The sequence below is a fragment of the Hyaloscypha bicolor genome, assembly GCF_002865645.1.
Source record: "Hyaloscypha bicolor E unplaced genomic scaffold K444scaffold_108, whole genome shotgun sequence".
NCBI classification, from domain to species: domain Eukaryota; kingdom Fungi; phylum Ascomycota; class Leotiomycetes; order Helotiales; family Hyaloscyphaceae; genus Hyaloscypha; species Hyaloscypha bicolor.
Window position 1 is genome coordinate 275,642 of NW_020194610.1, and position 72,089 is coordinate 347,730.

Below are 72,089 nucleotides of genomic sequence, written 5' to 3' on the forward strand. Positions count from 1 at the left end.
TTACTTTATATTTTCCCTAATATCTTTAGTATATTTATATATCTTATCTTTTATATATTTCCTATATTATTTCTTTTCTTTTATACTATTTTTTAAATTAATAAAGATATTTTCAAATAAATAGAGAATCGGAATATACCTATATTATAAAATTTTCGTTATTTTCTTTTATATTTTAATACTTTAGATATTATTATTATATTTATATTTCTATTATATTACTTTCTTATTTCCTTATTATTATTATTTAGTTTAACCTACCTTAATTATTTCCTTAATTATATTTTCTTAGATATATATATTTGTATTCTTTTCTATAATAAAAGCCTAATTCTATATTTTACTTTCTATAATTATTCCTAATTTATAATTATATTACCTTAAATATATCTAATTATTATATTTACTTTCCCTATTATATATATTACTATTTTAGCTTTATTTTCTTATTAGAAAGAAAGAAAAACTCGAATATATATAATATATTTATATAATCTAAAACTATTTCAATTTACTTTTTATTTTAGAATATACTTAAAAGAAATTCTTATAATCTCGAGAACCTTTAATTTTATAATTTATAACTATTATACTAATAATATCTTTATAATTTATTAAGAATAATAAAATAGCTAAAGAATAGATTCCTTAAGTTAGTAAAGTATAGTAGCTAGTTCTTATAAGCCGCAATATTATTAAAAGCCTATAGATTAATAATATTAAAGTTTAGAGTATTAAAGGAGCTTGGGTAATTATAGAAGGCTTACTAATACTAGAAAAGATAGCTATAATTACCGAATTTAATACGAATATCCTAGATAAGCTAAGTAATATATATAATAAGCTTTTAAAGTAGAAAACCTTTATTAGAAATAGAACTAAACTAGGATTAACTAAGGAGAAGCTAAAGAACTATTAAGCCAATAATAGGAAATTCGAGAATATTATTAAAGGCATTTCCAAAGGTAGATAAGAGAAGCTTAATAAGATTAAGACTATAATAAATAGTCTTAATATTAAGGGGTAGAATGGAATCGTACTATATAATAAAGCTTTTGGCTAATATATTAATAATATCTATAATAATCTTAGTAAGAATATTTATAAGAAGTTATACTTTTTTTTTAAGACAAAAGCTTTAATATATAAAGCTATTTAGTTAATTAATAAAGCTACTTTAGAGTATATTAAAAATAAGAAGTATTAGAATACTAGTATATTTACTAAATTAGATATTACTAAGGTACTCAAGTATACTAAAGCTATTTCGGAATATAGAGAATTAGAGTTTAAGCTACTATTAGCTAATAATCTCAAAGCTAGATAGTATATCTTTAATACTTCCGGAATCCTAATTAAGGAAGTTTATAATAATAAGCCTTTTCCTGCTTTTCGAGATAAGCCTAAAAAATAGGCCTCTATTATAATTTTAGCCTTGACTTAACCGGATCCAGTTAAGAAAAATAGAGCTAATTTAGTAGAGCCTAATAAGAAAACTACTAGTAAAGCTAGCGGAACTAGTATAACTAGATAAGAAGAACCTAATAAGAATAGAAAGCAAACTAAGCCTAAGACTCCTAATAAATAGCGGAAATCTAAGTACTAGACTAAGTATAAAATTAGTAAAATAGTGGAAAGTAAGGAGAAGCCCTTTATATTAAAGGGAAAAATATTATTTAAAAAAACTCGCTTAACTATATCTAGAACCAAGAAATAAAAGACCAGAAATATTAAATCCGGAGAACTTAATAAAGGTATTTAGTATATCTATAAGATATTAGCTAAATAGAAATTAATACTTGCTTAATAGAATAAATATATTTTTAAGGAGGTATATAGTAGTATTATAGGACTTATCTTTAAGCGAGAATACTATAAAATTAATAATAGATTCCTTAAAGCTCCCTATATAATATATACTTAGTAACTTACTAATACTTTCTTTATTAATATACGAGAAATCGAGAATGCTCTAAAGGTAATTACTAAGATCTATAAAGTTACTAAAGGCAAGAAATATATTTCTATTACTTAAGTAAATAAAGAAATATAAGATTTTTTTTTAAAAACCAGGAAATTAAGAAATATAAATATAAGTACCGTATTTCTAATTAATTCCGCCCTAATCTATAGTTCTAATTCGATATTATAGTCCCTATTCCTGAGTCTAGTACTACTAATCTAGGTATTAATAGCTATATTTATAAGAAGAATTACCTAAAGTAGATTAAAAAGCTTAGTATTCGAGAGCTCTTAATAGAAAAGATAGAAATACTATAGTTCTACTTCTAAAAAAATAATATATTAATATATAGAGATCTTAATAATAGCTACTTTACCTTAGCCTCTTAACTTTTAATAGCAGATCTATTAATATGATTCGGATTTTATAAGATATTAAGCAAGTATCCTATTTATCTAGTTACTTACTCTTAGCTAGTCTAATATTTTACTTCTGGAAATATTAATTATAATTAATATAAAGGTAATACTAAAGATCTGGCTATTACTAAAGCTTTAAGTAGCGAATTTTACTTTAATAAAAAGTATTAGAATATTAGCTACATTTTCCTTATAGATTATAAGAAGGCTATTACCTTTAGTAAGAAATTCTTTAAAAATATTAATTATTTTTCTATTTCTAATAAATTTAAGCCAGAAGTAGCTAAGGAAATAGGCAAGTATTTACTAAAAGTAATAGGAAGAAAGACTTCGAGTATAATCTATTTAATTAGATAAATAAATGCCTTTAGCTAGATAATCTATAAGTCTGGAATTATGGGAAAGTATTAATTCTCGAATAATATATAAGTTAAAAGATAGCTTAATAATAATTTGCTACTTAATAGGCCTTTTACTATAGTTCCTATAAGTCTAGTTACTATTAAGGATATAATATACGAAAATAGAGTTTCCTATAAAGTTATTAAAGCCTCTTACCTAGAGCTTTCTCTTTCTATTAAAGGTTAATTTAAGAATACTATAGATAATACGAAATTCGAAGAAGCCATTTATTTGAAGTATATTAGTATGATTTATAATATGATTTACTATAATAAGCCTCCTTAATACCCTATAATAAAGGCAGAAATTAAGTAATAATTAAAAGCAGATACTAATTAATATAAAGAACTATATTGGATTTAGTATAAGAATATGGCTAAGCGGGTTCGAATTACCTTTAAGCAAGTTCGGGAGTATGAAATAAGACTATTTAAGAGTAATAAGTCTTATTTTAGGTATATAGAGAAGAAGTTAGATTAATTAATAAAGGAAGATCCTAAATATTTTATTATTTTGGACTCTAAATAGAATTTTTCTATTATTTTTGGTATTTAGAGAATAAGTATAAATAAATAGGAAGTCGAATATAATATGGCAGGCTATACTTATTGAAAATTATATTATTTTAGCGGTTTTGAGGTTTAGGTTATATAATAAAGGCTATAGCCTTTTATATATAACTTGCAGAAATTATATAAGAAAGCTAGTTTTTCTATAGACTTAGAAAATAATCCTTTATAAGTATTTAATTAATTGAGCTTTTATATACTATATACTATTTATACTTTACTATTTATACTTTTAATTTATTATTTTACTATTAAGTTATATTTTATACTCTAGTATACTTTATATGAGTTTTTGTCTTATTATAGTTTCCTTCTTATATTACTTTCTTTAATCCTATAAAGGATTTTAAATAAACTAATTCAGAACTATTAGAAATATAAGTACTACTAAGATAACGGAACCTCAGAAACTCGAGTAATAGACTTTAGAATAATAAAAGCAAAAAGCTTTAGAACCCTTAGAGGAATTAGATATTTATATCTTTATAAATATATATTAGTAATATATTAGAAATTCCTCTAAAAACCCGAAAAATTAAAGAACCTTAAATAAAGGCTATTCTTTAATTAAGTCCTAGAGTAATAGGTACCTATAAGCTAGTAACCTGACTATTATCCCCAAGCCCTATCCTATAACCTTATAGGCCCTATATATATACCGGTAATAAGACTACTAGGGAGAATATAATAGAGGAAAAGTATAATAGATTAATTTCCCAGAATACTATATAACTAGGAACTATATTAATTTTTACTAAGGCTTCTAGTAAAGCTCCTACTAGTTCAGGTTATCTCGTTAGTAGCCCTTCCCGAACCAAATATCTTATTAGTATTTCTAGAGAATTTATAAATGAGTTTATAGAAATAAAATTCTTTGCTTTTATTATAAAGCTTCTAAAAACTAATAACTATATTACTATTAGAGAGTTATATAAATAGGCCAAGAAACCTAATACCTTACTTTTAGATATTAATATTATTATAAAAAGCTACCGGGAAAATATCTAAAGAACTATTTTATATAAGAATACCTATAGTTATAATAAAGCTATTCTCGAGAATACTAAGCTCTATAATATTAAGCTCGAGAATAAAGTCAAATACTATATAGCTATAATAAATTAGCTTATAGTAGCTCTAACTACTTCTATTCTACCCGCTCTAATTACTTTGAACTTCTCTTAAAAGAATTCCGAACTATCTCTTACTTATTCCTATCTAAAATCCCCTATATCTTATATTTTCTTTAGAAATACTAGAATTACTAAGCTCTCAGATCTAATTCTTTTTACTAAAGATTATACTATCTTTAATAACTAGCTAGTTCAGATTAAGAATAAGCTATAAGAAAATACTAACTTATATTTCTTAAAGAATCTCAAGATTATCTATATTTCTAGTAAACTTACTAGTAATACTCTTGCCCTAACTAACTCTTATATAAATAAAGATAATCCGAATTAGTACTATTAGCTTTTAGAGTTCTATTCCTATCTAAAAAAGCTATATTCTAATCCTAATAAGATATAAAATACTTGCTGCAACTTTAGTAAGCTTTAAATATATTCTAGTTAAATATTTTAGGAGTTTTATATTCTCTTCTTATAACTATTTACGGAAAGTAATATTAGTCTTTAAGATATTAAATATAAATTAAATAAGAAGCTCTTACTAAAGCTCTAGGAATTAGTATATATATATTATAATAATTTATCTATTAATACTACTCGCTTTACTTAATACTATATTACTAATAATTAGTAAATTAAGGCTATATATAAAAAGACTAAGAAATATAAGAAGGCAGGAGCTATTTTAGCCAAGTTTACTTCTAATATTATACTCTTATATACTTCTAAGAAATATATTCCTAAGAAGAAGCCCAAGGAGCCTATATTAACTACTCTTATTAAATATATATTATGGGAGGGAAACTACAATAAGACAAAAACCCATATAAAGTATACCAGAGCATAAAACGTGACTTAATAGCAAAATAATAAATTAAAAGCGTAAATAGTAAAGTATAAATAGTATATAGTATATAAAAGCTTAATTAATTAAATACTTATAAAGGATTATTTTCTAAGTCTATAGAAAAACCAGCTTTCTTATGTGATTTCCGCAAGTCACGTGCAAAAGGCTGCGGCCTTTACTATATAACCTAAACCTCAAAACCGCTAAAATAATATAATTTTTGATAAGTATGGCCTGCCATACTATATCCGACCTTCTATTTATTCGTACTTGTCCCCTAAGTACCAAAAATAATAGAAAAATCCTATTCAGAGTCCGAAATAATAAAATAATCAGGATCCTCCTCTATTAGCTAATCCAATTTCTCCTCTATATACCTAAAATAAGACTTATTACCCTTAAATAATCTTATTTCATACTCCCAAACTTATTCAAAAATAATCCAAACCCGCTTAGCCATATTCTTATACCAAATTCAATATAGTTCTCTACGTTAATTAGCGTCCGCCTTTAATTATTACTTAATTTCCGCCTTTACTATAGGATATTAAGGAGGCTTATTATAGCGAATCATATCGTAAATCGCACTAATATGCTTCAAACAAATAGCTCCTTCGAATTTCGTATTATCTATAATATCCTTAAATTAACCTTTAGCAGGAGGAAAAAGCTCTAGATAAGAAGCTTTAATAACCTTATAGGAGACTTCATTTTTGCATATTCTATCCTCAATAGTAACTAGACTTATTAGAATTATAGCAAAAGACCTATTAAGTAGCAAATCATTATTGAGTTATTCTTTAACTTATATATTATCCGAGAATTAATACTTTCTTATAATTCCAGACTTATAGATTATCTAGCTAAAGGTATTTATTTATCTAGTTATATAGACTATACTCGGAGTCTTTCCTCCTACTACTTTTAGTAGATACTCGCCCAATTCCTTAGCTACTTCCGGCTTAAATTTATTAGAAATAGAGGCATAATTAATGTTTTTAAAGAACTTCTTACTAAAGGTAACGGCCTTCTTATAATTCGTAAGGAAAATATAGCTAATATTCCAATACTCTTTACCAAGGTAGAATTCGCTACTCAAAGCTTTAGTAATAGCCAGATCTTTAGTATTACCTTCGTACTAATTATAATTAATGTTTCTAGAAGTAAAGTATTAGGCTAGCTAAGGGTAAGTAACCAGGTAAATAGGATACTTATTTAATGCCTTGTAAAATCCGAGCTATATTAATGGATCTACTATTAAAAGTTAAGAGGCTAAGGTAAAATAGCTATTACCAAGATTTCTATACTTTAATATATTATTTTTCCGGAGGTAGAACTATAGTATCTCTATCTCTACTATTAAAAGTTCTCGAATACCAAGCTTCTCAATTTACTTTAGGTAATCCTTCTTATAAATATAGCCATTTATACCCAGATTAGTAATACCAGACTCAGGAATAGGAACTATAGTATTAAATTAGAGCTGCAAATTTGGGCGGAATCGATCGGAAATACGGTACTTGCGTCTATACTACTTAATTTCCTATATCTCAAAGAAGAAATCCCGTATCTCCTTATCTACCTAAGTAACGGAAACATGCTTCTTGCCTTTAGTAACTTCATAGATCTTAGTAACTAGCTTCAGAGTATCCTTAATTTCTCGTATATTAATAGAGAAAGTATTAGCAAGCTACCAAGTATATACTATATAGGGAGCTTTAAGGAATCCATTAGTAACCCTATAGTATTCTCGCTTATAAATAGGTCCCAAAACGCCGCTATATACTTCCTTAAAGATATACTTATTCTATTAAGCAAGTATTAATTTCCATTTAGCTAGTATTTTATAGGTATACTTAATGCCACCATCAAGTTCTCCGGACTTAATATCCTTGGTCTTCCGCTTCTTGGTTCTAGGTATGGTTAAGGGAGTCTTTCTAGACAGTATCTTTCCCTTTGGAATAGAGGGTTCCTCTTTGCTTTCCTCTATTTCACTAACCTTGCGCTTAGTCTAGTACTCAGATCTCCGCTATCTATCAGGAGTCTTAGGCTTAGCTTACTCTTCATTCTTGCCAGGTTCTTCTTATCTAGTTATACTAGTTTTACTAGTCTTACTAATTCCACTAGCTTTCTTACTAGGCTTTATTAAATCAGCTCCATTTTTCTCAGTTAGATCCGGTTAAGCCAAAGCTAAAATCATAATAGGGGCCTATTCTTCAGGCTTATCTCGGAAAGTAGGAAAAGGCTCGTTACTATAAGCTCCCTTAATCAGGATTCCGGAAGTATTAAAGGTATATTATCTAGCTTTGAGGTTATTAGCTAATAGTAGCTTAAACTTCAATTCTCCAGGTTCCGAAACAGCTTTAGTACGCTTGAGTGCCTTAGTAACGTCTGATTTAGTAAATGTGCTAGTATTCTAATATTTCTTGTCCTTAATATGCTCTAAAGTAGCTTCGTTAATTAACTAAATAGCTTCGTATACTAAAGCTTTTGTCTTAAAGAGAAAGTATAACTTCTTATAGACGTTTTTACCAAGGTTATTACAAATATTATTAATATATTAGCCAAAGGCTTTACTATATAGTATAATTCTATTCTGACCCTTAGTTTCCAGACCATTTACTATAGTCTTAATCTTATTAAGCTTCTCTTATCTGCCTTTGGAAATGCCTTTAATAATATTCTCGAATTCCCTATTATTAGCTTAGTAGTCCTTTAGCTTCTCCTTAGTTAATCCTAGTCTAGTTCCGTCTCTAACAAAGGTTTTCTACTTCAAGAGCTCATTATACATGCCGCTTAGCTTATCTAGGACATTTGTATTAAATTCGGTAATCGCAGCTATCTTTTCTGGTATTAGCAGGCCTTCTATAACTACCCAAGCTCCTTTAATGCTCTAAACTTTAACGCCATTAATCTATAGGCTTTTAATAATATTACGGCTTATAAGGACTAGCTATTATGCTTCGCTAGCTTAAGGAATCTGTACTTCGGCCATTTTATTATTCTTGAAGGAGTTATAAAGATATTATTAGTATAATAGTTATAGATTATAGAATTAAAGGTTCTCGAGGTTACGAGGATTTCTTTTAAGCACTTTCTAAAACAAAGAGTAAATTAGAACAGACTTGGATCACGTGAAGGCGTCACGTGTGTTCGAGTTTTTCTTTCTTCCTAGTAAGAAAACAAAGCTAAAATAGTAGTATATATAATAGGGAAAGTAGATATAATAATTAGGTATGTTTGAGGTAATATAGTTGCGAATTAGGAATAATTATAGAAGGTAAAATATAGAGTTAGGCTTTTACTACGGAAAAGAATACGAATATATATGCCCAAGGGAATATAATCTAGGAAATAATTAAGACAGGTTAAACTAAACGGTAATAATAAGGAAATAAGAAGGTAATATAATAGAAATATAGATATGGTAGTAATATCTAAAGTATTAGAATACAGAAGGAAATAACGAAAATTTTATAATATAGGCGTGCCCCGACTCCCCATTTATTTGGAAATATCCCTATCAACTTAAAGAATAGTATAAAAGAAGGGAAATAATATAGGAAATATATAAAAGATAAGGTATATAAGTATACTAAAGATATTAGGAAAATATAAAGTGAGTATTAATAGAAAAGAAGTCAGAATAATAGGATTAAGGGATAACTTAGAATAAGGTATTACTTCTTCCAAAACTAATCCGTATCTCTTCCGAAAGCTAATTACATTTATTTAGTACTTATTAAAGTCGACTTTATATAGTATAAAACTATTTAGTCGGTTAGGACTTTAAAGTAATATCCATATTTACGAAGGTAATACCGAAGGCATCGGGATACGTGGAAAGAAGGACCATGAGATAGTACAAATGGGGTTTATAGTACTATTATTGAGTTTGGAATAGTCAATATTAAAGTTAATATAGAATATGGAAAGATTAGGTATCCTGAATTAGTATTAAGGATATAGTATTAAAAATATCTTCTCAATTACTCAGATAATATTTAATAGTAGGGAATAGATTAATAGCAAGAAATAGCGAATTATACTAGCTTTTTAAAGAAATAATCGGTTCCTAGTAACGAAATAGTATTATAGTCGGAGAATGGGTTCTATATAGGAGAAGTTTTCTTATATAGAGATAGGAATACATAATATACTAACCAAGCCTCGGTATTAGTTTTAAGCGCAGCCACGGTTATATTAAAGAGGAAGTGGGTTTTCTAGTACGAGGTAGGCTTTAAATAGGCAGATCCAGTTTATCTAATATCTAATAGATTCCCAGAATCACATATCGTTAAGCACCTTCGGAAATAACTATTAGGTTTAACGAGGTTTCCCTTTTCCCTTACAGGGCTTCTAGTTTAGCTATTCTGTCTATATATGACTTCTAATTAGGAAGTTTATTTAGATATCGTAAGGAAACTTGCAATAGTAGTTCAAGTTAAAGTCGAGATCTATAGATATTATAGTCAAGCTTTAGACCGGTATAAGCCGCGAGAATAGCTAGGTAAAAGGGCGAGTAGAGCTTTTAAAAGGTTTCTAGTTTGGCAAGACATATATAAAAGGCCTCCTTTCTTCTTTTCTTTTTTTCCTATCTCTAAATATAGGCACTATCCGTTACTGTGGTTCGGAATCAAGAGTCCGTAAGGTGACCTCTTAATCCCCCTATTCAATTTTGTACTAAAAGGGACGCTTTGTATTTGATTCCCAAGATCTAGTAGTAAAATCTCATATATTAAGAATACTATCTAGTAATAATAATTAGATAATAGTAAGAAATAAATAATAATAAAGCTCGTCCGATTTCCAGAATAATAGTCCGATAATAATACTCTTTAAAAGTCATAAATAATAGTCAGAAGGAAAATTCAAAAGATATATAAGGAATTAAAGGCAATAAGCTTTATTCCAGGTTAAGAAGAGCCCCTATTATCGGATACTTCCTTCCAGTTTTCTATAAAGGAGATATACTTTGCTCTCTCTAATTCCGGTAACTCTAGAATATATATAATAATACTAGTAGCTTTCTCGATCTCCTGAGTACTATTTTACTTATAGTACTCTATAACTGCTTCCCTTTCCAGTTCTATATCCGTTTTGAAATATTTATTTGCAGATATATACTCATTATTAACTTCGTCTTTAGGGGAATACTAGAATTCATTCCTTTTAATAAACTACTTAAGTTAATTTCCGATATATATCCTTTGGAGTATAGTACTATTAAGTTCTTCTAGTATGTAGTACCCTTTCAGTTAATCTATATACCTTACTTTATACGGGCCAAGCCAGTAATATAGCAGCTTTGTATTTCTTGACTTATCTTAATCTATTAATTTAATATTATATACGAGAACCAGATCCTTTTCAGAAATAGGCTTTAAACAAATCTGGTAGGTAATATTGAATTACTCCTTTCCCTCTCGGTATCTTCTATTCTTTTTTATTCTGGCTTCTTTAATATCTTTATCTCTTATTTATATTTGCTTTATATATATCTCCAGAAGTATTTCTCTATTATAGACTTCGTCCCATCCAAGTATTCTCTAGGTTAGAAAGCGTATTTCCATAAGTAGTATGGCTTCTCTACTATAGATTATATAAAAAGGAGTAAATCTAGTTAGTCCATATATAGTAACTTAATTAGCAAATAAAACATATAGTAGTAAATCTATCCAAGGCTTCTTTCTACCTATTATAAGTATAATAAGTACCTGAATAATTAGTTAATACCCTCTTTTAATTATACTATTTCCTTTGGAATTATAGGCCAAAATAATAATTCTATTAATTCCTAGCTTATTAAGTTCTTGAATTACTACTTCTTTGAATTCCGATCCGCTATCTACCTTAAGCTAGCTAAATAAACCATGCCTATAAATGATTTCTTCCTAAATAAACTTGGTAATCTTCTTGCTAGTTAGGTTCTTCAAAGGTCTAGCTTTAACCTATCCTGAGAAATCGTCTCTGGCAATAACTAACGAGTCATATCCTTTATAATCTGGTAGTTTAACTATATTAATCTCAAGGTAATAGAAAAGGGATATAGCTTTCGTTAGATATAGAGCTTTTTCTTGTCTTCTTTTACTCTTATACTAATAGACCTTGCAAGCGTTAATATACTTCCGTATATAGTTATAGTAACCTTCCCAGTAATAGCGGCTAGCTACTAAGTAAAAAGTACTTTCTCTTCCGGTATATCTAATCTTATTATATAGCTCTTTAATAATAATTTCCCTTTGCTCTTAATCGTTAATAACAAGTTGAGGCGGGTATACTTTGGATATAATTCTCCATAGTAATTAATCTCTTATACTATAATTCAAAGCTTCCCTGCTTAACTTTCGAAACTCGGCCCTAGATATTCCTTCTGGTTTAGAGAGTATTATAAGATATTATATAATGTTTTAGTATTATTCGGAATAGCTATTATCCAAGGGGTCTAGTAAAACAGTCAGGTTATTAAGTAAAGCATAGGAGTTAGTATTATCGTCTACTATTTTGCCGGCGGTTACGTGCAAAAGGCCGCAGCCTTTGCCATATAACTTCCGGATTTTATTATTTTTTAATATCGCCAATTTACTTCCAGATATAGTAAGGCTTTAATTATTAATCTCTAGTAACTAAATACTACTATCCAAATATCTAGTAAAGGTCTTGGGAGTCTAATTCCTCAAAATAATATTACGTAACTAAACCGGAACCGCTTCCTTTATCCGAATTTTCCGCCTAACAGGCACTATTCTAATAGTATTAAGCTCTATTACTAACCATTTATTAATATCCTCGTTATCTTCGGTATTGCCTTCTTGCTATGGATATCTCGATAACCTATTAGTAGTAATATGCTTGGTTCCCTTAATATGCTTGATTTTAAAGTTAAATAACTAAATCCACGCCAGCCAGCAAGTAACCAGAGCTCTAGGAAGATCCGTAGCTACTTTACTTAGTTGTGCAACGAGCGTATTAGCGTCTAGTTCAAGAATAAAGTAAACTCTATATAGCCAGAATCGTACTTTCTATAGATATTTTACTAGTCCTTGGCATTCTCTCTTAGTAATATTATACCTCCATTTGGTGTTATTTCAGATTCCAGACTCGTACCGTATGACTCTCTTTTTCCCTTTATTATTATATTAACCAAGAGTTCCGCCCCATCTATCTAGGCTAGTGTCCACTATTAATACAATCATTCCCTAATCTTCCAATAGATTATAGTATAACTTGTATAGTATTAGAGCAGTAGTAAGCTTTTCTTAAAGGATTCGCATAGCTTGCTTTTATTCGTTATCCCAGTTCCATGTCATACCTTTCCTCATTAAGTAGTAAATAGGTTTAGTAATAATTACGAAGCCTTCAATCCAAATGCGGTAGTAAACAATAATTCCAATAAACACCTTGCCTTTAGTTATGCTATTATAACGCTTCTATCTCAAGATCTTGGTAATTCCTGAGCTCAAAGGGCTTCTTCCAAGTACTCTATAAACAAACCCAATAATAACTATTCCATTATAATAGAACTGTGATTTTTCTCTAATACTAGCTCTAGCTCGTTTAACTCTATCTAAGGTTATGTCCAAGTTTTAAAGGTATTCAAATATAAAACGCCGAATTCCAGGTAAAATAAGCTATCCATTATAGTCTATATAAGGTCCCTTGACTCTAATATTATTAATAAATGGCATAGCAATTTTGGGAAATAGATTTTCTAGAATAGTTATAATAACCCGTACGAACTATATAACGGAATTAGTGGCTCCCTGAGGTAGTATAATTATTCTCAATAGTCCCAGAGGCATTATAAATACAGTCAAATCTCTACTGCGAGTATCTAGTATAAGTTAATTATATCCAGAAAAAAAATCGATTAGAGAGGTATAAGCATACCTAGCAAATTTCTCCGAGATCTCATTAGTAAACGGGGATAAGTTAGCGTCTCATAGGGTTACTAAATTCATCTTTATGGCGGCATTAATTAGTCTGTAAGTCCTAGTAACCTTCTTTACAACCAAGAACCATGGATTTCGATAAGGTCTATTATATTTCTCAAGGACTTTATAATCTAGGCATTCTAATAGCATTTTTACTACTACTAGTACTAGAGCTTTGGGACATGGGAAATTCTTCTCTTACCAGGCTTTATACTTAATAGTCTTAATTAGAATAGGTGGGCTAATATTCTTATAAACTTTTCCCACTTCCTTCTAATTAAATATAATTATACCTTCTCGATTAACCATTAATTCTCGGAATATAGCTAGTTCCTCTTCCCAGAGCCAGTCGCCAATGTCTAATTATTCCAGGCATTCCGAAATAAGTTATAAACCTCTTGGAATAGCTAATATCCTTAGCAAAAAATAGTTCTTGTATTTCCTAGTATGCTTTTATAGGTATTCTCTAGCTTTGGATCTCTCAAACTAGTCCGGATATCTACCAGGGCCTTCTCTAGTTCTATTATTAGCATTTACTAGTTAAACCTTCTTGTCCTTTATTTTATATGCTCCTGTAACTAGAAATAAACTATAGTTATTGTTTTTTTCTTTAAGAGCTATGGCCATTTTCTCTAGTACTCTTTTCGTCTAATCTCCGGAATTCATAACCTTCCTACTTAGCTCCTTCCTAGTTAGATATAGAGAGCGCCTTTTCGTCCGGTATTTTGACGTGCCTTCCTTAAGCTCCTATATATTCCAGAATCCTTCCCAGTCTTAGGTTCCATATTCCTTAGCTTCAGGAATATATTTCTTTACTATTAGGAGATACTACTCTACCTCTTCTTTAGAAATATCTTTGCTTAATACCTTTTTTGCTTCTTTTTCTGTTAATTCCGGAACCACTCTCAATAATACTCTAATTAGAGCCTTTTCTGCTTTAGTTTCTCCAAAAATATTATTAATTTCCTGAACTCCTGAACCCAAAACAAAAGAATCTATAGGAAATCCCGGTGTCTTTCCATTCCCCCTAATATTACTACTAGTTATAATACCAGGCTCTATTTTTCCTCTTTACTATTAGTTTCCTGTTCCGTATTACTCAATTCCTTAACTCTAGGAGCTTAGTACTCTTAAACTATCGCTTTCTTCTACTTCCCGGCATTCTTTAAAAGTGGAATAATCATAATAGTACAGGTATTCTGGTCGTCTTTAGGGTCAGTAAACCTTCTATCCTACGAACCATTACTCTAATATATAATATTCATCTTTATCTTTACTAAGAACGGTTGACTAAGCAAGATCTTTAGAGCTCCTTTAACCAGGAAGAACACGTCTTTATATCCTACTCCGTCTGTAATCTTAGCTCTGAGCTTTGCCATTCCTGCAAATCCAAATTTAGCTCTAGTAGTAGTAGACATTCGATAATCTACAGTATTATATGCCACTTCACTAATATTTCTGGAGATCTTTTCAGGGAAAATATTGACTTTAGCTCTAGTATTAATTATTCCTTTACATTCAATACTCCCTTGAGGTCCTTAAAGTACGAATCGGAGGCGTGGAGCTCGCACGACATATTTGTAAGCTAGTAATATCCGAATATTAATACTATTACCTTTAAATCGAATAATTCTATTAGTATTAGGCATCTGAGCTAGTATTTCTAATCCCTTAAACATTCTATCTATTATATGAGCCATAGCCGCTAGTTCCACAGATCTCCTAGTATGTCCAACCATACTTGATACAATAGCATTTCCCATTTGCAAGATAGTGAGGTAAGGAGCATTATCCTTGATCCATTAGTTCTAAAGCATAGTAGCTAGATCTGGCGTTTTCAAGGCATTAATGAGCATTCTCGTTCCCTTCTGAGTTTTCGGAAGTGAGATAGTTGCTTTCTTCGGCAGTCTTATTAGAATATCGTCAACTTCAGGAATTCCACGCTTATTATAGTCAAGAGTATATTAGGTCCCTAATTCATCCTATTCATCCCCGGAAGCATTAATATCCATATCCTCGGCTGGGCCGTCCCCTTATCTATTGCTTCTTGGAGCAGTATTCTTTTGGCCTCTCATATGAGATAGCTTTTCTTTAGCTCTGGCTCGTCTTCGGAAAACATCTTTGGCTATTTCCACCTCTTTTCCCTTTCTCTTTAATAAGGAACCCATTATAGCATTAATAGATATACTATTTATAGCCAAATCTTGGTACCATCTATTAATTCCAGAACCTAAAGTATCGGCAATTCTAATATAATTTCCCCCAAGGCAAAGCAGCTGTCCAGATTCCCTAGATATAACTTGCTTGCTTCCATATGCAGATCCCGGTTAGCCAGTTCCCTTTTCTCTTTCTTGCCTAGTAAACTGGGTATTTCCTATTAATCTCTAGACATTTTTGGGTCAAGTATTCAAGTTATAGTCGAATTCTCCTCCTCGGACTTGGGAAACGATTTGGTTAAACCACCGGCGCTTACTAGTAAGGAAAAAGGGAATACTTTCTTGTCCAGGCTTGAATAGCCCTTTATACTATCTTCTATTAAATTAGTAAGTATATCCACGATTTATAAGTTCTTCCATTAGTGAGTAATAGAACCAAGAGATATGGATACATTCTGGGTTAATGTTATTATCCTTATCCCTGCCATAGCACCCATAGCAAATTCATTCTCTCGGTTCTGGGTCTATACCATAGGCCGCATTAACTTGAGCAGTGTTTTCTGATTACTCTTAAGACTAACTTCCTCCAGAATACGGTTGTCTAGACCCTCTGCCTATTCCAGCTCGACTACTATAGCTACTATAGTATTCTCTATGACCTTTACCACGATTTCTAGCATATCCTCCTCGAAGACCCGAATTATATCCACTAGGCTATTAATACTATTATGCTTATTGTGGTTAGCTAGGCTATGCGAGCAGGCCACGGATATCTTCCCGAATTATAACAGTAGCTGCATTGAGTTATCTCTATAGGTCCTCTTGAGTTACGGCAGTAATAGATAGTTTTTCCAGACTTCTCGCTAGCTAGTTAATATCATTTCCCTTGGGTTTACTGCTTTTAGTGGGTTTTGCATAATTAGCCACAGGCTAGATTCTCTTCTCACCCATACCTATAGCAGCTTTAAGAAGCATAATAGGAGGAACCGGTAAAGAATAATTATCTTCTGGTTTGGGAATCATATCGTGAACTACCATATCCAAGTGTTCTTGTCTAAGTCTGGATATGTCTGGGTTATTAGCGATATTAAAACGGTATTTCTTTTCTTCGTACTAATAGGATATTACTGCCTTCTTATATATCTTGCTATATTTATAGGTAGAAATGTCCGTAGGCTCGAAATTCGTATCCTTAAGAATGCAATCCCTTGCTAGGACAGATAATCCTCTTATAAACTCTCGGTACTAAGTAATTTCATCTATCTCTTTCCTCTTTAGTAATTCCTTCGATACTCTATTAAATATGTCAATATAAGACTTGGAAGAGATTCCTCTATTCTGGGCTCGTATAATAATCCGATTAAGAAAGTTGCGGCTAATTTTGAGTATTTCCTAGTCATACTCTCGGAATTCCTTTAGTAAGGCCTCAAAGAACTTGGTTTCCTGGTAATCTCCTAGATTATTAGTATAGTACTCCGGTATAGCCTTGATCTGATTCTTATAAATGGGAGAGATATAACGGATAATTCTCTCTCTTTTGGTATTATTAGGAATATAATAGTTCTTGTATATATCCGTATATTATTCTAAGAATGCAGAGATATTACTTCTCTAAAACCATAATATTCCAGGAGCTCCCGTAAGCGGCAGGTTCAAACCCGGTACTAGTACGTACTTGTTCTCAGCCATATTAATCTCAATAATTTCTTCTATAGCTAATTATGGAGTTTCCGTACCTGAGACTTCTGTTAATAATATTCCTAAAGAGCTAATTTCCCGTTTAAGCATATCTTTTGATTTAGGAACCGGGATTAGGGAGAAACCGGTTAATAATAACGGACGTAGTCGAGGTTCGAGTTTTGGTATTAGTAGTAACGAAGTAGTAGCTTTTCCAGTCTTATTCCTATTACTCATACTCTCTTTCCTGCTTTATTAGCTTAATGCCTGTAATGTTTTTCCTTGATTTCGCCAAACTAGGTATACTCTATAGTGCTATTAATAAACGTAATAAAAATAATAATAACAAAAACGATTTCTCTAATTCCGCTATTTTCTCTGATTTCTCTGAATTCTCCTTATTATCTCCACTTGGTGACCTCCCCTTTCTCTAGAGACTTCTCTAATTTGTCTATACGATTTCTCATTTTTGATTTCCTTTTAATTCTTTCCGATTTCTGTTTGCTATCTTACTTGAAATTAAGGGCATTCCCTATTTTGGGTATCCTCTTCGGACTTAGGAGCAAGCTTTACTACTAAGATTAAAGCTGCTTTAATTCCGACTTTTACTATAACTAAAAACAATATACAAATCAATAGTGCAATTTCATTTCCGTACGCTAAAGTCTATTTCTAACTAAGGTCTAACTCGTACTATCTTAGTATAATATTTCCTATTCCATTTCCTCCGCTCCTTTTTCTTCTATAGTTAGCCTCCATTTCCACTACCCCTATATACTATACTAGTGACCACATCTTGCGGCCAACTCGTGTCCAAGTCGCTGGGTGCGTCGGAAATTAACGTGAGACACTAAGATTAACGCTCGTATATCCTCAATATTTCGGCCTTAGGCTCAAGGCATTACAACAGCCCTTTTTCTCCCCTAACTTACTAAGCTAATAATCCGCCTTGCAGACACCCCTCAGAACTTCATAAGAGCATTACCTTAACTATAAAGTTTCTATCCTCCCTGCATCGCTCACCATAAAATATGTGGGAGGGAAACTATAACAAGACAAAAACCCACATAAAGTATACCAGAGTACAAAACATGACTTAATAGCAAAATAACAAATCAAAAGCGTAAATAGTAAAGCATAAATAATATATAGTATATAAAAGCTTAATTAATTAAATACTCATAAAGGATTATTCTCTAAGTCTATAGAAAAACCAGCTTTCTTATGTGATTTCCGCAAGTCACGTGCAAAAGGCCGCGGCCTTTGCTATGTGACCTAAACCTCAAAACCGCCAAAACAACATGATTTTTAATAAGTACGGCCTGCCGTACCACAATATTCTCTTATAAGTATAAGTAATATCCTATAAAAACCGAGAATCTTTTAACTATTAAGTATTATAACTATAATAAGTTTGGCTATTATACTAGATACTATCCGCTTTTATATAGTAAGGAAACCAAGGTAGCTCTTTCTAGAATTAAGCCAGGCTTAGTTCCTATTTTACTAAAATATACTATTTAAATAAAATATTCGGAGAATTCAAGCTCTAATTCTAGTATAAAACCGGGAAACAAGTATTTCTAAAGAAAGTCTCTACTTTAGGGACTTATAATATGAATTTAGTAAAGATTAACTTGACTTATCTAATAAAAGAAAATACTCTTATAATATCCTATATTATTAGTATAAATAAATTAGAAATCAAGTCTTTTTCTCTTATTAATACTAGAGCTAATAGTTATACTTTTATTAATATAAAGCTTATTTAGTTTATAAAGTAATTCTTAGGAATAGAACTATAACCTTTTCCCTTATCTTATATTATATACGGTTTTAATAGAAAGCTAGCTAAGTTTACTAAGAAATATATAGAAGTCTTACTTCTAATTAATAAATAAAGTATTAATATACCTATAATTATCCTAAATCTTAGAGATTATAATATTATTCTTAGTAGGAAATAAGTAGTATATATTAATATTCTAGTTAATTATAGAAGATATAGGCTTATATAGCTAAAGAATAAGCCTAAATTTATATAATTCGGTTATATTATTAGTATTTTATAATAATAGCTAAAGAAATAACCTAATAAGAAATATTAAAAAAATACTAATTAATAAGATTTTATTATAAGCTATTTCTGGAAACCTTTTATTCTAGAATAGTTTTTCTTCTTCTAAACTAATTAGAGGGAATTATATAAGACTATAGAAAAGAAGTTTTTATAGCCTAATTAAGATATAATACCTAAGTAAAAGCTAAAGAAGCAGGAAGAGGTCCTTAATAAAAAGCAAATATTAGATCTAGCTATTTTTATTTCTATAATATTTAATTATATAGCCAAGAAAGAAGATAATATTATTAGTTAAATCTTTATCTATAAGATTAATAAGAAGCTTAAAGCTCGGAAAAAAGAAGCTATCCCTGGCCTAGAGAATTAATAACTAGAAGAAATAGAGCTTTAGTAATTATAAAGAATATTATTTCCGGAACTTAAGAAATATACTTTTATTTTCTTTAAGAAGAAATCTAATACTCTTTTTTTCTATAGACTATATAATTATAAGATTTAGATTAAAGGCCTAAAGAGAACCGAGAATATTAGATATTAATTTCTCTAATAATAGTCTATTTAAAAGCTTCTAGAAATCAAGTATTTCTTATAAAATAATCTGGCTAAGAGTTTTATTAAAGCTAGTTAGGCTTCCTTTACTTTACTAGTTCTTTTTATAAAGAAAATAAATAGAAGTTTATATTTCTATATTAATTTCTACTATTTAAATAATATTACTCGAAAGAATTAATATTTCTTTTCCCTTATTAATAAGATTTTAAATTAATTATCTAAGACCAAGATTTATATTAAATTAGATATTTACTAAGCTTTCTATTATATAGCTATAGATCCGGACTCTTAGGAACTAATAATATTTCATATTTACTATAAAGTATATAAATATAATATTCTCTAGAAAGGCCTTATAAATAGCCTGGCTATATATTAATATTATATAAATAATATATTTTTTAAGTATTTAGATAACTTTTATATAATATACCTTAATAATATTCTTATTTATTTAGAGAACCTAGTAAAGTATAAATAGTATATATGAAAAGTACTAGACTACTTATATCTTATTAGCCTCTAAATAGATATTAAGAAATCGGAATTCAAAGTTATATATATAAAGTACTTGGGCTTTATTATTTCTATATCTAGTATTAAAGTAGATCCTAATAAAGTTAAAGTAATATATAACTAGTAATTTCCAAAAATAATTAAGGGTATATAGTTCTTCCTCGACTTCTATAACTTTTATAAATACTTTATTAGAAAGTATAAATGAATTACTAGACCTCTTATCTTATTTATAAAATAAAATATTTCCTTTAAGTAATTCGAGTAATACTAAGAGGCTTTTACTTACCTAAAAGAAGCTATAATTTCTATTCTAGTTTTATAATACTATAATCTAGATTTATCTATAATAATAGAAACAGATATATCTAAAGAAGTAATTACTAGCCTACTTTTTTAATAAGACCCAGAAACAGGCCTTTAGTATTTTATAGCTTATTTTTCCAAAATTATATTCCTAGTAAAGCTTAATTATAATATATATAATAAAGAAATACTTATTATAGTTTAAGTACTAAAAAAATAGAAAGCTAAACTAGAGGGCTTTTAGAATACTTCTTTTAAGGTCTATTCTAATTACTATATCTTAAAGTATTTTATAATTACTAAGAAGCTTTTTTCTTAATAAGCTAGATAGGCTAAACTCTTATTCCGGTATTATTTTAAGCTTATATATTATTCTAGAAAATCGAATAAATAAACAGATGCTTTATTATAAAAATAAAATAAAGTAAATACTTAGGGCCAGATTAAGAAGAAGCTATAAACTCAAGTACTTTTCCCTAAAAATAAAATTAATCCGGAGATTATCTATAACTTATAGCTTATAGTAATACTTTATAAGATTGGCTTATTTAATCCGGAATTCGGCTCTAAAAACCAAGTATATACTAAAGATTTTCCAGAAGAAAATATCTTTATTAGAAATATAATTCCCCTAGAAGAAAATATTCTCTTAAAAGCTTTACTAGTAAACTCTATTATAGTAGTTCCTATAGAAGTACTATTAGAGACTCCTGCTAAATATAGTAGTTTGTAACTTATAAATAAGATCCTATAGAATAATTATATATTACCGGATCTAGAGAAACTATATATAATAGCCTAAGCCAAAAGTAATATCTGGATATTATAAAACGGCCTTCTTTTATATTATAAAAAACTCTATATTATAGAGAATAAAATAATCTCCGAATTATTTTTACGAATTGCCCTAATTTATAAAATATATAATAAACTTCTTTCTAGATATCCTAGATATATAAAGCTCTAATAGCTATTAAAGGAATAATATTACTAGCTATTTATAGATAAGGATATTAATTAATACTATAGTAATTACTATACTTATAGGAAATTATATATACCTAAAAATAAGAAGCCTGGTTTACTTTATTTCTTTCTAGTTCCTAATTACTCCTAGTAATATATTACTATAAACTTTAAGAGTTATCCAGAAAGCAAATCAGGCTATAATATAATTATTATATTTATAAATTACTTATTTAAGTATCTAATTATAATTCCCGTATAAGATATAATTATAGCCAAATAGCTAGTACTTCTATTTTTACTTTATATAATATACTAAATAGGTATTTCAGAAATAATTATATTAGATTAGGGACTCTAATTTATATCCGATTTTTGAAGCGAATTCTATATAAGAATTAGTATAAAGCTTAAGTTTTTTATAGCTAATTACTCCTAAATAGATAAATAAATAGAGATTATTAATTAGTACTTTAATTAGAAATTATACCTGTATATTAATTATTACTAGAATAACTAGAACAAATAGGTTACTATAATTAATTATTAATAAGCCTCTCTTTAGTATGAAACTATTAGCTAGTTCCTATTTATAACTAAAAAGAGCTATAAGCCTTATATCTCTCTAGACTAGAACTCTCCTATTAAAGCTAACTTACCTAAAGAGAAACTAAATAAGAATAAAGCTAAAGTATTAGTAAATTAATTATATGAATTATAGTAACTTGCCTAAGGCTATATAGAATAAATATAGGAATAATATATAATATAAGCTAATAAATACTACTATCTAATTAATTTCAAAGTAGGAAATAAAATATAGGTTATTATAAAATACTAGAAATCCGATTATTTAAGCCAGAAGCTAGAAAACTAAATAAAGGGCCTATTTGAGATTCTAGAATATTATAGCTACTTGTTTCTCCTAAAACTACCGGAAGCCATAAAAATATATCTAGTTTTCTATATAGAGAAGCTATAAAAAGACCCCCAGAATCCTCTACTAGATTAAGTAAATCCGGAATTGCCCTTATTAATACTAGAGAATAGTAAATAAGAGTATGGTATTAAACGGGTTATTATAGTTAAGCTAGTAAGAAATAAGCTAAAGTATAGAATTTAGTAAGTTAATTAGGATAAAGATCTAGTATAGTATCTAGCTTTAGTACTAAATAATAGCCCCCTGGTTTTATAAAGTTTCTATAATAATAATATTAATATACTAGGACCTTTATAAAACCTATAATACTAGCTAGACTATATAAAAAATAATACTAGTCTAGAACTATACGGAAATAATAATAAACTCTTCTAGATTATATAATAAAGGTACTAGCCTTTTATATATAATATCTATATCCGAGATACTAGTTTTATTTTAGAAAGAAATATAGTACGAAATTAGATAGATTAATAGCTTATATAAAGCTCGGGAACAAGCTTATTATAAAGAAGGGAAGTAATATTATAATTTCCAGATACCCGGTATTTGAGATGCCTTGCTAGATACTAGATGCCTTCTAGGTACATGTAATACGGCCGCTTTACTAGGGAAATATACTTGAAATATACTGGAAATATTTAGAAGACTAGCCTCTTTAGGACTAGTATACTATAGGATATATATATTTCCTTATAGCTTCCTATATTCTAGTTTTCTCTTTCTTAGCTTTAAATTATTTTCGTAAGAGACCTTCTATCTTGCTTTCTAAGCCCTAAATACTATACTTATAATATTATATATCTAGAATATCTAGAAAGAAATTTATTATATATTTTATAAATTAGAGTAATTTATAAAAATAGTTTAGGAATTATTTTATTCTCTATAATATAAAGTTTTTTATAATATAAAAAGAGGCCGTCTTATAATATTTAGATATTACTTTTAGTTTAGGCTATTATATATAGTTTCTCTAAATCTAGTAATATATAATTATTCTATAAGATCTTATTTATAAGTTATAAATTATTATACTTAATAAGAGCTTCTAATAATACTTCTATAAGGGCTACTATAGCAGAATTTACTAGTAAAGCTTCTAAGAAAATACTATAAGATATTTATTAGTAGATAATAAGATAATAGAATAAATTAGTAAGTTATAAAACTATAGTATTAAATTTAGTATAGAACTAATCTCTATTTCTCCTATAAGGTCCAGGGAAGCCTCTTCTAAATAGGAGGCCCTAATAATATATTTATAATTAGTAATTTATAAGCCTAATACTTATAATATAAATAGTAATTAGTTATAAAGTCAAAGGGCCTCTAATTTCCCTAATTAATACCTGTAACATCCGAGGTTTATTATATGCCCTTAAGTTACATATAATCCTATATATATTATAAATACCTTTTTCTAAGAAAATTATATTTCTAATAAAAGTATTCTTTTCCGGAAAGTTCTTAGTATATATTTGGTTTTTAGGGCCAAATTTCGAATTAAGTAAACTAATTTTATAAAGTATTACTATAAGCTATAAGTTATAAATAATCTCCGGATTAATCTTATTTTTAGAAAGAAATATTTAGGCTTATAGCTTTTTCTTAATCTAGTTCTAAGTATTTATTTTATTTTATTTTTATAATAAAGTATTTACTTACTTATTTAATTTTCTAGAATAATATATAAGCTCAAAATAATAATAAAATAAAAGTTTAGTCTATCTAGCTTATTAAAAAAAGAGCTTCTTAGTAGTTATAAAATACTCTAAAATATAGTAATTAGAATAAATCTTAAAAAAGGTATTTTAAAGGCCCTTTAGTTTAGTTTTTTATTTCTCTAGTACTTGTATTATAATAAGTATTTCCTTATTATATATATTATAATTAAGCTTTACTAGAAATATAGTTTTAGAAAAATAAGCTATAGGATACTAAAAATCTATTTCTAGATCTTATTAAAAAAATAAACTAGTAATTACTTTTTTAAATATATCTATTTCTATTATTATAAATAAATCTAGATTATAGTATTATAGAACTAGAATAGAAATTATAGCTTTCTTTAGATAAGTAAAAACCTTTTAATATTACTCGAATTACTTAAAAGAAATTTTCTTTTTTATAAATAAGATAAAAGATCTAGTAATTTATTTATACTTTCTAATAAAATATTTATAAAAGTTATAAAAGCCGAGAAAGAACTATATACTCTTAACTATTTTTGGGAATTACTAGTTATATATTATTTTAACTTTATTAGAATCTACTTTAATACTAGATATAGAAATAATAAAGCCTAAGTATTTTATATATATAATTTTAAATTCCGATTTCTTAATATTTATTTAAAGACTAATAAAGTATAAATAGTCTAATACTTTTCATATATACTATTTATACTTTACTAGATTCTCTAAGTAAATAAGAATATTATTAAGATATATTATATAAAAGTTATCTAGATATTCGAAAAATATATTATTTATATAATATTAATATATAACCGGGCTATTTATAAGGCCTTTCTAGAGAATATTATATTTATATATTCTATAATAAATACGGAATATTATTAGCTCCTAAAAGTCTGAATCTATAGCTATATAATAGAAAGCTTAGTAAATATCTAATTTAGTATAAATTTTAGCCTTAGATAATTAATTTAAAGTCTTATTAATAAATAAAAGAAAATATTAATTTTTCTGGATAATATTATTTAGATAACGGAAATTAATATAGAAGTATAAACTTCTATTTACTTTTTTTATAAAAAGAACTAGTAAAGTAAAGAAAGTCTAACTAGTTTTAATAAAGCCCTTAGCTAGATTATCTTTTAAGAAATACTTAATTTCTAGAAACTCTTAAATAGACTATTACTAGAGGAATTAATATCTAATATTCTCGGTTCTTTTTAGGTCTTTAATCTAAATCTTATAATTATATAGTCTATAAGAAGAAAGAATATTAGATTCTTTTTTAAAGAAAATAAAAATATATTTCTTAAGTTCTAGAAATAATATTCTCTATAGCTACTAAAGCTCTATTTCTCCCGATTATTAATTTATTAAACTAGAAATAGCTTCTTTTTTCCAAGCTTTAAGCTTTTTATTAATCTTATAAATAGAGATTTAACTAATAATATTATTTTCTTTCTTAGCTATATAATTAAATATTATAGAAATAAGAATAGCTAGATCTAATATTTACTTTTTATTAAGGATCTCTTTTTCCTTTTTTGGCTTTTACTTAAGTATTATATCTTAATTAGGCTATAGAAGCTCCTTTTCTATAGTTCTATATAATTTCTTCTAATTAGTCCAAAAAAAGAAAAACTACTTTAGAATAAAAGATTTCTAGAAATAGTTTATAATAGAATCTTATTAATTAATATCTTTTTAATATTTCTTATTAGGTTATTTCTCTAGCTATTATTATAAAATATTAATAATATAACTAAATTATACTAATTTAGGCTTATTCTTTAATTATATAAGCCTATAGTTTCTATAATTAACTAGAATATTAATATATATTATTTATTTTTTACTAAGAATAATATTATAATCTCTAAGATTTAGAATAATTATAAATATATTAATACTTTATTTATTAATTAGAAATAAAACTTCTATATATTTTTTAATAAATTTAGCTAGTTTTCTATTAAAATTATATATAATATAAGGTAAAAAAAAAGATTATAATTTTATTTCTAAGAATTACTTTATAAATTAAATAAGCTTTATATTAATAAAAGTATAATTATTAGCTCTAGTATTAATAAAGAAAGAAAACTTAATTCCTAATTCATTTATACTAATAATATAAGATATTATAAAAGTATTTCTTCTTATTAGACAAATTAAGTTAATCTTTATTAAATTCATATTATAAGTTCCTAAAATAGAAACTTTTTTTAGAAATACTTATTTCCCGGTTTTATACTAGAATTAGAACTTAAATTCTCTAAATACTTTACTAGAATAATATATTCTAGTAAAATAGGAACTAAACCCGGCTTAATTCTAGAAAAAGCTACTTTAATTTCTTTACTATATAAAACCGGATAATATCTAATATAGTAGCCGAACTTATTATAATTATAGTATTTAATAATTAAGAGATCCTTAGTTTTTATAAGATATTACTTATATTTATAAAGAAATATATATTTAATAAAAGTAATTAATATAGGCTTTTTAGGTTCTTTCTTAGGAATATATTTCTTAGAAATATATGAGAATATAGTACTAGAAGTAAACTTAGCTAGAATAATTCCTGTCTTTTTATATTTCTTAGTCTTTTTATATATAGCCTTAATTTACTAATTATTAGTAATATAATACTAAATAAAACAAGTAATATTAATAGAAGAATTATTATAGTATATATATACTAATTTCTAGAGCTTTAGTAAGAGCTTTTTATTTAGTTTATATTTAATATCTTAAAAACTAATATTACTTTCTATAAATAATTATAAAAAATAAAAAAATACTTTTAAAATACTTAACTAAAATATATTTAAAGCTTACTAAAGTTATAGTAAGTATTTTATATCTTATTAGAATTAGAATATAGCTTCTTTAGATAAAAGTAAAGCTCTAAGAACTAATAGTACTAATTTAAACTATCTTTATTTATATAAGAATTAGTTAGAATAAAAGTATTACTAGTAAGTTTACTAGAAATATAAATAATTTTAAGATTCTCTAAAAAATATAAATTAGTATTTCCTTATAGCTTATTCTTAATCTAAACTAGCTAGTTATTAAAAATAATATAATTTCTAGTAAAGAGAATTAGATCTAAAAGCTTAGTAATTCTAGTATCTTTAAAAAAAGTATAAGATATAGGAAATTCTAAACGGAAATAAGTAAGAAATAGTTCGGAATTCTTTTAAAAAAGATTTAAAGTAACTAGAATAAGTAAAATAGAAGTAGTTAGAGCTATTATAAGCCGATTTACTATAGCTATATAGTATTTAATATTATTCTCGAGCTTAGTATTATAAAGCTTAGTATTTTTAAGAATAGCTTTATTATAATTATAAGTATTCTTATATAAAATAGCTCTTTAAATATTTTCCTAATAGCTTTTTATAATAATATTAATATCTAAGAATAAGATATCGGGTTCCTTGGCCTATTTATATAATTCTCTAGTAATAATATAGTTATTAGTTTTTAGAAGTTTTATAATAAAAGTAGAGATTTCTATTTTAATAAACTTATTTATAAATTCTCTAGAATACTAATAGGATATTCGGTTCGGGAAAAGCTACTAATAAGATAACCTGAACTAGTAAAAGCTTTACTAGAAGACTTAGTAGAAATTAATATAATTTCTAGTTATATAATATTTTAGGAAATTAGCCTATTATATTTTTCCTTTATTATATTCTTTCTAGTAATCTTATTACTAGTATATATATAGGGCCTATAAGGTTATAGGATAGGACTTAAGAGTAGTAATTAGATTACTAGCCTATAAGTATCTATTATTCTAGAATTTAGTTAAAAAGTAGCCTTTATTTAAGATTCTTTAATTTTCGGGTTTTCAAGAAAGATTTCTAATATATTACTAATATATATTTATAAAGATATAAATACCTAATTCCTCTAAAGATTCTAAAGCTTTTTGCTTTTATTATTCTAGAATCTATTACTTATATTTCTAAGGTTCTATTATTTTAGTAGTACTTATATTACTAATAGTTCTAAATTAGTTTATTTGAAATCCTCTATAGGATTAAAGGAAATAAGCTTTAAATACTATTATAAATACGGTATTTAGGGCTTAGAAAGTAAAATAAAAGATCTTTTATAAAGATAATTTAAAGCTAAGAAAAAGAAAACTAGAATATAAGAGGCTATAAGAAAATATATATCTCTTATAATATACTAGTTCTAAAAAGGCTTAGCCTTCTAAATATCTCTAGTATATTTCAAGTATATTTCCCTAGTAAGGCGGCCGTATTATATATATCTAAAAGATATCTAATATCTAGTAAAGTATTTCAGATATTAGATATCTAAGAATTATAATACTTATTTATATTTTTAGAGACTTATAAAAATAATTATTAAAAGTATATAAAAGAAGTATTTAATTAGATTTATAATTATTAAAACATTAATATAATTATAAAAAAATATTTATAAAATAACTAAAATATAAAAATATTTATTTATTTAATTATATATATTATAATTTTAAGAATATAGAATTAATTTCTATAATATATAATATAGTTATAATTAATATAATTTATATTAATTAATATTATAATAGTTTTTTTTATTACTTTTAAATTAAACTAATTATAATTTAGAAAATTAAAAATCTATTATTATTATTAAAGATAATCTCTATATTATAATTAAATATATAAAAAGCTATTAGACTATAAGTTCTAGAAATATAATATTTAATAGAAATTAGTAATATCTAATAAATCTATAGTTCTTTTATAGTAATTAGTTAAGGTACTTCTTAAAACTAATAGTAATTCTTTTATTAAAACCCCGAAAAAACGAAAAAATATAAAATAATTTCTTTTTTTTTAAATATTAATTAGAAGTATTAATTAGAAGTATTAATTAGAAGTATTAATTAGAAGTATTAATTAAAATAGAAATATTAATAAACTTATAATTAGTTATTTAAGTCTTTTAAAAATTATAGATTATATTTTTTAATATAAGTATAAGCTAGTATATTATAATTCTAATATTATAATTCTAATTATTAGTTTACTAGTAATATATAGTATTATTATATAAGTTATAGAATACTATTTATATATAATTAGTAAAGTTATTATTATTCAGAAATAGGGATTATAGTATTATAGTATTAATATATAATTCCTAAATTTACTAAGCCTAAAAGGGTCTAGTTTACTAGTTAAGTTACTAATAGGATACGAGATTATATAATTATGTTTTATATTCTATATCTTATTACCTATATTCTATTACTTATATCTTATATTTCATATCCCGTAATTATATATATAACTTCTAAAGAAATAGCTATACTAATACTAAAAACTTTCTAAAAACGCAAAAAATAGTATTTCCCTTTAATTATATATAAATTCCCTAATCCGGCCTAGTATAAGATTTCCCAAATATTTTATATATCTATATTACTTCTGAGGTTTTGGTTATATATTAAAGGCTATAGCCTTTTATATATAACTTCTTCTCCTATAATATTTTTCTATCCTATATATCTATTTCTTGCCCTATCTATACTTAACTCATTTCTCTATATCTAATTATATAGTATTTATATTAATTAGATACTTAAGGGCATTTATTAGCTTTAATTTCATTATGGAATTAGTAGAATTCAATTTTCCCTTAATCTATTTAACTTTTATAATCTCTTATTATTTATATATCTAGTAAAGATATATTATATTAATTATTAGATACTTTTCTTAAGTAGTTTCTAATTTAATAAGGTATTTATATAATAATTTCGAATCCATATAGACTACTAGTAATAGTTTTATTTCTAGTATTCTATTAATTATAGATTTAACTAAAATACTTATATTAAAGCCATAAGCTATTTATAGAGTTTCGAAGCTAGAATACTTCTAGTAACTCTTTTATATTTAGTAGAGAACTAGTAAATAATATTAGTATATCTAGTTCCGTTTACTAGAACTAGAATATATCCGATTTGAGAAAAGAAATCTCTATTATTTATAAATAAAGTATTTATAAAAATAATTAAATATAAGAACTTTTTTACTAGCTTTATAAATCTTAGTTCTCTAGTAATATTCTTAATTTGCTATTAAATATACTTATTAAGTACCTTTATATTAGTTTCCGAAAGTTTAATAACTTAAGTAGTAATTAATAAGTTATATAAAGCTTCTAGTCAATAGACTAATATAATATATACTTCTCTAGTATATTAGGTAATATATTAGTTCTTAATAGAAAGATCTTAATAAATAGTACTCTTATTACTTATAGTAATAGTATTTCTTATAGAAATAGTTTAAAGGTTTTTATACTAGTATTTCTATATAAAAGTAATTCTAGTAATATTTATATAAATAATATCTTTATTAAACTTAAAATTATAGTTAATAGTAAGGCATTTATATTTTTTAGCTAAGAACTTAGCCTCTTAGAGCTTTAGTTACTTTATTTTTATAAAATTATTAGTTTTAATAAATAGAGTATTATTAGTTTAAAAGCTAATAATTCTAAAGAATTACTTACTATAAAGAAGATAAGAGTTATAAGTTAATTATTCTATAGAAAGTTCATTAATATAATAGAAATAGTAAGTCTTAAACTAGTAGTTCCTAGCTTCTAATATATTATATAGTAGTTTTATAATCTTTAGAACCGAATTATTATTTAGATTTAGCTCTCTAGTAAGTTTATAAAATGAGTTAATATAAAAATTATAGTTAAGTAAAGTTATTAATTAGATATAAGTTTGCGAGATATTATATAAATATAGCTCTATAATATCTATTATTATAGTAGTAATACTAAGGATAATTCTCTAGCTAATATATTAAATAATAGGTAATTATATTAATATTATATATTTCTTACTATTATTATAAGCCTAGATAACTAGTCTTAACTTTTTAAACTCTTTTTTCGTATTCTTATTCTTAATCTTATTAATAAACCAGGAGTTAAAGATATATATTTTTTTTAGTATCTAAAATCTGGAAATAATCTCAAATATACTCTTTTTTAGGAGGCTAGTAATTTTAACTTAATAGGAGTTCTTATATAGGTTATTATCTTATAGAAATACTATAATATTCGGGTTCTTATAAGGGTATTCTCTATTATACTTTAGTAAAATAGCGGGAATAATAAGAGAAATTATACCTATATTATCTTTAGCCTTATTATAAAGTTTGGAAATAGGTTTAGGTTCGGGGCTATTAGTAATAACCTTAATATACCCTATATAAAAGGGCTTTATAGAGATTAAGCAAAAGGTAATATTACTATATAATAGAGCTAGTATATAGTTCTTCTTATTAATAACTACTAGCTTATATGGCCTATTTTAATTATTAAGTTAACTAGTATTTCATTTATATTATATAAGAATATCCGAATTCAAGGAAAGTTTATAGATATTAGTAGTACTAGGACTATTTCGGGTATTTAGGGTATTTGTAATCTGGTATTTAGCTTAAAGCTTCTGAATTTCTACTATTACTTTCTTAAGTATTACTAATTACTATAATATAATTAGTAATAAGGTATTATATTTAGTTATTTAGAGTAAAGTACTATAAACTAAGAGAATTAGAATAATGCCGTCGGGTCTAGCAGAATTATTAATGGCCTTAAAAGCTATTTAAAGTATAATATTCTTATTAATTCTATTAATTTTAGCTATAATAATAAAGTAAGTATATTAAATTAAGTTATAGTAGTATTCTATAATTCCGACGGAACTATAAGCTTCTATAAGAATAATTTTAACCTTGGTTCCTATAGTATTTATAAGCTAAGTAAACTTCTTACTAGTAAACTACTTTCTAGTATTTACTATAATCTAATTAGAAGGGCCTAAATAAGTATTAATCTAATATTACTTTAGTATATCCTAAGTATATAATATACTAATATTTTAAAGCTATTAGCCGGCTTAATATCTAGTGCCTTTATTAATAATATAAAGTATAGGCTTACTAGAAATATAGAAAATATTAATAATAATAGAGTAATTAAAGCTAATATTATTTCTTAGATTAAACTTAAATTATCTTGGTAATTATCCGAATTTCTAGTATTACTTATAGTACTTTATAAGGTATTTAAGGGCTCTTATATTAATATTATAGCCTGCTTATTCTAGTATATTTCGAAGCTTACTAATAAATAAATAACTAAAACGGCGGTATAAATATTATAATTCGACCTCTATAAGAAAGCAGGAGTTATAAGTAAAGAATTCAGAAATAAAGCTTTATAAAATAGTATTCTAAAGTAAGAAAGAATATTTAAAACATTATACTATAAGTATAAAGTATCTATTAGAAGTAATAAGATAATTAGTAAGATTATTAAAGTAAACTCCTAGCTTATCTATATTAGCTAAACTAAGTAGAAATAAAGTCTTTATAGGTATAATATGGAATTATACTTATCTAATTAGTATTCTTATTATTATAGATCTAATAGAAAATATAGATCTAATACTAAACTAAATATTAACTTAACCTTTAGTGGTTTTATTAAGTTTAATACTACTATTAGTCTACTATAAAGCTTGGAATTAGTTAGAACTAGTAATTAAGAATCTAGAAGCTCTAGTATTAATTATAATTCTATAAAAGTAATAAGTATTATATCTTAATATACTATTAATTATAAATATCTGGGCGTCTTTTATTTATTTAATAGATTTTAAGATATGGTTTTTGCCTATTATCTAGTATATAAAGGAAAGAGAAGTAAGGTTATTTATAAGAATATTAGTTATGGAAATAGTAGAAATAGGAGCTATAGGAGTAGCTAGAAAGCTTTTAATAGAAGTAAAGTAGGAATTAGAGTAATATTTCTTTCTTTTATTCGTTTCTACTAATAAGGCTTTAAAAGTATTACCTACTAGTTTGTCTTTATTATTCTCATTATCCTCTTTTTCTTTAAATTCAGTAATATACTATATATAAGTATTACTAAAGCATTTATTAAAGTTATAGATATTTCGGGATCTAAATTAGTAAATATTTCTATTTTTGAATTAAGCTTTCTTAGCCTCTTATTTCTCTAATATATATTTCTATAAGTAGTATTCGGGTTTCTTATATATAAAATACAACTTCGGAGCGTAATTATTATAGTTATAGGGCTTGAAATAGTTATTACAGGTTCTAAAGTTATAACTAGGTCTATATTAACGATTTCCGAACAAATAGTAGTTTAGAGAATTTTGAGAATAGTATTATTAATTAGTAAAAAGAATCTCGATATTAATTTATTATTTCTTCTTATAAGTAATAATAGATAATTAGAGCTTATTAATAAGTTAGCCGAGATTAGGAGAAGAATCTAAGACTATATATTAGTATACTAGTATACCTTAATAAGAAATAATAATTTTATTATATAGGAATTCGGTATTTTATAAGACAGGTACTAATCTATATTACAATTTATATAGGTTATTAATTAGTAACTAGACGAGCTTAAACGTTGTTTTTTTAGGGTATTAAGCTATTATAGTTACTATTATAATAGTATTTTACTTATCTAAATTTCGATATTAGAAACCAGGGCCTTTAAAGAAGCTATAAATATTTATATAAGCTTCTTTATATATATATTAAAAGAGCTAGTTATTATAAAAGTAATCTTATACTAGTTCTTTTAATATAGTAGAAAAAGCTCTTACTAATGCCTCTTATAGAAGCTCTATATATTAGTAGATATTAAGGAAAATAGCAAGTTTTTAGTCGAAACTACTATTAGTTCTATTATATTTCTATATCTTAGTATATATCTTTATTACTTCTCTAATTAGCTTTATAGTAAAAGGGCTAGCTAAAGGGCTATTTAAAAGTAGTAGAGATAGTAAAAGTAATAGAAATTCGTTATTACTAGCTCTCTATAGTCCGGTACTAATAGGAGCAATTATAGGTAATAAAGAAGTATAAATAATAATTGGTTTAGTTTATTAATTTCTTATAATACTATTATTAAGAAATATATATAATAAGGTAATAGGGCCCGTATTAAGGTCTAGTCTAGTAGTAATAATATTAGCTATAGTTTAGGTATATTACTCTTTTTCCTAAATAGTATTAACTAAGAATTATATAATAGTAAGTCCCTTATTATTTTATTTAATATAAATACTACTATATTATAAAGTAGCTCGTAATTTATATAATATATATTAATCTAGATAATTAAGTACTTTAAGGTCGAAATTATTAAAACCCTTTTTAAATAATTTCCAGAGATTATTATTAGTTGACTTCTTTACCTTATACTAGAATAATTTAGTATTAAGGTAATCTAGAACTTCTTTATTATTACAGGTAATTAGATTAATATTACTTTTCTATTTCTTTACCTATATATATTTATCCTATAGTTCCGCTATACTAAACCCTTAGAATTAAGCCTTTCTTAATATATATATAATTCATAATAAGAAAGGTTTAAAAATAAGATAGTTTATAATAAGTTTATAGAAAGAATTTGGTAGTAAAGGTATCCAGATACCTGATTTAGATACCAGATACCCCAGATATCTAGAAGTATTATAGATATTAAAGTAAATATTTTACCCTTAAATATTTTATCTATAATAAGAAATTTAGGAAGTGAAATATTATAATTCCGGGAGAGTCTAAAGCTTAAAGAACTCAATTTAATAGTAAAATCAAAGTAGTAGTTAAAGAGCTTTAAGGATATATATAGAGTATATATTTCGGAGAAAGTATTCCGTAAATACGGGTATTATATAAGTAGAAAAGATAGATTCCAAGAAAATAGTCTTAGAGCTAAAAGAAGTTAGTTTTAAAAAATAATAAATAATTAAATAGATAAATAGCCAAATGGCTAACTACTTATTAATTAGTAAGAACTAGAGTCTTTTTTTTTAGGCTACCGGATACTTTATAGAATTAATAAGTAATTCCCCTCTTTAATAAAGTAATTATTGGTTTTTAGTAAAAGCTAGCTATTTTCTCTCTTAAGCTACTAGATGCTTTATAGAGTTAATAAGTAATTCCTTTCTTTAATATAGACTAGTTTAATTTTACTATAGGCTACCGGATACTTCTTTAGCTTAAAAGATTTTATTCTCTAATCTATATATATAAACTAATTAATATTAGTTTACTAGTAATATATAGTACTATTATATAAGTTATAAAATACTATTTATATATAGTTAGTAAAGTTATTATTATTTAGAAATAGGGATTATAGTATTATAGTATTAATATATAATTCCTAAATCTACTAAGCCTAAAGGGGTCTAGTCTACTAGTCGAGTTACTAATGGGATATAAGGTTATATAACCATATCCTATATCCTATATCCTATTACTTATATTCTATTATTTATATCCCGTATCCCGTATCCCGTAACTATATATATAACTCCTAAAGAAATAGCTATACTAATACTAATATTATAATTATATATTTTTTAATTTATAATAAAAAGATTTCTTAAAATAGAATTTTAATTTAAAGAAAGTTATTTATTAATTAATTAAATACTATTTTCTAAATTCCTATAAATTCCTATTTTATAAGAACTTATAGGATTCTTATATTTGGTTTTAGGAATTTATTTACTAAATTTCTAGGCTTTTTTAAGCTTATTTTTAGGCTATAAAATATGAATTTTTAATTTCTTTAATTTAAAAAGCTATTATTAATTTAAAGTCTATATAAAATTTATATTTAAATAATATTTAATTAGTATTATAATAAAATAAACAAGTATTAAATTATATTAATTCTTTATAAAATTGAATTAAATTATAAAAATAGTTAAAGTTTTAGTATTTCTATTTAAATACCTATATTTTAGATTAGTTTAATCTCTAATTAATATTTGAAAAAGGGGAATTATTTTATATTTTCCTAAAAAAATATTATAAATAATATTATATATATTATATTTAATTTTTTTCTTACTTTTTTCTTTTTATATAATAAATTACTTATAATATAAGATATTTATAAGCTCGTAAATAGCTTATATACTTTTCTAATTATTCTCTTTAATTTAGATTAATTAGAATTCTTTTAATAAGAATTCTTTTATTAATAAAATTTTAAAGTTCTTTTTTTTAATATTATTTTTTTATTTAAAAATTTGAGGCTATTTTTAAAGTTCTTAAAATCTTTAAAGATAACTTTTATAATTTTTAATTCTTTAAAAATATTTAAATTCTTATATATATATTAATTATAATTTATATAATTATAAGAATAATATAAGCTTTAATAAGCTTAATAAATAAAAGAAAGATTTTTAGAAAAACCCTAATAAGATTTAAGTAAAGCAGCTATAATAGCTGCAAAACGGCCGTAATAGCTTATATACTCTCAAGACTTATATATTTAAAAGGCTTATATATTCTTATATTTTCTTTTCTTTATTTAATAAAATATTAAATTTAATTATATATATAGGAATTTCTAAAAAGAGCCTATATAAAATTTATTAAGAATTTGATAGAGCATTAAATGGATTAATAGGAATTTATATAATTACTTTATTTAAAAATCTCAAAAGCTAAGTGCAATATACGAATGCGTAATATACAAATATGCAAATGCGTAATGTTATGAAAAATCTGGGTTTTGGCAGTACAGGGGTTGGAGGCCTCGGTATAAGGTTGGACTATTGCCTACACTGCACATAGAGGACGTTCCAGCAAAACTTCCACCCAAAAACTATTACAAACTAGAGATCAACTTTAGCCTCCACCTCCTCGCCATCCAACCCACCCCCCCCTTCACCCCACAACCCACCACCCAAGCCCCTCTTCCGCTCTCTCCCCCACTCACCCCCATGACCTCTTACCAATGCATTTCCCACCCTCTTCCCCCCAGCCCCACCACTATACTCATACTTAACCAACAAATATACATCCTCCACGCCGCCACACGTACCGACATCTTTCGGGAAGACAAAACTTCCAAACTGGCCTTCCCGCTGATATCCCAGACTCATCCTTGGCACGTTAAACTTAAGATCCAACATCCCGCGATACAAGCCCGGATACTCCTTTTGCATCACACAATCAAACTCCACATGCTGCTCCGCATCCCGCTTATACCCAATCCTAGGATGAATCTCCGAATGCCGATACAGAACCCGCATGTACTCGCCCACACCTGCATGTTCCGGGGCCCTGATAAGCACCTGCACCCTCACGATACAAATTTCCCTCTGCCCATTCAAGAACGGAAACATATTGCGATTAAACTGCAGCTGCAGCACCGATTCCCCTCCTTTCCCACCATGCTTCTGCTTCTTCCGAAGAGTCTGATGCAACAAATTCCACGCATCAGGAAACTGATACTTGACATCGAAGAAACTCCATCCATTACCAGGCAAACGCCGTTGTGCCGCCTCGTTGGCCGCAACACGGAGGTCCTCCCCGCCATCGCGCGACGTGTAGTTAAGCGTCATAACGACATCCGTCAATGTACCGAGGTTGAACTGATTGTTCTGCGCGGGCAACTCGATGCGCCAGCGACTAACCGCGCCCGAGAACTCGAAGGGCAGGTAGCGCGCATCGTTGAAGTTGATTTCGAAGAGGCCGGTGTCGGATTGGCCGGTCGACGTGGCGATGCTTTCGTAGGCGCCGAATTGCTGCACGAAGCGAGCGTCGGACGGGGATTGGATGTCGTAGGCGCAATCTTTGCCGGTGCAGTCCGGACTGCACTTTTTGGTGGAGAGGGGAAGGGAAGGGTGCACGCGGATCCGGCTGGAGAGCAGTTCGAGACGGCAGTGGATGCCGGTGTAGGGCCCGATGACGCAGGGGATCGTGAGGCTCACATTGCGGATGCGCCGCATGTATTGGCCTGGGTAGTCGAGATCGAACATCCATTCTGGGATATCGATCTCGCATTTCCCAGTCGTTTTCAAGAGCAGGAAGGCCGCTGGGAATTGCATGTTTAGCGAGATCTGCTTGGCGACTTCTTGCTCGCGGTAGTTCTTTTCCATGTATGCGCGCTCCATGGTGTGGAGGGCTAGCTCGAGGCGTTCACCGGCTAGGAGACCTTCTTGGAGATTGCTCCAGGTGGAGAGAGGGACGAAATCCCGGTAGCTGTCGTGGCGTTCGTAGTAGAACATTTGCTGGGCCTCGAGCGATGCTTTGATGGCAAGATCGTATGCTTGTCGGTACAGAATTGCAGTCTCTTGCTGCAGAAAGATGTAGAGATCGAGACTGGCCGTCTTATCTCGCATGAAATCCTGTACTTCGGCCGAATGTTCGATCTGCCGCTGGGTGATGTTGAGATCACGTTGCGAAATCGCTTTCCGGCGGTCGGCAGCAAGCTTCTGCTGTTCCAGCTGCCGGATTTCCAGCGTGATCGTGTCGACCTGGTTATTCCACTCCTCTAACCGTCGATCCCAGCCGGATTCTACGAAGCAGAGATTCGCTGTAGTATTTGCCATTTCAGAGACGCCAGAGAGGATGTTTGCAGCGGTGTTGAACTCGGAAGACAGCGAGGAGCCGCCAGTGATACGTGAAAACACCAAAGGGCCTGCAATCCCAGCATCACCAGTGAACTCATCGGGGATGAGAGTCAAGGCCTCTGCGACAGCCAAAGATACACCAGATGCCGTCTTCAGCGCCAGCGCCAGAGCTGTGGACGCTGTAAATCCATTTTCGTTGGCGATCGGTCCGTTGTGGATGAGGTTTTGGTAATATGTAAAGCGGGTCAGCGCTCCACTCAGAGCGGTTTGCAGGCTCTGCATATCCCAGTCACTCTCTCTGAACTGGTTCTTTTTCATCTCAAGGGATAAGGTTGTGATTTGTTGTTCGTGGGTGCTTTGAAGCGAGGCTAGGTATTCCGCATCTCCCTTTTCAAACGCTTGCAATAGATCACCTCCCAGAGTCCGCACATAGCCAGCAAGGTCAAGGGCTCTCGGTAGCAATGACAGAAATCGGTATGGGTGTCGCTTGTACGGAGAATGGTTGATCTGATATTTGTCGAAGGAAATCTCAGTCCCAGAAGGGTTCCCGCTGCTGTTGTAGGAAAGTTGAGAGCGAGCATCTGCAAGACGATCATAGACCTCAATCAACCGCGGGTTGATGGCTGATGCTGACGAAACGAATGAATCTAGTGTGATGTTTAATGATCCTGTTTCTTGTATCGAAAACCTTTTGGGACGGGGTCCGAGGATCCTCTCCATCATGTCGAAGATTAATGCAGCCCGTTGATTTGACGCAGAAGAAGACTCTTGAGCGAGGCTGTTCGCCCACTGGAGTAAAGTCTCAAGATAGTCCAGTATGACAGCACGAGCTTTCACCTTTTTCGGAGGTATGTCTTTTACACTGGAGCTGGATGTCTCCCAGGTGTTGTCCCGACGCAAAGGGTTAAAAGCCATCTCATACCACTTCAGACATGCTTCGAACTGACCCTGAGATCTTAGATGACCTGCGACAGCGAGACACGTACTGAAATTTGACGCAGGTATCAGCGGAGCACCCGCATCGAAATAGATGAAAAAAGGGTAGGCCTTCAGTGGACTTGGGAAAGATGATGTGTCCGTAACTGGGTTTATGGCTCCAGCTAGGAGGGAAACAGCAGTATCAGTTGGTATATCGTAGCGGAAAGAGTCTGCCCCACCGACAACACTGAAGGCGAGCGAATCACCAGTGCGTCCCGTGAATGTGAGCTGGGGCGTTGAGCTTAGCCCTGGTGAGTGGAAACCCTCGTAAGATCGACGTGGGGGCTCGAAAGACCCAAAATGCACTCGGCACCAGTTCAAATGAACCATAGATTCCGGGTTCCAGGTAAGCAACGCCTGCAAAGAAGGCTCAGTAGATGCGCGGTTGAAACCAGGATCCCACAAGTTTGCAGGAGCAGGAGGGCGAGCTCCATAGCCAGCGTTCTGGTACACAGCATCGCCATTGAACCAGCTAGCCGGCGTGATCCAAAAGTAAAATTCGTCCACAGTCAATGGAGTCTCGCGCTCGGCTGGGCCGTTTGGAACTTGGCTGTACAATTCAAGTGGTGGTGTTGACGCAGCTGCTAGTCGGACGAATTGGATGCCCATCTTGATAGCAGCGTTCATCCACAGCGGAATCTGGCTTTGCCCAACCTCGGGTGTGATGGAGGGAGCTACCGGGACCGAGGAGAGAAGCGATTTGCGTGCACCGTGGCTTGGCAATGCAAGGAGATTGACACCATCGATGGCGGTATCAGCTGGACTAAGCTCAAGTGACGGAAGTTCCAAGTTTTGCAGCTCCGTGGTAATCCTCGAGCTCGGCACATGTGCAGCTGGCCAAGACATGTGCCCTCCAGGTTTGGGAATGGTCAGGACATTTCGTCTCAGCTCATTTGTCAACAGCCGAAATCCTTCGGACTTTTCTGCTTTATGTAACTCATCCCACTGAATCCAGTTTTCTTGGTATATCTGTCTACGCTTCTGGGCCTCCCAGACTTTGGAAGTCTTGAACTTGGTGTCCCATAGCTCCTTGAACTCAGGATTCGGCTGAATTTCTGGCTCAAGACCGAGTCGGATTCTGGATACCAAGCGGTGAATCGAATCCAGGGCATCGTCGACCCTCGTAGTCCGCTCGTGAACTCCGGCTTCGACGTTGAGAAGCAGGAGATCCGTCAAGTCTAGAGGTGAACTTGCAAACGCGCCTTTGTTGAAAGGGAGCGGTACCCGATTCTTGTCACACAGATACGCAAGCAAAGCTGCTCGAGCACGTACACGCAAGGAGTCATATACGCTCCGAATCTCATCCAGGTTGCCTAACCCAGAAAAGGTTTCTTGGAAGAAAGATCTAAGATTCTGATTTCCGGATTCGGCTCCAATCGCGAGGTTAGGATCTTCAGCTGACCACAGCCAAGGCTCAGCCTTCTCGAGATACTTGCTGAACACACGTTTCTTGAGACGATGCACCCAAAGACCAGCAAACCAGCAGCGGATGGCCCATTGCTCGTTACTGAGGTCGGCAGTCATGATGCTGTAGCTTCCATGCCCGTCGAAATACTTCTCGATCAAGGGAGCAAGACTGACATCGGTGACCAGGTACCGGAGAAGTTGTCCTGGTTGAGGGATCTGTTCTGTCGCCTCATTGAACAGCATCCAGCATTGGCGACTTCTCTGCCTCTGCACCCAGTGACGAAGCTTGGAGTAGTCGAAAATGCGCTCCCACCAATCAAACAGTGCCGCCTTGCGTTGTGGGGTAGGTTGAGCTCTTTGGTCTGGATCTTTCTCAGCTGTGTCATAGTTGTCCATGACCGGAAGAAGATTGAAGTCGAAATAGGCACGATTAACCATAATTGTAGAGCTCGAAGCAGACCCCCGATAGTAGGAGGTACCAAGAAAGCTTTGAGGGTGGTCGAGGAAGTAGTCCAGTTCAGATTCGCGTAAGTGGTCGTGATGGTTGAGTTCCGCCGATAAGTCGAAGCGAGATGTGAAAAGAAGACCTTTGAATGCTCGTTGGTAAGTTCGACGGATATCACGAACGCTGCTAGTGTAGTGTTGATTCAAGAAAGTCGCTGCTGACACGGGGAGATTCAATCCCTCGCCCAGCGTGCCAATTTTGGACTCGCGGAACAACTTGGAGGCAGGGACGACAGATAAGCAGTCTTTAGTATCAGGACCAGCATATTTCACCTGAAAACCCGTCTTCTCTGGATGAAGATTGCTGAAATCCGGTGGAGTCTTCTCGAGGTAGATTTCGATGTGGTACACTCCGCGGTGGAGCAGCAGTGGCGCTGACTCACTGGTGGGGGCTGGTTGACTTTCCCAGTGGTGATTCAGGGCTGTCCATGACTTGTCGCCTCGTTGAAGAGTTAACAGCCAATGATGGCGTTCCCGAATAGCTTCGAAATCTGGCTTTTCATCGTCAGGTCTGGGATGTCCAGCAAAAAAGATGTATTCCCCGCTGTCCTCCACCAGTAAGGATCCGCTCCAGTAGACCCTGAAGCATTGGCCACCTCCCAGTGCTTCTTCGTTTGATTCACGCACCGCAAACCCATTCACTGCATTCACTGCATCAGTGTGCTGACGTTCCAACTTGAGATCAGGATTAGGGATGATAGTAGGGAGAGGTGTGTTGAATTTGTCCTCATGGTGTCCAAAGAAAGTCAAATCTCTCGTGACAGTGCGCCAGACCTTGATAGGACCAGCCTCTCCATCAACCTCGAATTCGCCGAGTAGTCCAGTTCCAGTCAGACCAAGTATGGCTGCGAAGGCACTGCCGGAAAGGTGAGGTTCCCATGTGTACTGAGCTGGAGAGGCACCTGATTCAGATTCCCAGCCCCCTCCAACTGGTGAATTCTCATCAGCGAAGAGACGGCGCAGGATGGACCAAGCCGCTGATCGTGTGCTGTGTTTGTCGTGCTTCGTAGCCTCCGATACATGATCTGAGAGGTGACCCGCAATAATTTCACAGCGACGGTGAAAGAGCGCAAAGTGGCGTTGGAAATATCTGAAACGCTGGTGTTCAGAAGGTGCTTCAATGAGCTCGCGCACAGCGCGTTCGAAATCGGGGAAGATGAGAGCAAAGGGTGCAAGGACTGCTCTTGGGGCGAAGTAAAGATTCTGGAAAGCTTGGATCTCTGTATCTGAAAGCTGCCGAGATTTCATCAGCTTTTGAATGACCGCTTCTTGTGGTAGAGGCAGTTTGAACCATAGTTGGCCAGTCCCTTCGGCGTCATAGCGGAAAGGGGTGTTGGGATCAGAATTCCACAATGAGGGTGTTGTGGCAGAGGCGGAAAGGTCTATCTTGAAGATGGAGGAATCATGGTTGACTCGTTGCCCACAGTCCTCGAGAGCCTGAGCAAAGAAGCGTTCGCCAAGAGATGTAAGAGGATCATTTTCCGTGGAGGGTACATATCCAAGATCATGGAGTGAACTGGCAATCTTCTTCCAGCTCCACTCCAAGACAGCATCGTCGCTCACTTCGACATGCATGAGACGCTTCCGTAATTTCCACAGGCTGAATTCGTCGTCCGGATACTTAAGTGGGTCGACAGCAGCTTCCAAAATATTCGGTAATGTGAATGGATCATCCCACCGGATATGTTCATCCGTCGTAAAAAGAAGACTTATTTCGCCCAAAGTGAAGCGAGATGCATACACCTTGGAGACAATTTCGGCAAATCGCAGGGTGCTAGTTGGCTTGGCATACCAGGGGTCCGTTTCACTGAATCCTGCTAATGAAGAGATGATATTGAGGTTCTTCTCCAACTCCTTTCGAAACCCTAATGCCCGGTGGCTCCCGCCAAATTGGGACCTCGAATATGTTTCAATGTGGTCCAGAAGAAGAGCGATTGCACCATTCCGAGGAGAGGGGTTTTCTTTCGAACCTTGCCATAAACTGAGCAAGGAAGCGCTGATTTCTTGGGAAATCTGTCCGTAAGAAGCGGGTGAGGTGGGTGTTCGAAAAGGAACCCCAACGGAAGAGATAGAACTAGGTGTCTGTGGTAGTTGTCCGTGGGAAGATATTGAAGGAGTTGGCTGTGTCAAGGTGATACCGAAATGGTCTCGTAGCATGATTAGGGCCGCCAGCTGCCGTACGAAGTCGCTATTGATAGAACTGCCCTCGAACAGTGAGAGGGTTGTCGATATCTCAGCAAGTTCACTGAAAGAGATTGCTGGACCATCGACATGACTCAATATTTTCCAGAGACGGATAAACACGAAGAGCTTCCGAAGGCTCAATAAGGGATGTTCTGTTGAGTTCAGTGCTATCTGAAGTTCGCCGGTGTTATATGGCTCAGAAGAAGGGAATCCAATGTTGTTGCTAGTTCCGCTTTGTGATAATGCACGTGAGAACTGCACATACTTGCATTTCCAAAGTTCGATGAAATCATCATATTTTAGTCCAGTCGACTTTAAGAACCAAGAGAAAGATACCGTTGGTGGCGTTGGGAGCGCAGTATCGAGTTGGAGGATAGACTCCAGGAAGTCTTTGTCCCCAAGTGAACCGCTGAACAAGTTTGAATACTCGTCTGAGGAGATATGGAGATATTCCAGAGCAATATCAAAACGTACTGGATAACGCCAAAGACTTTTCTGGAAGCCTTCCGGTTCTTTTTTTGCGTCAATTGCAAGTTCAGTGACATTTTTGTGGAAATGACGCATAACCTCAAATCGATCTGTTCCTAAAGGAGAAAGCAAAGAACGAGAGACATCCAGTGACCGGTCATATGGCAAGTCTAGAGCCGTGAAGCAAGATTTCAAGGTTTTGTAGACCTGTGGGCTCTCAGAAATCGCGGGTGATGAATGTTGAGGTATAGTAGCAAATGAGGAGGGCTGGTCACCGTCCGATGACTCGGTTTCGGGATTGGAATTGAGAAAGATCCCCTGAGATTGACCTGGGTTGCTTCCTAATGCCTCAAGGTTCTCATTGATGATATCCAGCTTAGAGATTCGAGACTCTAGATTCAGAAGACTTGCTTGCATTTTCCCGATAGAGGCTCTCCGGGCAGACAGAAGATCGGCGACCTTGGCCTCCCCAATCGAGGCGTTGAGAATGTCGAAAAGGTAAGAGATTGGTCCGAGAGGAGAGAGATTATATGGCGGAGTGCAGTCGATCAGAGTTCCACCGCCGTTGACTGGAGCAAAAGTCCAAGCAGGCTCATCAGTGGGTGCTGTTACGTGCTGCTGCTGGCTCGTAAAGGCCGTGAAAATGTCTTTAGCGTAGGGATATGCAACGGATCCTACAAGAGCAGATTCGAATTCTGTTTCGGAGAGTGGATGCACTGCGCTTGCACTAGTGAAGCCACGAGCGTAGAGAGCTTCTATGACGGAGAACTGCAAATTTGATGGACAAGATGAGGTGACCTGCACCAACAAAACCACTGTCTCAAGTGCATTCAGTAGCCATGACTGAGCACCGAAGTTATCTGGGAGTATGGCCTTTACGGTTTTTTCGACAGCGTCATGGTCGAGAGGGTTGCCAAAAGAGAAAGTCCCAGGATATTGACTGCTGAATTGCTTCAGAATATCATCCGAGGGTACCGAGAAGGTGCTTGTGTGGCCGCCGGCTGCCACTGTGAAAGAAATCTCCTTTGGTTGTACAATGAAGTACTTTTGGACTCGTTGTACGAAAGCGTCGGCGCGTTGGAGTGTCGTTCCAGGCAATGTGAAAGTAGGGAGAAGGTTCTGATTCGAAGGCACCTGGGTAAAAAAGTTCTCCCACTGCTGCTGTGTAATCTTGACAAGGTCCTGAACACTATTAACTGGTATCTGGGCTTCTATTGCCGCTACAAGCGCACATTCCCCTTGAGTGATTGCTTGCAACACCAGTGTTACGTACCCCTTGGGGTATTTCTGAATGCTTGGTCCCCAAAAGCTAGATGTGATATTAGAGGTCAACCCTTCATACTGGAGCCAATCCAAGTAGATATTTGGAGCAGATGTTGGAGCGCTGTTGGTCAGAGTTGATATATCACATGACGATCCAATGGATGGAGAGCCCAGCGCAGTCAAGCGACGCGCAGCTTGGTACATGTTGATGCTCAAAGTTGTAGTAGAACTGCCATTCGATGAGTTTACAGCCACGGCACTTTCTGTATCTCCGAGTAAGCCACTGTCCGATGCGGCCTGGAACAGAGTTGTGAGTTGATCCTCGCTAGCCATTATTGCCGAGTTGTAACGTTGTTGAATAGACACCGACTGAGGAAAGGTAGAACCTAGGGAGTAGAAAAAGGGAGCAGGGACGTTGAATAAAGGAAGTGGGTTCAAGGAGGCGTCAGGGGATGTTGCTGGATTTTGAAGTACCACGGAAGCTTGAGGGTAGCTCGCCGATGGCTGCCCAGTTTCAACTGGGAAAGTAATTCCGGCCAAGGTCGCTGTCGGAGGGATTCCTGTGAGAGTTTCCCCGTTGGTGAGTCTCTCGCAAAATACTGCGGCTGATGCAGCTGCAATGTACTTTGAGAGTGTCGATGCTTCAGCATTATGTTGCAAGTGGTAATTCTGAATGCTGGATTCAAGTTGCTGTCGTGTATTATCCACACTGGAATCGACCGGGAGCGGGTTCCCCTTGACATCTACAAGAGTAGTATACATGAGATGTATATCATTCGTCGGGGCTGGAATCGGGTAGAGTAAACGGTTCCATATGATTTCTGATGCAATTTGAAGACATTGAGGCGCTGTCAGAGGGGTGCTACGGGCTTCCAATGCGGACTTTTGAGGCGGATTAGCCGTTGGATGGTCTTGAGTCAAGATGAGGTCGATCGAGTTGAGGACTTGTGAAAATACAGGTGGATTTCCATTCGGATCGAGGGTAATGAAGGGCGAGTTCGATGAAAGACCCATTACAGCCACGGGCAGCGAGAAATACGCACTGATCGGTAAGCCTGAATACGTTGATTGGTCCGTCACGAGATTTTGAGCAACCGTTGGTATATTGTACTCAATAGTACTATCAGGAATACTCAAGTCATTCCGTTTGAACTCAAACCGCACGTCGAACGATGGGCCTCCTGGGTGCGGGGTGAGCGGTTTAACAATGATTACCGCAGTCGCGACCGAGGACTCCAGAGGAGCCGTTATTGTCTTGACTTGATTTGTGTCAGGAAGGGTGATTTGCTCTGGTAATTGTGCCACATCTTGAATGATGGACTTGTCAAGAGCTTGTATTGACTGGTCGAGGGTAGTGTCCGTTTCGTTGATAATCGACACTGGAGTCTGAGAGTCTGTTACACCGCTTGCAACTCCAAGCTTCATCCCCTTCGTGGGGTCTTGGACTGTCAAGCCATATGCGGTGATTTGAAGGCCTTCTAGCGCTTGTTTGAACACAGCAGGGAGTGTCGGCTTGCTAGGAACTAGCTTCAGAATGATGAGAGTAGGCATGGTGCCTGGCACTCTGAAACAACTCTCGAGATTGATCTCGTGTTTGCAGAGAATAGATATCGAGGTGTGATATTTGTGCTGCGATCTGGAGCTCTGGAGGTTTGGACTGTTTGGTGGTGGATGAGGAGACAGCTCTGATAGCTTGCCCTGTGAAACTGTGGACCCGGACACAGGGTCGCCATTGGCTTGGACTCATGCGGGCCACAGATCATATGTTGGGACACAAGTGCAAGCTGCAAGCTGGTGGTGTCGTATGTGGGCTGGAAGGCGGGCTGAAGGGAGGAGGCGTCGTTGCATGCAAGCTGAATGAGTCGTGAGCCGTGAAGGCTTGCTGATCAATCATGTTCACCGCAGGAGAGGCACCTCTTCTGGGCCGGTAACCACGCCACAAAGTGGGGAATAGACGTTTACAGGGACATTAAACAAAACAGAAGATAAGAAATTGTTCCAAATGTGGGGTTAAATGGAGTATTTTCAAATAGAGTACGCCGTTGAAGTGATTTGGAACATTGTTGAATCGGATCTTGGGTGCCGCGGCTTTCCGTTTCAAGATGATGGTGATAGGCTGGCTCTGCATGATTAGTCAGCAGGAAAACTACCACCTGTACCAGCCCGTACCAACACTTCAAGGAACGATTTTCACGCCCTGGTTACGTCGTTGCCAAGACTGAGTATAGTCATGTCTCTCTATCTTTTAACTGAACTTATAGTACTTGTATTGCACTAGGTTTATAGTGAATTTAATATTAATACTAGTTATATATATAAACAGTTTTTATTAAATTAAATTTAATTGAATTATTATTAAATAAAATTAAATAAAATTCGATTCGATTTATATCGAATTTTTTATTAGAGCTTAATCGAATATTTAATAATTTAATTAAACTTTTTATATAAAAATTAAATATATATATATAAATATACTTTTAATAATATTTATATTATATTTTAATTTTTTGAATTTATTTAAATATTAGAAGTATTAAATATATACTTTCTTTATTTTATTTACTTTATTATATTTATTTATTAGAATTAAACTTAACTAGCTTCTTTTATATATATATATATATAATTCTTTTAATAAAATTAAAGCTTTTAAAATATAATTAAATTAAATTAAATTATTTATTTTTTTATTTTATAATAAAATTCGAATTAGCTTTTATTTCTTTAAACTTTAAATTATAAATACTATTATAAATATAAGATTTAGAATCTAAAAGATATAATTTAGATTATTTCTATTTTAATAATTTAAAGCTAAAAAAGAGAAGAAAATCTTAAAAAGCCTCGAATTTAAATAATTATAAGCTATATATAGGCCTATATATTTACTAAATAAAGTTATAATATATAACCTCAATTTTATTTCCCGATTTTATTTTTATATATTTTATTAGTTCTAGTTTAATTTCTATTTCTATTATATATTATAATAATTATAATATTATTTTATTTCTAATCTTTAAAAATCTTTACTAAATTCTTAAATTATAAGTTATATATTAAAAACTAGAAGCCTTATATATATAACTAAAAGAATTTCTATTTATATTATATAATTCTAGTTATATATAATTCTTAATATAATTTAATTAATAAAATAGATTCTAGAATAGTTCTAATTATTAGAAATTCTTATTATAATTTTTTTAAAAAACTAGAAAACTATTATTTAATAAAAATATTAGATATTATTCTAGATTTAAATTTTTTTTTTATTAAACTTGGTATTTAAGTTATAAAATAGCTTTATTATTAGTATTTCGTGAATTTTATTTTTTATTTTTTATTTTTATAATTCTAATAATAAAGGCTTTGAATTTATTTATTTAAAAAAAGAATTATTTAGAGTTTTATATAATTTCTTTATATAAAATACTAGATATATTTTTATTAATTTCAAAAGCTTAAATCTAAAGAAATATTTTATTTATTTCAGGATTTTATATAATCTTTTTATTTAATAAACTAATTTATAGCTCGAATAATTATTTTTCTAATATTTAATAATAATTTATATCTTGTTTTTTTTACTTTAAAGCTTATTAATTAATAGTATTTATTAGCTTAAATAATATAATATTCTTATATTTATATTATATTTTTTCTATATTTTTTATTATAATTTATTATTAGTTTACTAGTAATATATAATATTATTATATAGATATAAAAATACTAGTTATATTAGTTAGTAAAGTTATTATTATTTAGAAATAGGAATTATAGTATTATAGTATTAATATATAATCCCTAAATCTATTAAGCCTAAAGAAGTCTAGTTTATTAGTTAAGTTACTTATAGGATGCGAGGTTATATAACTATATCCTATATCTTATATTCTATTACTTATATCCCGTATTCCGTATCCCGTAACTATATATATAACTCCTAAAGAAATAGCTATACTAATATTTATTAAGCTATATTAATAGAGTTTTTATTTTTTATTTATTTAAATTCTTTTTTAAAATATTTAATTATATTTGAGTTTTCTAATTAATTATTATTATTTATTTATTTTAATTCTTTTAATAATAATTTATATAATTATATAATTATTAATTAAAATATTAATTAATAAATATTATTAGAAATAATTAAAAACTAGTAATAAATATAAAAAAACTAGTTTTTAATTTCTAGAAATATAGAATTATTAATAAATATAATATTTATATTTTAATTTAGCTAGAAATAATAAGCCTAAAAAAGCTATTAAAGTTTAGTTTATTTTAGGTATTTTATTAAAGGCTATATATAAGGCTTTTAAATTAAAATAATATATAAAAGTATTTTAAATATTATTATATTATAAAAAAAGCTATTTTATAATATTTAAATATCTTTTTCTTATTTTTATTTTTATTTTATAGCTTTTCTAATTCTAATAACTCTCGATTTTTATTTAATAACTTATTTATAAACTAGATATTATTATATTATATTTCTTTTAAATTAGATTTATTAAAACTTTAATTAAAACTAATTAGAGATTTTATATAATATTATTATTAATCTCTTATTATAAAAACAGAATTTTAGTTTAATAAGCTATTATTATTTTATTTTAGATAATTATATTCTTATATTTCTTATTTAAGGTATTTATTTATTTATTTAATTTATTTATCTAATATATAAATTTAAAATAATAATAAAAAAATACTTTATTTAATGAACTTATTTTACTAAAAGCTTTTTTATAATTATAAAATATTCGAGAATTTAATAGTTTAAATAAATTATAAAAAATATCTTTTATAAGTCTTTTAATTTTATTTATTATTTAATTAAAAAGAAAATAATAATAAATAATTTTTTATTATAAATATTATAATTTAGTTCTATTAATTATATAATTGTAAAAAAGAATCTTATTATAAAAGAATATTAATTATAACTTTATTTAATATATTTATTTTAATTATAATAAAGAAATTCGGGTTATAATAATATAAAATTAATATTAATTTATTTATTTAGATAAAACTCTTTTATATATTAGAACTATTAAAAGCTTTATTATATAATTATATTTTATAATAAAATACTAATAAAAATTATAAAAGCCTAAAAATATTATAATTTCTAAATATCTAATATCTAAAATATCTAACTAGATATTAAATGCCTTCTAGATATATATAATATAGCTGTTTTATTAGAGAAATATATTTGAAATATACTAGAAATATTTAGAAAACTAAGTTTCTTTAAAATTAATATATTATAAAATATATATATTTCTTTATAGTTTTTTATATTCTAGTTTTCTTTTTCTTAGCTTTAAATTGTTTTTATAAGAGATCTTTTACTTTATTTTTTAAGCCCTAAATACTATATTTATAATAGTATTTAAAGCTTATTTTTTTTTAATTTTATAAAGAATTTTAAATAAACTAATTTATAATTATTAGAAATATAAATATTATTAAAATAATAGAATCTTAGAAATATAAGTAATAGTTTTAAGAATAATAAAAATAAAAAGCTTTAAAACTTTTAAAGAAATTAAGTATTTATATTTTTATAAATATATATTAATTATTATAATTCTTAGATATCTAATATCTGAAATGCCTTACTAAATACTAGATATCTCCTAGATATATATAATACGACTGCCTTATTAGGGAAATATATTTGAAATATACTAGAAATATTTAGAAAACTAAATTCTTTTAAAACTAGTATATTATAAGATATATATATTTCTTTATAGCTTTCTATATTCTAGTTTTCTCTTTTTTAGCTTTAAATTATTTTTATAAGAAACTTTCTATCTTATTTTCTAAACCCTAAATACTATATTTATAATAGTATTTAAAACTTATTTCTTTTAATTCTATAAAGAATTTTAAATAAACTAATTTAGAAATATAAATATTATTAAAATAATAGAACCTTAGAAATATAAGTAATAAACTCTAGAATAATAAAAGCAAAAAGCTTTAAAACCCTTAAAGAAATTAGATATTTATATTTTTATAAATATATATTAGTAATATATTAGAAATTCTTTTTTAAAAACCCGAAAATTAAATTTATTTAAATAAAGGCTACTTTTTAAGTAAATTCTAGAATAATAAATACCTATAGGCTAGTAACCTAACTATTATTCTTAAGCCTTATCTTATAATCTTATAGGCCTTATATATATACTAATAATAAAACTATTAAAAAGAATATAATAAAAGAAAAATATAATAAATTAATTTCCTAAAATATTATATAACTAGAAACTATATTAATTTCTACTAAGGCTTCTAATAAAGCTCTTACTAGTTTAGATTATTCCGTTAGTAATTCTTCCCGAATTAAATATTTTATTAGTATTTCTAGAAAATTTATAAATAAGTTTATAAAAATAGAATTCTTTATTTTTATTATAAAGCTTTTAAACTCTAAAGACTATATTATTACTAGAAAGTTATATAAATAGGCTAAAAAACCTAATACCTTACTTTTAGATATTAATATTATTATAAAAAACTATTAGGAAAATATTTAAAAAGCTATTTTATATAAAAATACCTATAATTATAATAAAGATATTTTTAAAAATATTAAGTTTTATAATACTAAACTCGAGAATAATATTAAATATTATATAGCTATAATAAATCGGCTTATAGTAGCTCTAGTTACTTTTATTTTATTTATTCTAGTTATTTCGGATTTTTTTTAAAAGAATTCCGAACTATTTCTTATTTATTTTTATTTAGAATTCTTTATATCTTATATTTCTTTTAAAAATACTAGAGTTATTAAGCTCCTAAATTTAATTCTCTTTACTAGAAATTATACTATTTTTAATAACTAGCTAATTTAGATTAAAAATAAACTATAAAGAAATACTAATTTATATTTTTTAAAAAATCTTAAAATTATTTATATTTCTAGTAAATTTATTAGTAATATTTTTATTCTAACTAATTATTATATAAATAAAGATAGTCCGAATTAGTACTATTAGTTTTTAAAGTTTTATTCTTATTTAAAAAAGCTATATTCTAATTCTAATAAGATATAAAATACTTATTATATTTTTAGTAAGCTTTAAATATATTCTAGTTAAATATTTTAAGAATTTTATATTCTTTTCTTATAATTATTTATTTTACTTAATATTATATTACTAATAATTAGTAAATTAAAGTTATATATAAAAAAACTAAAAAATATAAGAAAATAGAAACTATTCTAATTAAGTTTATTTCTAGTATTTTATTTTTATATATTTCTAAAAAAAAAGCCTAAAAAGCCTATATTAATTACTTTTATTAAATATATATTCTTTTATAAATATAAGTAATATTTTATAAAAACTAAAGATTTCTTAATTATTAAATATTATAATTATAATAAGTTTAATTATTATATTAAATATTATCTAGTTCTATATAATAAGGAAATTAAGATAGCTTTTTCTAGAATTAAACTAGCCTTAGTTTTTATTTTACTAGAATATATTATTCTAGTAAAATATTTAAAGAATTCGAGTTCTAATTCTAATATAAAATTAAAAAACGAGTATTTCTAAAGAAAATCTCTATTTTAGGAACTTATAATATAGATTTAATAAAAATTAACTTAATTCGTTTAATAAAAGAAAATACTTTTATAATACTTTATATTATTAGTATAAATAAATTAGAAATTAAGTTTTCTTTTCTTATTAATACTAGAGCTAATAATTATACTTTTATTAATATGAAGCTTATTTAGCTTATAGAATAATTCTTAGAAATAAAATTATAACTTTTTCTTTTATCTTATATTATATATAGTTTTAATAAAAAGCTAGCTAAGTTTATTAAGAAATATATAGAAGTTTTATTTCTAATTAGTAAATAAAGTATTAATATATTTATAATTATTCTAAATCTTATAAATTATAATATTATTCTTAATAAAAAATAAATAATATATATTAATATTCTAGTTAATTATAAAAGATATAAGCTTATATAACTAAAAAATAAGCCTAAATCTATATAATTCGGTTATTTTATTAGTATTTTATAATAATAGCTAGAGAAATAACTTAATAAGAAATATTTGAAAAATATTAATTAATAAGTTTCTATTTATTATAAGTTATTTCTAGAAACTTTCTATTCTTAAATAGTTTTTTCTTTTTTAGACTAATTAGAGGAAATTATATAAAATTATAGAAAAGAAGCTTTTATAGCCTAATTAAAATATAATACCTAAATAAAAGCTAAAGAAATAAGAAAAGATCCTTAATAAAAAGTAAATATTAGATCTAGTTATTTTTATTTCTATAGTATTTAATTATATAGCTAAAAGAAAAAATATTATTATTAGTTAAATCTCTATTTATAAGATTAATAAGAAGCTTAAAGCTCGAAAAAAAGAAGTTATTTCTGGCCTAAAAAATTAATAACTAATAGAAATAAAACTTTAATAGCTATAAAAGATATTATTCCCGAAACTCAAGAAATATACTTTTATTTTCTTTAAAAAGAAATCTAATATTTTTTCTTTTTATAAATTATATAATTATAAGATTTAAATTAAAGATCTAGAAAAAAAATCAAGAATATTAAATATTAATTTCTTTAGTAATAATTTATTTAAAAGCTTCTAGAAATTAAGTATTTCTTAGAAAATAATTTAGTTAAAGACTTTATTAAAGCTAATTAGGCTCTTTTTACTTTATTAGTTCTTTTTATATAAAAAATAAATAGAGGTTTATATTTCTATATTTAATTTCTATTATTTAAATAATATTATCTAAAAGAATTAATATTTTCTTTTACTTATTAATAAGACTTTAAGTTAATTATTTAAGACTAAGATTTATATTAAATTAGATATTTACTAAACTTTCTATTATATAGCTATAAATCCGAATTCTTAGAAGCTATTAATATTTTATATTTATTATAGAATATATAAATATAATATTCTTTAGAAAGGCTTTATAAATAGCTCGGCTATATATTAATATTATATAAATAATATATTTTTTAAATATCTAAATAACTTTTATATAATATATTTTAATAATATTTTTATTTATTTAGAGAACCTAATAAAATATAAATAATATATATAAAAAATACTAGACTATTTATATTTTACTAGTTTCTAAATAAATATTAGAACATCGGAATTTAAAGTTATATATATAAAGTATTTAGGCTTTATTATTTTTATATTTAATATTAAAATAGATTTTAATAAAGTTAAAATAATATATAATTAGTAATCTCTAAAAATAATTAAGAATATATAATTCTTTTTTGGCTTTTATAACTTTTATAAATATTTTATTAGAAAATATAAATAGATTACTAGATTTTTTATTTTATTTATAAAAAAGAATATTTTTTTTTAAATAGTTTAAATAATATTAAAAGGCTTTTATTTATCTAAAAAAAAGCTCTAATTTCTATTCTAGTTCTATAATATTATAATTTAGATCTATTTATAATAATAGAAATAAATATATTTAAATAAATAATTACTAGTTTATTTTTTTAATAAGATTTAAAAATAAGCTTTTAATATTTTATAATTTATTTTTCTAAAACTATATTTCTAATAGAACTCAATTATAATATATATAATAAAGATATACTTATTATAATATAAGTATTAGAAAAATAAAAAACTAAGTTAGAAAGTCTTTAGAATACTTTTTTTAAGATCTATTTTAATTACTATATTTTAGAATATTTTATAATTACTAAAAAGCTTTTTTTTAATAAACTAAATAAATTAAGTTTTTATTTTATTATTATTTTAAGCTTATATATTATTCTGGAAAATTAAATAAATAAATAAATATTTTATTATAAAAATAAAATAAAATAAATATTTAAAATTAAATTAAGAAAAAGCTATAAATCCAAGTACTTTTTCTTAAAAATAAGATTAATTCGGAAATTATTTATAACTTATAGCTTATAATAATATTATATATAATTGATTTATTTAATCCAGAATTCGGTTCTAAAAATCAAATATATATTAAAGACTTTTTAGAAGTAAATATTTCTTTAGAAAAAAATATTTTCTTAGAAGCTTTACTAGTAAATTCTATTATAATAGCTCCTATAAAAACACTATTAGAAGCTTTTATTAAGTATAATAATTTATAACTTATAAATAAAATCCTATAAAATAATTATATATTATTAGATTTAAAAAAACTATATATAATAATTTAAACTAAAAGTAATATTCAAATATTATAAAATAGCTATCTTTTATATTATAAAAAACTTTATATTATAAAAACGAAATAACTTCCGGATTACTTTTATAAATTATTCTAATTTATAAAATATATAATAAACTTTTTTTTAGATATTCTAAATATATAAAACTTTATTAGTTATTAAAGAAATAATATTAATTAATATTATAGTAATTATTATACTTATAAGAGATTATATATATCCAGAAATAAAAAGCCTAGTTTATTTTATTTTCTTTTAGTTTCTAATTATTTCTAATAATATATTATTATAAATTTTAAAAGCTATTTAAAAAGTAAATCGGGTTATAATATAATTATTATATTTATAAATTACTTATTTAAATACCTAATTATAATTCTTATATAAGATATAATTATAGCTAAATAGCTAGTACTTTTATTTTTATTTTATATAATATATTAAATAAATATTTTAAAAATAATTATATTAAATTAGAAACTTTAATTTATTTTCGATTTTTGAAATAAATTCTATATAAGAATTAATATAAAGCTTAAGCTCTTAATAACTAATTATTTCTAAATAAATAAATAAATAGAGATTATTAATTAGTATTTTAATTAGAGATTATATTTATATATTAATTATTAATAAGCCTTTTTTTAATATAAAATTATTAGCTAGTTTCTATTTATAACTAAAAAAAGCTATAAGTCTTATATTTCTTTAAGCTAGAACTCTTTTATTAAAGCTAATTTATCTAAAAAGAAACTAAATAGAAATAAAGCTAAAATATTAATAAATTAATTATATAAATTATTATAATTTATCTAAGGCTATATAAAATAAATATAGAAATAATATATAATATAAACTAATAAATACTATTATTTAATTAATTTTAAAGTTAGAAATAAAATATAAATTATTATAAAGTATTAGAAATTTAATTATTTAAGCTAAAAGCTAAAGAACTAAATTAAAGGCTTATTTAAGATTCTAAAATAGTATAATTATTTATTTTTTCTAAAATTACTAGAAATTATAAAAATATATCTAGTTTTTTATATAAAAAAGCTAGAATCTTTTACTAAATTAAATAAATCCGGAATTACTTTTATTAATACTAGAGAATAGTAAATAAAAATATAGTATTAAATAAGTTATTATAATTAAATTAATAAGAAATAAACTAAAATATAGAATTTAGTAAATTAGTTAGAATAAAAATCTAGTATAATATCTAGTTTTAGTACTAAATAATAGTTTTCTGGTTTTATAAAGTTTTTATAATAATAATATTAATATATTAGAACTTTTATAAAACTTATAATATTAGCTAGATTATATAAAAAATAATATTTATTTAGAATTATATAGAAATAATAATAAATTCTTCTAAATTATATAATAAAGATATTAGTTTTTTATATATAATATTTATATTTAAAATATTAGTTTTATTTTAAAAAGAAATATAATACGAAATTAAATAAATTAAAAGCTTTTATAAAACTTAGAAATAAGCTTATTATAAAAAGAGAAATAATATTATAATTTCTAGATATTTAATATCTAAGATATTTTACTAAATATTTAATATTTTCTAAATATATATAATATAATTACCTTATTAGAAAAGTATATTCGAAATATATTAGAAATATTTAGAAAACTAGCTTTTTCGAGACTAGTATATTATAAGATATATATACTTTTTTATAGTTTCTTATATTCTAGTTTTATTTTTCTTAACTTTAAATTATTTTTATAAAAAACCTTTTATTTTATTTTCTAAGTCTAGAATACTATATTTATAATAAAAGGCTATAGTTTTTTATATATAACTTTTCTTTTATATAATATTTTTTATTTTATATATTTATTTTTTATTTTATTTATATTTAAAAATATTTATTAGTTTTAATTTTATTATAAAATTAGTAGAATTTAATTCTTTTTTAATCTATTTAACTTTTATAATTTCTTATTATTTATATATTTAATAAAAATATATTATATTAGTTATTAAATATTTCTTTAAAATAATAATTAATTTAATAAAATATTTATATAATAATTTCGAATTTATATAAATTATTAATAATAATTCTATTTTTAATATTTTATTAATTATAGATTTAATTAAAATACTTATATTAAAGCTATAAACTATATTATAAAATTCTAAAACTAGAATATTTCTAGTAATTCTTTTATATTTAATAAAGAATTAATAAATAATATTAATATATTTAGTTTTATTTATTAGAACTAGAATATATTTAATTTAAAAAAAGAGATTTTTATTATTTATAAATAAAGTATTTATAAAAATAATTAAATATATAAACTTTTTTATTAGTTTTATAAATTTTAGTTTTTTAATAATATTTTTAATTTATTATTAAATATCTTTATATTAGTTTTCGAGAATTTAATATTTTAATTAGTAATTAATAAGTTATATAAAGCTTCTAATTAATAAATTAATATAATATATACTTTTCTAATATATTAGATAATATATTAGTTTTAATAAAAAGATTTTAATAAATAATACTTTTATTATTTATAATAATAGTATTTTTTATAAAAATAATTTAAAGATTATTATATTAGTATTTTTATATAAAAGTAATTCTAATAATATTTATATAAATAATACTTTTATTAAATTTAAAATTATAATTAAAAATAAAATATCTATAATTTTTAGCTAAAAAACTTAATTTTTTAGGGCTTTAATTATTTTATTTTTATAATATTATTAGTTTTAATAAATAAAGTATTATTAGTTTAAAAACTAATAATTTCGAAAAGTTATTTTTTAAAAAAAACTAAAAGTTATAAATCAATTATTTTATAAAAAGCTTATTAATATAATAGAAATAATAGATTTCAAATTAATAATTTCTAGTTTCTAATATATTATATAATAGTTTTATAACTTTTAAAATAGAATTATTTTTTAGATTTAGCTTTTTAATAAGCTTATAATATAAATTAATATAAAAATTATAATTAAATATAATTTTATAATATTTATTATTATTATAATAATACTAAAAATAATTCTCTAACTAATATATTAAATAATAAATAATTATATTAATATTATATATTTCTTATTATTATATATTTTTAATATTATTATAAGTTTAGATAACTAGTTTTAATTTCTTAAACTTTTTTTCTATATTTTTTTTTTTAAATATTTAAAATCTAGAAATAATTTTAAATATATATTCTTTTTAAAAAAACTAGTAATTTTAATATTTAAAATTAAATAGAAAATAATATTATTATATAATAAAGCTAATATATATTTCTTTTTATTAATAGCTACTAGCTTATATAATTTATTTTAATTATTAAATTAATTAATTTTTTTTTATATTATATAAAAATATTCGAATTTAAAAAAAAGTTTATAAATATTAATAATATTAGAACTATTTTAGGTATTTAGAATATTTATAATCTAATATCTAGTTTAAAGCTTTTAAATTTCTATTATTACTTTTTTAAATATTACTAATTATTATAATATAATTAATAATAAAATATTATAAATTAAAAAATTTAAAATAATATTATTAGGTTTTATAGAATTATTAATAGTTTTAAAAGCTATTTAAAATATAGTATTTTTATTAATTTTAATTATAATAATATATTAAATTATAATAGTATTTTATAATTTTAATAAAATTATAAACTTTTATAAAAAATAATTTTAATTTTAATTTCTATAATATTTATAAGTTAAATAAACTTCTTATTAATAAACTATTTTCTAGTATTTATTATAATTTAATTAAAAAAATCTAAATAAATATTAATTTAATATTATTTTAAAATATTTCAAATATATAAAATATTAATATTTTAAAACTATTAACTAATTTAATATTAAGGACTTTTATTAATAATATAAAATATAAATTTACTAAAAATATAAATCTTTTTAATAATAATAAAATAATTAAAACTAATACTATTTTTTAAATTAAATTTAAATTATTTTAATAATTATTCGAATTTCTAATATTATTTATAATATTTTATAAAATATTTAAAAGCTTTTATATTAATATTATAGCTTATTTATTCTAGTATATTTCGGAGTTTATTAATAAATAAATAATTAATTAAAATAATAATATAAATATTATAATTTAATTTTTATAAAAAAGTAAAAATTATAAATAAAGAATTCGAAAATAAAGCTTTATAATATAATATTTTAAAATAAGAAAAAGTACTTAAAATATTATATTATAAATATAAAGTATTTAGTAAAAATAATAAAATAATTAGTAAAATTATTAAATTAAATTCCTAGCTTATTTATATTAATTAAGCTAAATAGAAATAAAATTTTTATAAATATAATATAAAATTATATTTATCTAATTAGTATTTTTATTATTATAAATCTAATAAAAAATATAAATTAAATATTAAAATAAATATTAATTTAATTTTTAAAAGTTTTATTAAATTAGATATTATTATTAATATATTATAAAACTTAAAATTAGTTAAGAATCTAAAAGCTCTATTATTAATTATAATTTTATAAAAGTAATAAATATTATATTTTAATATATTATTAATTATTAATATTTAAATATTTTTTATTTATTTAATAAGTTTTAAAATATAGTTTTTATTTATTATTTAATATATAAAAAAAATAAAAATAAAATTATTTATAAAAATATTAGTTATAAAAGAAATAGAAATAAAAGTAATAAAAATAACTAAAACTCTTTTAATAAAAATAAAATAGAAATTTAAATAATATTTTTATTTTTTTAATTTTATTAATAAAGCTTTAAAAATATTATTTTCTAATTTATTTTCTTTTTTTTTTAATTTTAGTAATATATTATATATAGATATTATTAAAGTATTTATTAAAGTTATAGGAATTTCGAAATCTAAATTAGTAAATATTTCTATTCTTGAATTATATTTTCTTAGTTTTTTATTTCTCTAATATATATTTCTATAAATAGTATTTAAATTTCTTATATATAAAATATAATTTCGAAATATAATTATTATAATTATAGAACTTAAAATAGTTATTATAAATTCTAAAGTTATAACTAGATCTATATTAATAATTTCCGGATAAATAATAACTTAAAGAATTTTAAGAATAATATTATTAATTAATAAAAAGAATTTTAGTATTAATTTATTATTTCTTTTTATAAGTAATAATAAATAATTAGAACTTATTAATAAATTAATTAAAATTAGAAAGAGAATCCGAAACTATATATTAATATACTAATATATTTTAATAAAAAATAATAATTTTATTATATAAGAATTCGATATTTTATAAAATAAGTATTAGTTTATATTATAATTTATATAAGTTACTAATTAGTAACTAGATAAGTTTAAATATTTTTTTTTTATAATATTAAATTATTATAATTACTATTATAATAATATTTTATTTATCTAAGTTTTAATATTAGAAACTAAGGCTTTTAAAAAAGCTATAAATATTTATATAAGCCTTTTTATATATATATTAAGAGAACTAGTTATTATAAAAGTAATCTAATACTATTTTCTTTAATATAATAAGAAAAGCTTTTATTAATATTTCTTATAAAAGCTTTATATATTAGTAAATACTAAAAAAAAAAGGTTTTAATTAAAACTATTATTAGTTCTATTATATTTCTATATTTTAATATATATTTTTATTATTTTTTTAATTAGTTTTATAATAAAAAAGCTAGCTAAAAAGCTATTTAAAAATAATAGAAATAATAAAAAATTATTAGTTTTAGCTTTTTATAGTCTAATACTAATAAAAGTAATTATAAATAATAAAAGAATAATAAATAATAAAGAAATATAAATAATAATTAGTTTAATATATTAATTTCTTATAATATTATTATTTAGGAATATATATAATAAAATAATAAGGCCTATTTTAAAGTTTTATTTAATAATAATAATATTATTAATAATTTAGATATATTATTTTTCTTTTTAAATTGTATTAACTAAAGACTATATAATAATAAAGTAATTATAATTATATTTAATATAAATATTATTATATTATAAAATAGCTTATAATTAATATAATATATATTAATCTAGTTAATTAAATATTTTAAAATCGAAATTACTAAAAAAGTTTTTAAATAATATCTAGAAATTCTTATTAATTAACTTTTTTATTTTATATTAGAATAATCTAATATTAAAATAATTCAGGATTTCTTTATAATTAGAATTAGCTAGGTTAATACTATTCTTTTATTTCTTTATTTACTTATATTTATTCTAAAGATTTATTATTCTAAATCTTTAAAACTAAACTCTTTCTAATATATATATATATATAATTTATAATAAAAGAAATTCGAGAATAAAGTAATTTATAATAAATTTATAAAAAAAGTTTAATAATAAAAGTATCTAGATATCTAGTTTAAATATTAGATATCTAATTTAAATACTAGATATCTAATTTAAATATCTTATTAAAATATTAAGAATATTAAAATAAATATTTTGCTTTTAAGTATTTTATTTATAATAAGAAATTTAGAAAATAAAATATTATAATTCCGAAAAAATCTAAAGTTTAAAGAACTTAATTTAATAATAAAATTAAAGTAATAATTAAAAAGCTTTAAAAATATATATAAAATATATATTTTAGAAAAAGAATTTTATAAATATAAATATTATATAAATAAAAAAAATAGTTTCTAAAAAAATAATTTTAGAAATAAAAGAAATTAGTTTTAAAAAATAATAAAAGTTAAATAAATAAATAAATAAATAATTATTTATTTATTAATTAGTAAGAACTAGAATTTTTTTTAGGCTATTAGATACTTTTTTATAGAATTAATAAATAATTCCCTTTTTTAATATAGCTAGATTAATATTACTAAAGGCTATTAAATACTTTTTTTAATATAATTATTTTATTTCTAATTTATAAATATTAACTAATTAGTATTAGTTTACTAGTAATATATAATACTATTATATAATTATAAAATATTATTTTATAAAATTAGTAAAATTATTATTTAGAAATAGGAATTATAATATTATAATATTAATATATAATTTCTAAATTTATTAAACCTAAAAGAATCTAGTTTACTAGTTAAGTTATTTATATAATATAAGATTATATAATTATTATTTATTATTTATATTTTATTATTTCTAATTATTTTTATATTATATAATTATTAATTTTTATATTTTTTAATTAATTAATTATTTTATTTCTAATATATTTCTTTTAATTCTTTATTTATTTCTAATTTTATATATATTTTATTAATATATTTATAAGTAAATAAAATATTATTTTAATATTATTATTTCAAAAATTTATTTATTTAATATTTAGTTTTTATTTTTTCTAATAACTAAAAAGCTTATTAAGAGAAATAATAAGAAAATTCTTATTACTAAAAAATATATAAATATTAGATAATAGTTTTAAAATTCTAATATTTTATTTTCTAATAAAACTAAAATAAAGAAATATTATTAAACTAATATTAAATATAAATTCTATTTATATAAGCTTTAGAATAATTAAATATATTATAAAAAGTATTATAATATTTATTATAATAAGATTTTTCTAATTTAATATATTTTTTATTATAATAATATTTTTAAAATTTTAATTATTATTTATAAGAAATTAATATATATAAATAAATATTTCTTTAAAACTACTAATTTTTATATTAATTATATAATAACTTTTAATATTATATTTAAATATATAAAATGTTTTTATTATAGCTTATTTTATAATAATTATATTTATTATAATATAAAAATAATATTTATTTAATTTTATTTTTTCTAGCTAATATATAATTCCGGATTTAATAGATTTTTATATAAGTATTTTCTAAATTATATAATTTATTTTTGTTTTAGTTTTTTTTATATTTTATATTTTTTTAAGCTTTTTTTATAATCTTTATAATTTTCGCGATTTTTATAAAAATTATAAAAATTATAATTTTTATTTATATTATTTATTAATATTATTATAATATAATTTAAATAAAAAATATATATAAATTTAATAATTAAAATATTATTTTTCTAAGTTTATTTAAAATTATAAACTTAAAACTAAAATTATAAATAAAGCTATAAATAAGCTTATTAAATAATTAAATAATAATAAATATATTATTATTTTAGCCTATAATAATAGAAGTAAATTTAAAGAAAAAATAATTAAAATTTATAAAAATAAAAAATAAAAAATATTTATAAATAAATTTATTATTTCTAATTTCAAAATTTTATTAAAATTATTAATTAAATTTTTAAGAATAATTATAGGCTATATAAGTAAATATTAGTATTTAATCTTAAATATAATTAATATTATAGCTATATTTTATAAAGTCTAGTTTAAATAAAAGCTATTTACTAATTTCCTAAATTATAAAGAAAGTATTTATTATATATATATAGTTTTAAAAGAAAAAGAAATTAATATTAATAAAAATAATATTTTTAAAAAAAAGAAAAAAGAAAGAAAATAGCTTATTTATTAATAAGAAAATAAAATAAAACAAAATAGTAAAAGAAATAATTTTATTTAAACTAACTAAAAGAATTATAAAATATATAAAGAAATAATAAAAGAAAATAATAAAGAAAGCTAATATTAAAGCTTTTAAATATAATATTTAGAAAATTATAATTCTATAGATTTTAAAGTAATATTAATTTAGTATAGAAATAGCTCGAATTCTAATAAGAATTCTAAAAAAGATTTTGAAAATATATAATTTATAAAAATATATTTTTAGCTAAAGCTAATTAAAAATAAAGTTACTAATTAATTATTAAATATAATAAGCTTCTAATATTCTAGTTATATAATACTTTTAATAAAGTTATTTTATAATTAATTTATTCTAATTTGCCTATTATTAGTATAGCTTATAAAAAAAACAAAATTATTTTTTCTAAAATAATAATAAAGGAAAATAATCGGGATTTAATTTTATTAATTTAAAAGACTAGAAAAGTATTTAAAAGAATAAAGAAAAGAATAGCTATTAAATAAATATATTAGAATAAAACTAGAAAAAAGAAATTAAATAAATAAATAAATATAAAAATATTAAAAAATATTAGAATAATTATAAAAGTATTTAAATAAAATAGAAGATATATATAATAAAACTTAATTTAGATAAAATATATTAATATATATTACTTTTACTATTTCTAAAACCTTAATATTATTTAATTAGATAATTAAAATCCTAATTAATTAATTAAAATCTATTATAAAACCCGAATTATAATTTCTTTTTATTAATTAATTAGGTATTATAATTAATTAATTACTTACTTATATTAATAAACGAGAAATATTAAATTTAATGAAAAAAATTTAAGTTATAATTAAAAAGCTTTAAAATTATATATAAAATATATATTTTAAAAAAAGAGTTTTATAAATATAAGTATTATATAAATAGAAGAAATAGTTTTTAAGAAAATAGTCTTAAAACTAAAAGAAATTAGTTTTAAAAAATTATAGAAATTAAATAAATAAATAAGTAATTAAATAAATAATTATTTATTAATTAATAAATACTAATATTTTTTCTTTAGATTATTAAATACTTTTCTGAAATTAATAATAGTTTTCTTTTTTAACTAGAAATAAATTATTTATTTTAGGCTATTAAATACTTTTTTAATTAGCTAAATCTTTCTTTAATTTATAAATACTAACTAATTAGTATTAGTTTACTAGTAATATATAATATTATTATATAAATATAAAATACTAGTTATATTAAATTAGTAAAGTTATTTTTTAGAAATAGAAATTATAATATTATAATATTAATATATAATTTTTAAATTTATTAAATCTAATAAAGTCTAATTTACTAATTAAGTTATTTATAAAATATAAAATTATATAATTATATCTTATATTTTATATTTTATTACTTATATTTTATATTTTATATTTTATAATTATATATATAATTCCTAAAAAAAAAAATTATATTAATAATAATTAAAAAAATTAAAATTAAAATTAAAATTAGTTAAAGTATTTTTTAAATTAAATTAATATTTCTATTATTATATAATTATAATTTTCTTAAATTCTTTAAAAAAATAAAATATAAATTATATAAAAAGCCTTTTTTAATTCTTTTTTATAAATAAATTTTTAAAAAACTAAAAAAAAATATATATATATATATAATAATAAAAGTATAATATAAATTTCTTTTAATAAAATATTATTAAAATTATAATTAAATATTTTAAAAAAATATAGAAATTAAATAAATAAAATAGTTATTATAATTATTTAATTTTTATATTAAAATATATAATTAAAAATATAAATTAAATAAATAGTTTTAATTTAAATCTATTTAAATTTATTATTATTTAATAAAGCCTTAAAATAATTTTAATATTTATTAAAAAAAAACTTTTATTAAAAATAGAAATAATTTATAAAATATTATTTATTATTTATTATAAATAAGTTATATTTTTATAAAAAGTTTATTTTTAAACCTAATTTATTTTTAATATTTAATTCGAATTTCTTTTATTAAATAGCTAATTAAATAATTATTATTTAAGCTAATAAATATTTCTTTTTAAAAAAAGTTATTAATATAAAAAACTATTTTATAATTTGTTTTAAATTTATAAATTAAAAATATATATAATTTAATATATATATATATATTTATTATAATATAATATTTTTTAAAGGTTTTTAGCTTTCTTTTAGTTATTATAATTAGAGTTTTATTATAATTTATATATTTTTTTTATTTAGCTTTAAATAAAAATTTAGAAAATAATAAAAAATAAAAAATATATATAAAATATATAATATAATAGCTTTTTATAATTTTCAATTTATAATTATAATATAATATTTAAAAGCTATTTTTAATATAATAAAGATATAATTTTATTAAATATTAATATTAATAATATTTAAATATATTATAAAATATAATTTATTTAAAATATAATAATTTATAAATAATAAGATTTCTAATAGTCTTTAATATTATAATTTTATTTTAATTAAATTATTTAATTTTATTAAATAAGCTATAAGTATTTTTATAATTAAGTTATTTATATTAGTTATATAATTAATTAAACTTTATTTTTCTTTAAATTTTATAAATGAATTATAAAAAAGATATTAAATTCAAATAATAATTATAAATATAAAATATTATTTTATATAAATAATAAATATAAATATTATTAGAAATTAAAACTATTTAAAAGAAAGCTTAAAAGTTTTTAATAGCTATAATATATAATTTCTTTATAAAAATAGCTAGTTTTAGTAAAATAAATATTAATAAATCTCATAAATTATAATTATAAAATAATTTAAAATTGCTTTTATATTTTTATATTTTATAAATTTAAAAAAAATTATTTGAGTTTTAAGTAAATTCCAAAACTTATAAAGAAATATAATTAATAATAATTATCTCTTTTTTTTCCCTAATATATTAAGAAATAATAAATTAAATATTAAAGAAATATATTTATTTATTTAATATTTTCTTATATAAAATAAATTTTAGAAACTTTATTTATATTATTTTAAGATATTAAATTCGTATTTTAGAAATTAAAGCAAAATTTTAATATAATAATTAATAATTAATAAAAGATTTTATATATAAAGAAAAAAAATATTAAGCTAATTAAGCTAAATAGATTTTATTTTTTTTACGTTATATAAAACTAAAGTTTAATTAAATCGAATATTTAATCGAATATTTAATTTTTTGCTCGAATTGAACTTATTAATAATTCGATTTTATTCGAATTAATAAGAGCCCTACATACGTGATCTGACAGCCACAGCGGGGTAGGTAGGATTGCGGTGAAAAGGAGCTGGCTGCCAACCTCACACCTTCCATTCAACTTCGCGCGTGTTCTATTACGTCCATTGCGTGGTTTATTGCAACACCGTAGGTTCGGAGTTAGCCAGCCGCTCGATTACGTTCCTGTCAGGCAATTGCAGAAGCTGATAGCGGCATTCTCCTTCGGTCCTCATCAGCAGCTCAAGTTTCTCAGCTCAGCCCAATGGGAGCGGGTTGAGCTGCATCTTCCCCCGCAGTGTGCTGATCTCGTCACCCCGTCTCCATCCAGTGTGCCCAGTGGTCAGAAGCAGAGTTTCAATACTGCAGTGCTCTGCAGACTTGCAGCCAGCTAGAAAGATTATGTTTCACGGAAGCGGACGCCACACGTTTTTCAGCTGCGTCCAACGCCACAAAAAGCGCCTCAATACTACTTCGGTCAAAACTCACAGCAGTCCGACTGCAACAACTCGGCAATTGTCCAATGGAGATATGCTCAGCTTCTGCGGGAGTTCGCTCGACAGAATGTTGGCAGAATCGAGAGGATAGAGACGCTCCGATCGAAACCCGTGTCTTACAGCATTTTCACTGGCGAGAACCTCATCGACAAACTTCCAAGTCGCGCTGAATCTCCCTGCAATTCCCCTTTGTCGATCAATCAGATGATCCAGTGAGAGTATTCAACTATTTGGCTTCTATATACCATTCCAGACCCTACCACTTTTCGAATTTCAAAGACAACCTGAACTCCAATCCCAGACCAAACTCTTTTGCACGTATGTAACTATGTCACCCCACTCAGGAGCCCACCATGGCGCTGCTCCTGTAGACATTCGTCCGGCCTCAAATACCACCGATCCGGGCCAGTCTAGCTCTGGACAAGCTTCTAATCCTGCAACGGGCGCTACATCACCGTTGCCGTCAATTTCCCTTCCAAAGGGAGGGGGTTCCATAGGAGGAATGGGAGAGAAATTCAACGTCAATCCTGCAGACGGTACAGGAAGCTCAGCCATTCCAATCCGAACAAGTCCCAGCCGGGGAGGATTGGGCCCAGCTCTTTCTCTAAATTACAGTTCCGGGAATGGAAACAGTCCTTTCGGCTTGGGTTGGAGTCTCTCAGAAACGAGCATTGCTAGGAAGACTTCGAAGGGTCTGCCGCAATACAACGACTATGAAGACTCAGATGTCTTTCTCCTTGGTGGCATCGAAGATCTAGTCCCTCTTTTAAGAAAAGATGAGCAAAACGGCGTCCTTTACGACAAAAACACAGGGCAGCCAATTTTGTACGAGGAGTCGCGAAATGGATATACGATTCGGCGATACTCTCCCCGCATTGAAGGCTCATTCATCCGTATCGAAAAATGGACAAGCATTGCCGATCCGGGACATGTTCACTGGCGAGTTACGTCTCCGGATAGCACAACCAGCGTTTATGGAGCAACACCAAACTCTCAGCTCTTTGATCCAAACCAGGGCCCCAATCAAAACCGTCGAATTTTCTCTTGGCTACTTTCTGAGCAATATGACATGTCCGGTAATGCAGTCATCTACGAGTACAAGGAAGAGGACTCCACCGGTATTTCTGCTAGTGCAACAAACGAAAGGAATCGAACCGAGAAATCCCGTTCTTCAAATCGATATCTGAAGACGATAAAATATGGCAACAAGACGCCTAACCGTAATCCAGAAACCTGGCATTCTTTGTCTGCCTTCCAGAACCCCACAGATGATTGGATGTTTACCGTGGTTCTAGACTACGGCGAATTTGATGAAAAAAGTCCCAAATTTGACGACAACAGGCCATGGTCTTGTCGAAAAGACCCCTTCTCCTCTTATCGTTCTGGATTCGAAATCCGTACATATAGACTGTGCGAGAGGATTCTCATGTTCCACAACTTCCCCACCGAACTTTCGAGAGACCACTACCTCGTCTCGTCCACTAAGTTCAAATACGCCGAAGAAGACTCCATCACATATCTCAAGAGCGCAACCCAAACCAGCTACATGTTTGATGGTGAAAAGTTCTGTAGCAAAAGTCTGCCTCCTGTGGATTTCGAGTACTCAACCTTCCCGAAAGATGAGGTGCTCACAGAGCTTTCCGCCCAAGACATCGACCCAATCAGCGCTCAAAATATGCCTTCTGGCGTGGATGGATACTCACACCAGTGGGCTGATCTTGATGGAGAAGGTCTGTCAGGGGTCCTGGTTGAACAAGGCAGAGGCTGGTTCTATAAACGAAATCAGAGCGCAAACAACACATCAATCGACAACGAAGACGGCTCCGTAGCCCCGGCTTTTGGACCATTGGAAGAGGTATTTTCAAAGCCGCCGATGACATTGGCGGCCGGTCGAGCTCACTTCTCGGACATTCAAGGGGATGGCTTGTTGGATTTGGTGGAGATGGATGATTCCGCGTGGGGCTTTTTCAGCCGGAAAGTTCTGCCCGATCGAGGATGGGCCCCATTTCAAGAGTTCAAGGCCCGTCCTAATATTCGTTTCGATCAACGTACGGTGTTTGTTGATGTTACAGGTGATGGGCTCGCTGATATCTTCATCACGGAGGACAACGCCTTCGTCTACTACCCCTCATTAGGCGAAGATGGTTTCGGTGAGCCAAATCGAACATTCCAAGCCCTGGATGAAGAGAAAGGACCCCGTCTTCTCCTGGGAGATTTCGAGCAAACAATCCATCTGGCAGACATGAGTGGTGACGGCTTGACTGACTTGGTACGAATCCGGAGTGGTGAAGTCTGCTACTGGCCTAATACTGGATACGGACACTTCGGAGCGAAAGTCACATTAGATAACAGTCCGTGGTTCGATAATGAGGGCTCTTACAACCCTAATTTCCTGCATGTCGCTGACATTGACGGCTCCGGGACAGCTGATCTTCTCTACATCAGTCCAGGTGGTATTGATCTCTACCTCAATAATTCCGGAAATGCCTTCTCGCATCGAAAGCGGCTATCCCATGTTATTTCAGTCGATAGATTCTCAACGGTTGACACCATAGATATCCTTGGAAATGGCACTACCTGTATTGTCTGGTCCTCGAAGCTTCCTGGCCATTCTCAAATATCGATGAAGTACATTGATCTCACACGAGGCAAGCCACATCTACTCATCAGTCAAAAGAATAATCTCGGAGCTGAGACACGAATCCATTACGCACCATCGACCAAGTTCTACCTCGATGACAAGCAAGCAGGCAGACAATGGATCACAACTCTCCCATTTCCAGTACAGTGTGTAGAGAAAGTAGAGACATTCGAACGCATCAGCGGCAACCGCTTTGCAACTCGCTATGCCTACCACCATGGATTCTTTGATGGCCTTGAACGAGAATTCCGTGGCTTTGCGATGGTAGAACAATGGGACACTGAAGACTATGACGAATCTTCCTCGGCGTCCGCAACCAATCTTGACCGGAAATGGAACTCTCCCCCAGTGCATACCAAATCTTGGTTCAGCACGGGAAACTTCCTCGGCGAGGGTAGCTCGCTCCTTGCATTGGACTACTTTGAGGTTCCCGAGTCGCACGAAAGCGCAAATGGGCTAGCAACAACGCTCCTGGAGGATTCGGTTATCCCATCTGGTCTCAACCTCAATATGGCGAGGGAAGCGTGTCGAGCCCTGAAAGGTCACTTGCTCAGAAGTGAAGTGTATTCTGACGACAAGAGTCCCAAGGCAGGAATCCCATATACTGTTTCCGAGAGCAACTACACAGTTCGGGCGCTCCAGCCAGAAGACGTCCACGGCCATGGGATCCTTGATGTCGTGCCCAGAGAAACCATGCACCTTAGCTTCGAAAGGAATCTCAGCGACCCTCGGATTCAACATGGTCTTGTCATTGAGATTGACAAATACGGAAATTCGCTGAAGTCTGTCCAAATCGCGTACGGCCGCCACTCAAGTCCACTCCCCGAAGCAGAAGATCGCAAATGTCAAGAACAACTTCTCGTCTCTTACTCCGAAAGTTTTGTCACCAATAATATCGACGATGCCAATTGTTATCGACTCCCCATACCGTACGAATCACGGTCATATCAACTTTATGGGTATGAGAACGATCTCGTCGACCGCTTTGGGCTATCTCAATTCTCCAAGCATGACCTTGCTCACCTTCCGGTGATTCCCTACGAGGAGCTTCCAAATGGGAGAAAACAGAAGAGGCTTCTTGGTAGATCACGTAACCTGCTCCGCAGTGATGATTTGACACACCTTCTCCCACCCGGAGTGCTCGAGAGCATGGCGTTTCCGGGAGAAGGCTACACCCAAGTATTTACCCCCGGACTTCTGGAGACATACCAAAGGCCCAATCCGGACTTTCCAGAAGCTGCGAATGAAATATTGATACCCAATATCAACGAGGTCCTGGGAAGGAAGGGAGGCGGCCATGTGGATCTCGATTCTG

General features: G+C 26.7%; 2 protein-coding genes across 2 annotated transcripts in view; one reads left to right on the forward strand and one right to left on the reverse strand.

Moving 5' to 3' along the window:
* Positions 1–36,649: 36,649 nt before the first annotated feature.
* Positions 36,650–47,492, reverse strand: K444DRAFT_664882 (uncharacterized protein; the record flags this gene model as incomplete). Its single annotated transcript, XM_024887017.1, has 2 exons — positions 37,127–47,492; positions 36,650–36,660 (listed from the first exon to the last, which is right to left on the reverse strand). Exons 1-2 carry the CDS (start codon positions 47,013–47,015, stop codon positions 36,650–36,652), a joined length of 9,900 nt encoding a protein of 3,299 aa, XP_024734906.1. The 5' UTR covers positions 47,016–47,492.
* Positions 47,493–68,461: 20,969 nt separating this feature from the next.
* Positions 68,462–72,089, forward strand: part of K444DRAFT_664883 (SpvB-domain-containing protein) — a gene marked incomplete at both ends in the record, with an annotated part of 7,878 nt that continues 4,250 nt past the window's right edge. The window contains one exon of the mRNA XM_024887018.1: positions 68,462–72,089. This exon is cut by the window's right edge and continues 2,285 nt beyond it. Within this exon, the coding sequence (XP_024734907.1) occupies positions 68,462–72,089 (3,628 nt within the window).